This window comes from Alligator mississippiensis, chromosome 1 (genome assembly GCF_030867095.1).
Source record: "Alligator mississippiensis isolate rAllMis1 chromosome 1, rAllMis1, whole genome shotgun sequence".
NCBI lineage: Eukaryota > Metazoa > Chordata > Crocodylia > Alligatoridae > Alligator > Alligator mississippiensis.
In genome coordinates, this window is record NC_081824.1 from 466,090,317 (window position 1) to 466,161,567 (window position 71,251).

A 71,251-nucleotide genomic window follows, 5' to 3' on the forward strand; every position below is an offset into this window, starting at 1 on the left:
AAACACCATCTAATTACTAATTCATAGATTCATAGATGTTAGGGTCAGAAGGGACCTCAATAGATCATCAAGTCCGACCCCCTGCATAGGCAGGAAAGAGTGCTGGGTCTAGATGACCCCAGCTAGATGCCCATCTAACCTCCTCTTGAAGACCCCCAGGGTAGGGGAGAGCACCACCTCCCTTGGGAGCCCGTTCCAGACCTTGGCCACTCGAACTGTGAAGAAGTTCTTCCTAATGTCCAATCTAAATCTGCTCTCTGCTAGCTTGTGGCCATTATTTCTTGTAACCCCCGGGGGCGCTTTGGTGAATAAAACCTCACCAATTCCCTTCTGTGCCCCCGTGATGAACTTATAGGCAGCCACAAGGTCGCCTCTCAACCTTCTCTTGCGGAGGCAGAAAAGGTCCAGGTTCTCTAGTCTCTCCTCGTAGGGCTTGGTCTGCAAGCCCTTAACCATACGAGTGGCCCTTCTCTGGACACTCTCCAGGTTATCCGCTCCCTCTTGAAGTGCAGCGCCCAGAATAGCACACAGTACTCCAACTGCAGTCTGACCAGCGCCCGATAGAGGGGAAGTATCACCTCCTTGGATCTGTTCGTCATGCATCTGCTGATGCACGATAAAGTGCCGTTAGCTTTTCTGATGGCTTAGTCACACTTCCGACTCATGTTCATCTTGGAGTCCACTAGGACTCCAAGATCCCTCTCCACTTCCGTGCCACCCAGCAGGTCATTCCCTAGGCTGTAGGTGTGCTGGACATTTTTCCTCCCTAGGTGCAGCACTTTGCATTTCTCCTTGTTGAATTGCATCCTGTTGTTTTCTGCCCACTTGTCCGACGTGTCCAGGTCTGCTTGCAGCTGTTCCCTGCCCTCTGGCGTGTCCACTTCTCCCCATAGCTTTGTGTCATCTGCAAACTTGGACAGAGTACACTTCACTCCCTCGTCCAAGTCGCTGATGAAGACATTAAAGAGTATCGGTCCAAGGACCGAGCCCTGCGGGACCCCACTGCCCACACCCTTCCAGGTCGAAGCCGACCCATCCACCACGACTCTCTGGGTGCGACCCTCCAGCCAATTCACCACCCACCGGACTGTGTAGTCATCCAAGTCACAGCCTCTTAACTTGTTCACCAGTATGGGGTGGGATACCGTATCGAAGGCCTTCCTGAAGTCTAAGTATACGACATCCACCCCTCCTCCTGCATCCAGGTGTTTTGTAACCTGGTCATAAAAAGAAACTAGATTAGTCAGGCACGATCTGCCTGCCACGAACCCGTGCTCGTTTCCCCTCAGCATAATTTGTCCTGCCGGGCTCTCACAAATGTGAGCCTTGATAATTTTTTCAAAGATTTTGCCTCTGATGGAGGTGAGACTGACTGGCCTATAGTTGCCCTGGTCCTCCTTCCTCCCCTTCTTGAAAATGGGGACCACATTGGCCCTTTTCCAGTCCTCCGGGACTTGGCCCATGTGACACGAGTGTTCAAATATTCCCGCCAGTGGCTCTGCAATGATGTCGGCCAGTGCCTCCAGCACCCTCGGATGGAGCTTATCCGGGCCTCCCAACTTAAAGGCATCCAGTTCTTCCAAGTGACTCTGCACCATCTCAGGGTCTACGCATGGCAGTCTGGCGCCTTGCTGCTGCCTCTCTACAACCCCAGTGAGAGACTTGTCGTGCCCCTCGCTTAGGAACACTGAGGCAAAGAACTCGTTGAGGAGTTCAGCCTTGTCCCCTCTGTCCATCACCAATTGTTTCTGCCCATTTAGCAGGAGTCCTATTCCTCCCTGGGCCTTCCTTTTACTCCCTATATAGCTAAAAAACAATTTCTTGTTGTCTTTTAATGTTATCATAATTTCAGTAAAATATTAATAAATGTTGAATCGAAGAAGCATTCTGCCTTTTGAAAAGACATCATGTTCAGGAGAGTGCAACTGTTTAAAAAGATGACCTTTAACAGGACTTTTTAACTAATAAATATTTAATTGTCTTAAATAATAGGACTATAAATGTTTTAACTATATACAATTTGTCATCTCAGGAATGGAGGTTGTACAGCCATTCTGCAGACCCTGTCCGGGTGCACGTCCGTGCTTTTGCCACGTTTAGATGAAAACTGGAACTGACACAGGCTGGGGGCTAAAAACCTGATCCTGCCAAACCTTCCCGGACCCCAGAAATCCCCTGCAGATCCTGCATCCCCATAATCCCTCCCATGGATTATGCTTACCCCCATCTTCCCACAAATTGTGCCAACCCATTCCCCACCCAACCCCCCCATGGACTGCACCTACCCCCCCACCGCCACCCCCCTGCAGACACCCCCTGCCCCCTGCCCCTCTGCCGATGCCCCCCTATCTAGGGTTACCAGGGGGAGCAGGGAGCTCTGGGTTGGGAACGAGGAGCACCAGCAGCGCTGGGGGGTGGGAAAGGGGCCACATTAGTCGAAATTGTTCTTGGGAATGCTCCCCGGGGGAGACACGTGGGTTCATGCCCATTGTGTTCCTGGGACCCAAAGACCCGGACCCCCCAGTGAAAAGCCAGGAGGTAGGAGCTGGGCTGAGAGAGAGGGTGAGTGAGCACAGGGGTGCTTGTAGGCGGCTGAGGAAGTGTGAGTATGTGTGTGAGCATGTGTGTGCATGTGTGCGTGTGGGGCTGTGCTGGGCAGGATATGTCAGCTGAGTGGAGCCCGGGAGGGAAACCCCCTGCCCAGGTCCCTACTTAGTTGAGCCCCCCAGGACCCCTGCGAACAGAGAGCACAAGCAGGTGCAGCCCAACTAGGGAGCAGCGGTTTGCACGGGAGTTCGTGCAGAGGGGCGTGCAGAAGGTGCCCAGAGGGCTGGGCCGAGCAAGCGGCCTGAGCCCAGAGGCCTGAAGAGCAGCTGATGGCTGATCTACGCACAGAGCTTTAACCTGACTTTGCAGGGGCCGGGGAAAGGTCAAGTGGAGCGTGCCCGGGGTCTTGAGCACAGGAAAGCTCCCTTGTGCAGGACACAAACACAACTGTTTTTCAAAAGCTAATGCAGCAGTTCTCCCACAGCATCTCAGGACATCAAGGGGGTCAGCTGGGTCCTCAGCTGCCTGTACAGCAATGCCAGGAGCATGGGGAACAAGCGGGAAGAGCTAGCCTGCCGGCTCTCTACTGGGCAATATGACCTGGTAGGGATCACAGAGGGGAGGCTGCAGGTGCTGCCCGGGACAGACAGCAGCAGCAATTATCTCTGGTGCTGGGTGCACCCCGTGCCCAGTGCTGGTCCCAGGCGACAGGGCAGCCTCCTCTCATCCAGGGCACAGATCCAGGGGCTTGAACTACCAGGAGGGCAACTGGGCTGTGCTGGACTCCTAAGAGATCATGTTCTCACTTGAGCCTGGCCTCTTGAGCTTCATGCTCGTGCTGGTGCTGGACCTCCTTGTGCTGGTGCTGGGCCTTCTTCTCCATAATCTGCATCTGCGTCAGCTCCAGGTCATGCTTGAGGTTGTGCTCCTCAGCGTCCAGCTGCAGCTGGGATTTGCCCAAGTCCCACTCAGAGGATGGCCCATCAGGTTCTGCATGGACACACGCAGGTGATCTTGCAGCCTGGTCATCATCACACAGGATCTTAATCAGGTCTTCTCTCTTCTGCTCCCTCCTCTCTCTCTCTTCACCTCTTTCAAGTTGACCGCAGTCATGTGGTCATACTCGTCAGCCACCCCAGCTATCTACACTGACCACTTGACCCGATGCCAAATTAGAGATTGTTTGCTCAAGGGTTTCCAGTGACTCTGTTCCCTTCCCCAAATGATGCCTTCAAGACACAGGTTGTTGGATCCCACAGCTACCAACACACGTGGTGGGCCAGTAGGGGGTGCTCCTGCGTTGAGCCGTGTGTCTCACTGCACACAACCACCTTCCAGGCTCCAAGTGCCTCCGTGGGGGCACCTCACGTCCAGCCGCCCCCACTCCTGGAGCACACCTGCAAGCCTGGGGTAATGAAGCCACCATCCACAATCTGGTCTGATCTTGGTCCTGTGCCCCATGGGAAAGACAGGCCTAGTAGTCCTTGATGGTATTTAATCCACTGCACAAACTTGGGGTGCTTCCCTGTCTGAAGCAGATATAGTGGTTTCCCTTACTCAGCCGAACCAAGGGGATCCCAAGGCACCATCTACACCCTCCCCCAATGAGTCTCCCATGCTAGGTACACAGGAGAAATGTATTGGTTACAAGAAGTAGGTTTGGAATATGGCACAGGATAGAGCAATATCAGAGAAATCCCTTAGTGCAAACGGTGGCATGATAGCCTTTGATCACGCATCTGAGTTCATGCAGGTTATCTATTTAGTTAGTGAGGCTGTGCAAAATTTTGCCTTGTGTTTCATTTCAAAGCTGCTTCAAAGTGTTTCAGGCTCAAAACAGTGACACTGAAACAGAACAAAAGGATTTGATACAGCTTCAAAATGAACCGAGGGCACTCAGAACATTTTGAAAGTTTCAAACTATTTTGCGTTTCGAAGCTGGACTTATTCGGGTTCTAGCACCAGTCACAGGTGACAGGGCAGCCTCCTTTCATCGAGCTCGCAGGTCTGGGGCTCGCATCCCTGGAAGGAGTCCAGCACAGCCTGGCAGCCTTCCCGGGGGTACAGGCTGCACCCAGCATTGGAGATAAATGCTGGTGCTGCCTGTCCCAGGCAGCAGCTGCAGCCTCCCCTCATCCGGCACAGATACGGGAGCTTGGTCCCCCACGAGTAGTGTGGCACAGCCCAGCAGTCCTGCTGGGGTGCAAGCCCCTGGATCTCCGCTGGGCATGGAGTGCACCCAGCACCGGAGAGAATTGCTGCTGCCTCCTGTTCCAGGCAGCAGCTGCAGCCTCCCCTCATGTGATACACTGATCTGGGGGCTCACACCCCTGGCAGGGCTGCTGCGCTGTGCCAGACTCCTCCCAGGTATGCAAGCCCCCACATCTGTGAGCCGGATATGACAAGGCTGCCGCTGCTGTCGGGGACAACAAGTAAGCCCTGTTTCAAAATTCAAAATGGTTTCAAGCTTTTGAAATGTTACAAGTGCCCTTCTTTCATTTTGACTCCTTTTGTTGTGTTTCAGTTTCACTGTTTTGAGCCTGAAACACTTTGAAACAGCTTTGAATGAAACACCCGGCAAAATTTTGCACAGCCTCACTAACTAAATAGATAGCCTGCATGAACTCAGATGCGTGATCAAAGGCTATCAGGGATTTCTCTGATATTGCTCTATCCTGTGCCATATTCCAAACCTACTTCTTGTAACCAATACATTTCTCCTGTGTACCTAGCATGGGAGACTCATTGGGGGAGGGTGTAGATGATGCCTTGGGATCCCCTTGGTTCGGCTGAGTAAGGGAAACCACTATATCTGCTTCAGACAGGGAAACACCCCAAGTTTGTGCAGTGGATTAAATACCATCAAGGACTACTAGGCCTGTCTTTCCCATGGGGCACAGGACCAAGATCAGACCAGATTGTGGATGGTGGTTTCATTACCCCAGGCTTGCAGGTGTGCTCCAGGAGTGGGGGCGGCTGGACGTGAGGTGCCCCCACGGAGGCACTTGGAGCCTGGAAGGTGGTTGGGTGCAGTGAGACACACGGCTCAATGCAGGAGCAGCCCCTACTGGCCCACCACGTGTGATGGTAGCTGTGGGATCCGACAACCTGTGTCTTGAAGGCATCATTTGGGGAAGGGAACAGAGTCACTGGAAACCCTTGAGCAAACAATCTCTCATTTGGCATCGGGTCAAGTGGTCAGTGTAGATAGCTGGGGTGGCTGACGAGTATGACCACATGACTGCGGTCAACTTGAAAGAGGTGAAGAGAGAGAGAGGAAGGAGCAGAAGAGAGACCTGATTAAGATCCTGTGTGATGATGACCAGGCTGCAAGATCTCCGCACGTGCATGCAGAACCCGAGGGGCCGTCCTCTGAGTGGGACTTGTGCAACTACCAGCTGCAGCTGGAAGCTGAGGAGCGCAAGGTCAAGCATGAGCTAGAGCTGAAGCGAATGGAGATGGTGGAGAAGGAGGCCCAGTGCCAGCACAAGGAGGGCCAGCGCCAGCACGAAGAGGTCCAGCGCCAGCATGAGCATGGTGCCCAAGAGGCCAGGTTCAAGTGCAAACACCATCGCGCAGTACTCAGGATGCAGTCAAACCCTGGAGTTGCAGGCGCGTAGCGAGCCCCAGCTGCTCCCCTCAGGCTGAACACCCCAATCTTCCCTCACAACAAACATGGAGATGATCTAGAAGCCTTCCTAAAAAAAGTTTGAAAACTATGCATGCCACTGCAAGCTGGGAAAGGTCTTGAGCATATAATTAACCTCATCTCCCAAGAGTGCATCACAAACTGCTGGGGATCAGGCTGGGACCAGGCAGCCAGCGAACAGGGACTGCCAACAGCGGAGCAGTTTGCGGCAGTTCACAGGCCAGTCGTGGGCAGGAGCACGTGGGGGCTTATGCCAGAGATTCAGGGAAGTGAAGGAGGAGGGGTGCTACTACGGGGTGACATGGAGCGCAGCCAAGGCCCCTGCCCTCCTGCTGCCTTCAGCCCACAGCTCCTGGGAGGCCTCCACCGAGACAGGCCCCTTGGGTGGGTCGGCAGTGCCCTGAGCCCTGTCTGCGGGGGTTGCCTGGCGGGACCTCTGAGGCCTGGGGGTAGCGTCGGGGCCGGGAGTCTCTTGCCTGTCCCACCTGTGCCCGGATTGAGGCCCTGGAGGGGCAGGAGAGGGGGCTCCAGGCAGAGGTGAGCAGGCTGAGGGGGATCAGGGCAATTGAAGAAGGGATTGATGGTTACTTTCATTCTCCTGGATAAGGGAGGAGCAGCAGGAGGTATGTGGGGGTGGGAGGGAAAGGGGCTGTGGGTTGGGAGTGAGGGGCACCGGCAGGGCTGGGGGGGCAGGGGGAAGGGTATATACCCCTTCCCCCACCCGGGTGTCTGCTTCTTTGCAATTGCAAAACCCTACCCCCATCCCCGCCTTGAAACAAACCTCCCTCCCATTTTCCCCCTATCCCTCCGACTCCTTGTGCCCAACATCCCTCCTGAACATAGATTATATTTCCTTCTGCTCCCCATTCCCACCTGACCCCCTCCCTCCCATGCCTGCACCCCAACCCCCCACAGGTTCCCAGTGTCCCCCAGCCTGACGGTGTTATTTATGTCAGCTCCCTTTTAAAAAGCTTTCATTCAGGTCTGAGCCTGCTGCCTCTAAAGAGGCGAGGTAGGCGCCTCCTCTTTTTCTTGATTTCAGCAGGCCCTGGGGTGACAACAAAAGCTGGTTTTCTTCTTATACTGAAGTCTGCATTGCCCTGGCTGTTCATTTCAGAGAACACGTTTGCTCCCTGCGGGAAGACTAGCTCTGCAGAAAGAGAAAAGCAAAGAAGCGTCGAGTGATTTACTCTGGATAGTAGCACTGCGAGCAAGCGTAGAAAACTGGGGAGCATTCAGAGGTGCATGCTGGCTGGACACGTGCCATTTGGAAGTCTAAATGAGGTTCTTTAATTTGGTTTTTACTAGTTATAACACCTCCTTTCCCACCAGCAGCAAAACTATGAGAAGATGTTGGACCATCCAAAGTCATGCTTCTGGAAGTCTGAGAGCACCAAACTTACCTGTGCACTACATGAAACAGTTTTCTGGCTCAGAGATCATTGACTACAGACAGTAGCATGATGCATACACACAGGGCTGTACATTTAGGTTGAAAGGCAATCATTTGACTTGCTTTCTTAACGCATCATTTCCATGTGTGGTTGTCTACAGCTTGCATGTTTTGGGTTCTTTATTCAACAAAAAGGTCAAGGCAAATTCCTTTCCATTCAGCTGAGACAACCCCTTTACCTCCTCATGCACCAAGAACAGGGGTTGAGCTTTGCCTTTTGGCAGCAGAGGAGATTGCTGCTCCTGGAGCTCACAGGTACCTGTCTGCTAGCAATGGGAGACAGCTGTTTTCCAGGGAGGTGCATGTGTGGGGAGGGGGACACTGAGGCGTTGGGCTGCTGGGTGCCAGAGGTGAGCAGAAAGAAGCCTGCTCAACCTGCCTTTCTCCCCTCCCTTTGCATCCTCCCTCTCTTCACTGGCTCTGAAAGAGGGCTGGCAAATCCAGGGCAGGGCCTGATACTGCTGCTGATTTGATGGTGATGATAGTTTGACCTCGCAATGGTCAGGGATTGATGGTAGACTCTCCTCCTGCCACTCAAGATACCCAGCAGGCTTAGGGCTTGCCAAACACTGCAAGTGCAATGCCTACAATCAGGTAGCCCTCTGTGAAGGTGAAGCTGTTTTGTGGATAATGCTCGGGATTTATACAGTGCTTTCCCCAGTAGGGTCTTTGACCATAAGTATGGCTTTAGGCATGACAAGAGTACAAATAAATAGTAAAGGTTAGTACGGGCATGCAAAACCTCAAACTACTGGTGGCCAGGATCCCAGGGACAGTACATTTAAAGGAAGAAGGAATCGGGGAATTTGGTTGTACCTTCGAGGGAATATTAAGGGCACGAGGATACATCATCCCTGTGTGAGGAAGGTTAAGAATCACGTCAACGGACTGGCTTGGCTAAACAGCAAATGCTTTTGTGACTTGAAACTTAACAAGGAATCTCTCAAAATGGGGAAGCGTAGCTACAATACTACAGATGGCAATAAAGGAAAAACCCGGGCAGACCAAGGCACTGCAATACAGCTACTACGAGACACACAAGCACCCTTTGAAGTTAGATGTCAAGGACCAAAGGAAGTGTAGGTCCATTACTGATTGGGGAAAGGGAATTAAAATTGTTCAATGTGGAAAAGGCAACGTGTTTAATGACTTCTTATCTCAGTCCGCATAAAATGTGTCCTAGAGGTCTCAAGGAACTGAGCATACGCTTAGGAAATCTGCAGATGATGCCAAGCGAGGTAGGACAGCAGAAGATCTGGAAGATAGGTTGAGGATTCTCAATGACCGTGACCAAATGGAAAAAATGGTCTTAAATTAATGAAAGAATAGTATAATAGTTACAGGAGTAGAGCAGAAGCTAAACATGAGTCATCCCTGCAATATTGTTACAAAAACTGAAACAGAATAAGAGCATGTGGGGCTGTGTTAACATGCATGTTGCATGCAAAGTAGGGGAAACCATTTTTCAATGATATTCAGCATTGGGGAGGCCTTAGCTGGAAAACTGGTCAGTTCAAGGCATCATGCTTTATAAGAAACAGAGAAACTGGAAAGAATCCAGAGAAGAGCAACAACAACGAGGAAAGGTCTAATATTGTCCTAGACAGGAAAAGTTGGAAGACCTGGATTATGTAATCCTGAGAAAATGGATGGGGTGTTAGAAATCTTCAAAAAGGTTGTTACTTGTAAAGAGGATCTCTAGTTGTCTGTGATTACAGCGGGTATACTAACGGGCTTATATTCCAACGGGGGCATTTAAGTTGGAAATGAGGAAATACTTCCTAACTCTCAGGTGGTGAAGTCATGAAACAGATTGCTGAGAGAGATTGTCAGGAAGGTGGGGCTGGGCACTGGGTCTCCCGCTCCCTCGATGAGTAGCCTTCCCATCTCTCCAATGAGCTTTTGCCCAGCCAAAGTGTCATGAATGATAGTACGGCCTAATGGGCATACCTGACCTGTTCATGGCTTCAAACATGCTGAGCTGGAGCACAACCCCACCCAAAACTGCAGCACTGTGGCTGTGGCCATGCTGTTTAGGCACACAAGGTGAAGTGGGATATAGCCCTGTGACTCAGTTTACATGCACGGGCAAGAAAGGAGCTGTGCCCATTTCAAACATCTAGTAAACTTCAGTCTTCTCCAGGAAGTTATTGAAGGCAAGGATGTCATCACTCACAAGGGGATTGGACGTATCAGGACAAAAAACGGCTTCAGCCAATACTTAACTAACTGGAGGAGAGGGAGGCTGTACTGTGCTGCACCAGAATTAATACTGTGATGCTGAGTTTACACAAATCATCACAAATTCCTGGTGCAGAGATCATAGATTTTCAAGCAGGATGGATTTCAGGGAGTGGATCTGGACTGTGTCGTCCCTGTGGCTTTCTGGGCACCAGTCAGTGTGCAGGTGATGCTCCCAGTTTGTTCTGTTTCATTTGGCCCTGACTTCAGACAACTGGACACGTCAGCACTGGATCTCTAATTGTCAGTCTTTCCCAACTGCACCCATGCCATCCCAAAGGGGAGTAGAGGTGTGCTGACTCCTACCAGGTAATCAAGAGGGAGGTCTACTCCACCTGGCTATGAGATGAAACAAAGCACTATTTCTAAAATGGATTCATAGGCATGTTCTTCTGCAAATATGAGGAGGATATCTGAACCTGCAAAAAGTTTTGCTCTCTTACCTTTGTGCTCTGAAATGACCTGCACAAGCTGGTACTTTTCTGCTTCCTCCACGTCTAGATGGTATTTTGTCATGATTTTTGAAATGACGTCTACAGTCCTGTCTTGGCTGGTTAACTGGAAAAAGCATTTTGCAATGAATGATTTTGCTTCTTTGTTTCTTGACATTTGTTTTCAGTTTATCTATCTGGCATGTTGGTTTGGTGTCTCATGGGTGAGGTACAGACAGTGCACGAATGGAAATTACAGAGATGGAAATAGCCTTGTGCACAGCACATCCTAGCAAAGGGTGACGGTTTCTGTGTGTATTTTACACTACAAAGCTGCATCTCTAGATTTGGTTTGTCCCTGGTATAAAAAAGACCACTATGAATGTCCTTTTATTTTGCCTCTGTCTCGCTGAAATCTTTCATTGCAGCGTGATCACCCACATGTAGCAGAGTCCCAGAAGCCACTAGGCTGGTCCTATGCCATCAAGGCTTTTCTTGCCTAAATCTACCTTGAGCCAGTGAGATGGCACAAGCAGCAGCTGCATCACCATGCATCTGGCCCAGGGTTTCCCTCGAAACCGTTTCCCTTTCACTGCAAAGTGCCAGGGTTTATCTCTTAATGGTTTCCCACACAACCTTCTCACAAACAACTGGGAGAAACATGGGGAAAAGCAAATGACTCCAAAGCAGATAGACAACTGGCTCAACAGCCACAAGCAAAAGTCATTCTGCATGGATCCAGGTGGGAACGGCAGGAGGCTTTGAGTGGACTCCTACAGGGATCTGTCCTGGCTCCGCTGCTGTTCAGAGGATTTGGATGCAGGAATAAAGAGCTTCCTGAGCAAAGCTGCAGACAACACAGGACAGGGAAGGACAGCAAACGCACTGGGAGCACTGTCTGTTGGCTGCAGCTAGGGCTGGGGATTTGGAGTCGGGTGTGCTGATTGCTCTTGTGAGAACTAAAAAAACTGACAAGTTCCTGGATTTTGCTTCTGTGCTCGGGGTCCTACCTAGCACCACATTTGGGATTGGGCCTCCATCTCCTTGCTTTAACTGTCGTGGGTTATGGTTATTCTTGGTGTTTTGGGCATTGAGACTAGTAGTTGTGCAGGAGGTTGGTTTCTGCAGTATTAAGAATAGGTCAGACATAAATTGAGTGGAAAGGTTTAGTCAGGAATCATCCTGCCGTCAGCAGGGGGTTAGATTAGATGGCCTCCTGAGGTCTTCCAGCTCTACTTTTCTATAAGAGAAAATGAGGGATAATACACTATGATATTTAGAAGTGTATGCTCTTTGGGCTCCTATTTGTCTATTGCTATACAGCATCTTTCCGTGACTTGCCTCCAGGCTGTTCTTCAGTGTATCAGTCTGCCTACCTGTGCACACATGCCCATTCATACAAGTGGTGTGCATGGTTTCCTGTTACCTTAGTCAATGATTGAGGACAAGTGGTGGATATTATCCAGCTGAAAGCCCAGAGAAAAGTTTAGGAGGTGGAATGTACTTTGACTACTAAAATGCCAATGTCAATTCTCCTAAGAATCAAGGGCATGAGGTGGCCCCTAATATTTCAAAGCTTTGTCTTGGTGTGAAACAGAGCAGCAGAGAATTTACATATAACTTGTCATCCAGAGTGAACACACATCCAGTAATAAATCTACACAGCTCTTCCACATCACTTACCAGAATACCTTTGTATGCAGCACCTTTGCCGCTCTGCAATGTGCAGCGAACGATACGGGCTTCTCCGTTCTTCTGGGAGTAAGGTGCAGACCGAGTGGATCAGAGGTGGAGGAAGGAGGAGGTGATGAAGGTGTGGCCATGGAAGGTACGCATGAATGAGATGATGAGCATTCAGAGATGTACATAATGAAAAATAAAAGAAGGGAAAAAGTCACAAACATGGTGGAAGCAGTAGGGATGAAAGAGCAGAACCAGAAGCAGGTATTTTGGGTCTATGCCTGGTTCTTGAATGTTGTTAGTGGTGGTGTCCTACCTACAGGAGTAACTTGGTTTGGTATTTGCAATGAAGTATTCATATTTAGTATTCCATCTACAATTAACACCCCTGAAACACGGAAGACATCGATTTTGGTTGTTTGAAATGGGTATTTAGTTGGTCTAATAAAAGATAGCACTTTTCCCTAAAGAACCTTGTCTGCTGAAAGAAATGGTGGCATTCCCAACTACACGACGTGCTTTGCTTAGGAAGGAGCTCCTGCAGGGCAGATGCGCCTACTGACCTTTCTCTGCCATTACCTATTGGGCAAGGTTGTGATATGGAAAGTAAACTAATATTCCAAAACCCTGGAAACTTTGCTTCCATCTCCTGCACTCCTTTGTGTTTACAGGCTCCTCTGACTTCTGCCCAGGGGGGCAGGGGGGCCCGGGATGTGGGCACAATAGTGCTGGGAGTGTGGGATATGCCCCGCCGCCTCTTGCCCAGCCAGGACGGGCGGTGGGCAGGGGCATGATGCAAATGCAGCTTGTTCCGGGCAGAAGAGGGCAAGCAGTAGCAGGGCATAGACCCCACTCCCAGCACTGCCGTGCCTACATCCCGTGCCTCCCTGCCCCGGCTGGGTAAGTGGAAGCAGGGCATCACCGGCCGGTTGCCCAGCCGGGGTGAGGGGGCACAGGATGCAGGTGTGGCAGTGCCGGGAGTGGGAGCTATGCCCTGCTGCTGCTTGCCCCCTTCCACCCAGAGCAAGCTGCGCCACCCCCGTCCCCTCCCCAAGTCCCACATCCCCCTGCCCCGGCTGCGCAGCTTGTCCCAGTCCCAGCCCCAGCCCCAGCCCCAATCCCTCCTTCACTGCGGGGCAGTGCAACTCAGCCTCGGCTGCCCGCCACCTGGCACTGCCTCTAGCCCATCGCATGGGCCTGGCCTGGTTTAGTGCGGCACTGTGTGCTTTCGAGTAGCTCTGGGTCACTCATGCTGTCACTCGGGGCCCCATGTCCCTCATGGGGACTGTGTGTTGAGGAGGGTGGGTCCTGCATGAATGAAACAGGCCCTGCCCGATGGCACGTGGTGCCCATGCACACAGGACCTGGGCCAGCATGACAGGTGGTCTCCGGGAGTGGGCCCAGGTGATGTGGCAGAGGAGCGGCCGGTGCCGAGCCGCACTGCTCCGTGCCGCATGTGGGGATGTGCCAGGAGACCCCAAGTGCCGCAGTGCTCACTGCTGCTCCCAGTGAGCTGTGGGCTGTGCACGGGGGCTGAGGTATTGTGGGGGGTGGGCCATGTGGGGGAGCTGTGGGCCCTGCAAGGGGCATGTGGGCCTGGCAGGGGGGAATGCTGTGGTCCTGGGGGCGGCAGTCCACGTGCTGTGTGGGGGAGCTATGCCTTGTTGCGGGGCAGAGGACCCACCCTACCTGAGCACCCACCTCCCACAGTCCCCACTCACCCACAGTCCCCCCACAATCCCCCCAAACCTATCTCCACCCCCTGTCCTACCACCCTCCTGCAAGCAGCTGCTGGCCCCAGGCTCTAGCTCCCCCTGGCTGCAGATTTGAGAGGAGCTGGGCGGGGTTATTTTGCCCCAAGTGGCACAACTTGCCCCACACCATAGGGTGTGGCCAGGCATTTGGCTGAGGCAGAAATCCCTGGGTCAAATACGTGCTGGTCCTAGTTGAACTGGTGCAAGCACACATGCCTGCTTGTGTGGCCATGCCCTAAGGGTGCAGAGAGAAGTGGAGCTCCCAGCTGTAAGTCAGAATGATTTTTGCAACGCGTTCTGAGTTGCTACATTGCCCGAGACCAAACAGAAGTTAAGTGTTGGTCTGGAGAGGTGGGGATCTAGCTGCCTGCTGGGAGCCTGCAAGCAGGTTCCCACAACAAGGGCCAAGCTCTGTGCAGTGTTGGCTGTTTCAGCATGGCAGGGGGGAAAGGCAGTGGAGGGAGCTCGTTCTTGGGGCTCTGCAGCTGGTGTTGAGGGGTGGAGTGGGGGAGTTGGAGCCACCCCACCTTGGGGGGCCTGTAATACACTGGGACCACCCTGTAGAGGGGGCCTGAAAAACCCTAAGACTCAGCTCCTTCTGCTCCCTTGCCCCACTCCCATTCTGAAAACACCGACAGGCTGGGAGCCCCAGCAGACACACGTTACACAAGACACTACGTTTTGAAACATCTTTAGCTGATACTACATGCAATGAGGAGCCAGATTTTCACCCAGTGGGCCATTTAAGCTGTTTGCAGCCGTGCACTTGTGTTTGGTCACAGCTATGAACAGCTTTCTGGGGGACAGGACTAAACAATGCACGTGGAAATTCAATTTTCACTTAGAATACAAATATCGGCAATTCCTCATACCCTTTTCCTATTGAATACTTTGAACAAAAGGTTCTAGACCCTACCTTTTCCTGAGGCAGGTTCTTGGGCTGGTCCCTGGGCAGGTCCCTGGGCTGGACCTTGGGCTGGACTCCAGGCAGGTCCCCAAGTCGGTGCCCCAGATGGTCCTTGGGCTGGTCCCCTGGCTGGCCCTCGGGCTGGTCCCCACGTTGGTCCTCCAGCTGCTCCCTGGGCTGCCCCTTGGGCTGCTTCCTGGGCTGGACCTCAGGCAGGTTCCCGGCCTGGCCCTCAGGCTGGTCCCCGGGCTGGCCCTTGGGTTGGACTCCAGGCAGGTCCCCAGGCTGGCCCTCGGGCAGGTCCCCAGGTCGGTCCCCCAGATGGCCCTCAGGCTGCTCCCCGGGCTGGACCTCAGGCAGGTCCCTGGGCTGGACCTCAGGCAGGTCCCCTGGCTGGCCCTTGGGCTGGTCCCTGGGCTGGTCCCCCGGCTGGTTGTCAGGATGGTCCCCAGGTTGGTCCTCCAGCTGCTCCCCGGGCTGGCCTTTGGGCTGCTCCCCGGGCTGGACCTCAGGCAGGTCCCCAGGCTGATCTCCCAGCTGCTCCTGTGGCTGGTCCTCGGGATGGTCCTCGGGATGGTCCCCGGGCTGGCCTAGATACACCAGTTTATTTTCAGCTAAATGAGGTGAGTGAAAATGGCTGGACCAGCCTTAGTTATGTATGGATAGTTGATGAAAAGAAGCCACAGATATAGAATTTTTTTAACAATTGTTTACAAAAATCAGCTCTCTGTCCTCCATTTCTGATCCCTTCCCTCCCCAACTGGCATCTCTCCTCTCTCTCTCTTTATCTTAACTCAGTAAAATCAACTCCAGATCTTGTTCTACAAGATGTTAACCTCTTAATTTCCACTGGCATTTCCCCTATAGTCTAACTCATTGACACTTCTCAGTCAAGTGAGGTGGCTGTCACTCAAAGTTTAAGAACCTTTTTCAAATATTACTACAAGAAATAAATGCAAGAACAAAACCCCTAGAAACTTCTGCTCACTTTGAACAAGAGTTGGATCGAAACATAGACCTGAACATTTTCTTGGCCCACTGGAACCAAATCCAGGATACAATCTCATTAGTCACCTTTTAGCCACCTTGGAGATATGAACGTTTTTGGGGCTGAAGAAAAAGTTGGCCGGGGAACTCCTTTCTCCAGGGATGCAATGCATCTTTTATCCACATTTAAATGCCTGATTTTATCTGGCGGTGTACCCATTTCTAAAATAACACCTTCTTCCTGGAACATCCACCTGGTCAAGTTTATGGGTTGAAAAACTGCTTTGCTTTTGTATCCTCTATTTCATATATCATTTCCTTTCACTTCTGTGCCAAAGCTAGACGTTAGCACATTGCACCAGGTCCCAGAAGCATACCCAGCAAGTGATTGGCCACAGGAAAGTTTCAAACTGGGTTAAGGACCATGTGTCAATTTGATATGGGTAACATTTACCCCCGCAAATGCAATTCTTTAGTGCAGTTTCGGAGATGATGCAGTGATAGCTTGAAAAAATATATAACTTACTCTCATTTTCTCCTACGTTTTTCAACTGGCGGAGGAGATGTTTCGCCTCCATTTCAGTTTCAGAGCCAGGGACCTCTTTGTGAAGGTGGGCTATCACCTTCTCCAGAGTGAGGTGCTTTGGCGGCTCCCTGAAATCTTCAGCGCTGAAGTGCAGCCAGATTTTCAAAAAGAAGATGACTGGACTGAAAAGAAATACGTTGACAAAATCCGGTCATAATCAGTCTTTGTAACAGTGATATCTGTCATTCAAACCTGTATAAAAAGATGAATCTATTCCTTCTGCTATGAGCGAGCAAGGAGTTCTGATCTGGGCACCTTTTTCCGTAATCATGGTCTAAACTCACTGACACACATTTTACCACTCTTAATTACTGATCAAAGCTAGTGAATGAACCCTGAGTTGTATCCTCAAGATGCAAAATATAGGACAGTTATAACTATTTTTAGCCATATCACCATCCTCCAATTTGATCCAGTATTACAGCAAACAAAGTAGAGGAGACACAGGCAAAACACGAACATCTTGCCCTAAACACCACCTTTACACAACACACAAATCGCCTGGCTTTTCTCGCTTTCTACTTTTCTTGCTTGCTTTTTTTCTTGCTACTTTTGGGCCACTTTCTGCAGTGTTTCTCTCCTAGTGTCACACACAGAAGAAATGCCAACTTGAGTGGGTGAACTTCAGCTAAGCCATTGCGACAGCTTTTCAGGTCTGCCAGTCTCTCCCCTTGTCTCCCACAGACAGGCAGGAATAATTCCCATTCTCCTGAACAGACATGAGACATAGGACCGTAAGAATCACAATCTGGGTCAGAGCAGAGGCCCGGCTATCTCACAACACTGTCTCCACAAGTGGTAAGGAGCAGATGTTTTGGAGGATGAGTAGAAGAAAGAGAACAGAGAGATGCATCCTCCGTCACGATGCTTGCTAAGTCACCACGCATGTGGCCATCCCTAAGCCCTATGACTGACAGCCCCAGATTGGCACCTTTCGAAAGGGCAGTTGCAATCTTTCACTGAACCTGGTTATAGTACTGGCCTCCACAACATCCGGGAGTGATGTGTGTCACAAATTAGTGAAGTGTGAAAAAGTACTTCCTTTTGGTTGTTTCAAACCTGCTGCCTCATCATTTAATGAGGTGGCCCTAAATTCTTGTATCAGGAGACCGTAAATACAGGTTTCCTTCGATTTCTGCTGTACACGCATTCCTGGAGCACGGCACATCAGTCAAATTTGCATAATGCAAACCCACTTTACAATTCATCAATTCATAGATTCATACATATAGGGTGGGAAGGGACCTTGTAGATCTGCTAGTCTGACCCCCTGCCCTGGGCAGGAGAGAAAACTGGGCTCAAATGACCCCAGCCAGGTAAACGTCGAGCCTCCTCTTAAAGACCCCCAGGGTAGGAGCCAGCACCACTGCCCTTGGGAGCTGGTTCCAGATCCTAGCCGCTCTGACTGTGAAGTGGTGCCTTCGGATGTCTAGTCTAAACCTACTCTCTAGCAACTTATGGCCGTTATTCCTTGTTACTCAGGGAGACCCTCAGGGGAACAAGGTCTCTCCCAAACCCCGCTGGTCCCCCGTAGTAAGTTTACAGATGGCCACCAGGTCCCCCCTAAGCCTTCTCTTGCAAAGGCTGAACAGGTTCAGGTCCCGTAGCCTCTCCTCATAGGGTCTGCCCTGCTGTCTCCGGATAACGCGGGTGGCCCTCCTCTGGACCCTCTCCGTGCTGTCCACGTCCCTCCGCTTGTCCGCACTCGCCCCAGCCCGTGCTGGAGCAGCCCCGGGAACAGCCGACACCAGGTGCCTGCACCACGGCACTAAACCTTACAATCCCAGGGCCTGAGAATTTGGAGGCCTGAGTGCTTCGTTGAACTGAAATGAGAAGCACCTCAAGCTGGGGGCACACGACTAGAGGCTCTTTTGAAAAAGTAGTCTGCTTTCTCCCCAGGTCATCTATAAATAGAAGAATGGTACTTGAATGTTTCTCAAAGCCTTTGAAGTCTAACATGTGATATCTTCTTGTAGTAGGATTAGTCAGAACAGGCCGTCGTTCAGGTTTTCCTGGCTCATTAGAACTTGGTTCACAACAAGGGCATTCAACCTCCAGCCCACGGGCTGAATCTGGCCCCCAGAGCCCTAACATCCAGCCCGCAGGGCTCCCCCACGGCTCGTACATTTGGCAGCTGGGAGCAGTGCAAGCTCCACGTGGCTGGACGCAGCCTCACTTGGGCCATTGCCTGTGCCATGGGATATGGGCTAGGCTGCCCCTGTGAGTCCAGATTGGGCCAGGCTTTTCCCTCCCCCCATGCCCCGCATGTCTGCATCAGGATCCAGCTGTTCCCCCACCCCCACATCCGGGCCACTCTTCCCTTCCCCTCCCTCACACATCTGGATTGGGCTTGCCCTGGCCCAAACTGCCCCTCCCCATGCATCCAGATCAGGACTGGGACCAAGACTGGCTGCGGTTCCCCTCTGCAGTTTCCAGAGGCTCTGATAAAGCCTTAAGCAAAGTATATAGGGGATTAAAACACATCCCTTCCAGAGTGGGCAGCAGACTCAGGAAGTCCTGGTTTCCAAGGCCTGTACTTTAGCCACTAATATATATTTCTTCCCAAGTAAACCCAAAGAGAAGCAGGTTACTCAGCACTTTATTAACAGCCGACTTAGAGATCAGGTTGAGCTTGGACCATCTCAGGTCCAGACTCAACAGCTGCTGCTTCCCAGAACATGCCATACTCGCACTTCACAACCCCACAGCCACCCAGTTAAGAGGATTTCCCGGTGGTGGGACTGGTAGGTCAGCCATTTTATAATGTGTAATGGTAAGTATTAATAATCATTTTGTAGTGTGGTTTGAAAACCTGGGGCTTTCTCTGTAACACCCCCCTGTCTTAGGAATGAGCAATGCTAAACTTAGGAAAACTAAAAACCCTATTCATGAAACTGTGTAGAAAGGTTGTTTCTGGGAGGGAAAATGCTGTGTAAGGGCTTGGAAGTTAGACTCTCGTCTTGCATTTCCTAGCTCTGGGGTACTGACTGGAGATGGCTCATGACAGAAAAGGACGTGGATCTTGTTTTTCCCCAAAACAAATGAAAGAATTGAAGCTACTTGAACCCTTGCTTAAATCCAGTCATTGACAAGCAAGATCATGGCAGTTAAGACAATTTACTTAATGCGGGAAGCTGTGCTAATTTACTTGCCGGAAGCTGTGCTACCTCTCTTATAGAGAAACTCACAGCCATACACTCACTGCCAAGAGCTAAAGGGAGTCAGCGGGATCAACAAGCGGGGGTCAAATATAATCCTTCAAGTCCTTTATACTGCCAATGCATACCAAACCTCAGAGCATGCAGATGTCAATGTCTAGATGTGCTGAGGGAAGGTTCATTAGACTCCTGCTTCTTAAAAACAAAGTAATGGTCCGTATGGAACTAGAGGCAGAAGAAGACAACTTCTTTTTTCATTTCAGAAAGGTTAGTTTCACCATTTTGAGCATCCAAATGTAAACACAATGTAAAAATCCACAAGGAGGAATGAGTAATCAAATGACCAATTAAATGATGTTTAAAAAATTCTCATGTGGGATTTTGGGGACAGCAACCTTCATGCACACAAACACATGCACGCAGACATACACACATGCATGCATCACATGCAAGCACACACAGATACATTCATGCAGACACATGCATGCAGACACATGCACACTCGTGCATGCACAGACACATGCAAGCACACACCCGTGCATGCCAAAGACATGCACACACACAAACACACACATGCATGTACACGTGCACATGTGCACACAGGCACATGCAAGCACACACATGCATGAACAAACATATACACACAGACATACACACATGCATCACATGCAAGCACAATCAGGGCTACACCCCCCTAGAGTATGTCGGCATTTCCAGAATAGAAAATGAAATCCATAACAGACAATAACATGCATATTTGCATAACATGTGGTGAAAAGAAGCAAGGGCAACAAGCATGCTTTCTTTGTCCCCCAGAAATTACTGACCCCAAAATAAAAGACAGTTTCTGTTCAGTTTTGGGGCAGCATCCCAGTCTCTGTCGATTAATGTATGCATGATACAGTGAATTCTTTGCTGATACCAATAAGGATGGCTGTATGTGTGTGTGTGTGTGTAAATATATATATATATTAAAGGCGATCAGGTTTACCATCCTCTGAATCCTGACTGAGGTTTTGCTGTACAGCACACTTACTTCCTGAGGACTGCCCTGGAGTTTGCTGAGAAAGCTGGACTTTCATCTCCTCTGCAGCTCGAAGTCTCCAGCTTTCCATGCCTAAACGTCAAAATGGATATTTTAGAGAGTTATTTAAAAAACAAGCTCAACATACCTGGAAGGGCAGCACCACTAGACTCTTCAGCACCACTAGACTGCACAGCCCATCAGGGTAACAGGACCAGCAGGTGTGATCAGAGATCACGACGCACAAGAACGTAACTACGACTTAGTAAAATGTCCTTGTCGTATTCATTTACGTTCCTATCACTATTCTGATTAGTCTGCAAAAGCACAAAAGAGCAGTAGGAAAACCACTCCCCAAGTCAGAGAGGAAACCAAGCCTGATCAGTTTAGGGGGAGAAGGACCACATTGTGACACTGAGCAGAGTAAAAGATGTGAGAGTTTTCTTCAGAAATCCCTGACTTTCCCATAATTCCTGGACTGTCATGGCTACATCACGCTTTCACTGAGAATCAAATAAAATGGGTTTTTCTGATAGTGAGGCTGGACAGCAAAGCGGGGATCTGGTTAAATGGAAGAGCTAGATTAGCAGAACTCATCGTTGGAAAGGTGGGAGGGCTTGGAAGAAAGGAGAAGCCTGCATATAGATCGGTGATAACTAGACCTGCTCCCACCCCAGGGCTGCTGGCTTAGTCCAGCGCCAAAGAGAGGGTGTTGCACATCGGGTGCATCTACATGTGACATTAAGGCGAGCCATAAACTCTGGTGCACTTGGCGCCAGAGTCAACTGCTGCCAGGCACAGCATCTGCACGTGCACCCAGGACCACAGCACTTTGTGCCAGAGCAGAAGAGTCCCGGGCTGAAAGGGAGCATCAGTCCCAGCTCAGGGGGCAGCACTGGGCGGTGGAGGGACTGCCCGGGCACGAAGGTGCTACAGTGTGTGGCGAGGAGGCAGGCAGCCCCTGTATTTAGCACCCTAGCACCCCACAGAGTCTCTTTCTACAGGACTTTGGTTTAACATGACTTCTTCTCTGGCTGCCAGCCCACCCTCATCATGCTGAGGACCAGATTGAGACTGCCTTTTGGGGAAGGCCTGCTGTGATAAGATTTCCCCTCCGCCCCTCAAGCTCTCCATATGTGGAGAGGGGCTGTCGCATTTTCTGAAGTCGTGAGAGTACTGAGACTGCTCTCGCTGTTCACTCTCAGATGGATATCACCGTTCAATGGCATATCACCACCAAGAGGACAGGAAGGAGGTCAAGTCTTAGCCCTGTCCCCCTCCCTCTTCTGCTTCCTTCTACACCAGGGCATTGCCAGCAACTAAATAGTACAATTTGGCCCACCCTTTCCTGTTACATTACATTAGAAGAATTAGTTGCAACATAAAGATGTTAATTATTTGCTGCTAGTAAAAATAGAAGTCTTTTTTACCAACTGTTGTAGGGAAAAACGTGGCCATTGCAAATCTATGCATATTAAAGGCTGACCACATTTTCCATTGAAATATGCTTGTGGGAGAATTTAATGCTGGGACCTGGTGCCTAATGGTATGCTTTATACCAGTTCTGGAGACCACTGCTAGGGGCAGGCACAAGGCAGGGCAGGGCGGCACTGGGAGAATAACTTGTTCAGAGAGCTACAGACTTTTGTCGGCCTTCCTCAGACACTACGAACAGACTTGCAGAGAGCAGGGGGACGAGATAGAAAGGTCCTGATCCAGCACAGGCCGATTCATGCAGCAAAGAGTTACGCAGAGGGACAGCGACAGCCTGGATTTGTTAACTCGGGCTTTCCCCAGCAGTGTGTTCAGCTGTTTGCAGGACTGCTTGCCTCCAGCTGTCCTCTCTTTCCACTAAGGAACCAAGCAGTCCAACTTACTTATTGGTCTCCTTGTTTGAGAAAGTACTCAGCTCTGAGGAGGCATTTTCAACCCTGTTTCAACTGAAACACTGACTTTTTTCAAGCTTGTTAGAAATACATGCATAGCATTAACTTCTTAAGTATGCCATCTTCAAAACTATTCATCTCTTGCAACGTCCCACCTCTAAACACCATCACAGCTTCCTCCACAGCTCTTGGCTCTTACCTGCTGAGGAGCATTTCTAGGACCTCGCCAGGAGAGGCAAAGGTCCTGTATGTCAAGAAAAATGCATGGATGTTCTCGAAATCCTCCAGAAGAGTATCCACATTTTTCTGCATGGCCTGTGAAAAAATGGTGAAAATCTTGACATCAGTCATGAAACAAGCAGTCTCCCCACTCTGAAATGCCAGTTCAATTTTGCCTTTTGCGAACACAGATGATCGTATAGCACAAATTACTGACATGTCATTATTTGATTGCCGGTCTAAAGATGGCTCCAATGACGAACTCGTTAGAACCGGTGATCCTTCTACACAGCGTTACCTTGACATCCTCCCCTCACCGTGTCAGTAGCTAACTGCAGCCCAGAGACAAGCAGACCTTTCCTCTCCCAACCAGACCAGCGCTGGGACGCACGAGCGGGGAGAAACATGTCCAGGACAGAGGAACCAGCACGAGTCCGCAGTGCCCCTCCTCTGAACCAGTGCCAAACCCCACGTCCACCCAGTGCTGGAGCGGGGAGGTCTGTTATCAGAAGTACATGTCGGTAGAGGAGATAGAAACCAAGTCTTGACCATGGGGAATCAGACACGTTTTGTGAAGGAAGAGTGTTAATCCCACAAGTCCAGGCATATCCCAGAGGTAGCAATGTATTTGGTCTCCCTTTGTCCCTCTTCAAGTTTTACATCTGGATGCAATATTTCTTGTCACTTTTAGACTTGCCCTTGCACTGGCTGGAGCCTGATCCAAGCCCAGGCAAGTTAATGGGAACAAGCCATCATTGTTATTCGAGAGGCATATTATTATGTTATTAGTGGGAAATGGTCCCTGGGAGTGATTCAGGTACTTGTGTGGAAAGACAGCGGGGATGGAAAGTTCTGGACAGATAAAAGATGCAAATAGGTATATTGACAAGGACAGCTGGATGTTTCCCATTTTGTGTTTTTAAATAGTCCAGTTATAACCAGGAATATTCATAGTTTCATAGTTGGTCGGGTGAATGGACCTGTGCAGATCATCCAGTCCGACCCCCTGCCATGACTACTGGGGTCAAACGACCCCGGCAAGGTGTTCATCCAGCCTCCTCTTAAAGACGCCAGGGTAGGAGCCAGGGTAGGAGCTAGGGTAGGCCTTCCTGAAGGCCAGAAAGACTACGTCCACTGCTACACTTGCGTCTAATGATTTTGTGACCTGGTCGCAGAAGGCCACCAGGTTGGTCTGACAGGACCTGCCTCTCATGAACCTGTGCTGGTTGCCCCCAAGCATAATCTTCCCTGCTGGCCCCTCGCGGACGTGCGCCAGGAGAGTTATCTCGAAAAGCTTACCCAGGACCGAGGTAAGAGCTTACCTCAGTCCCTTTCTCCAAGCGTTGTCATCCCAGTGACCTCCCACCAGCGCTAACAGACTTTTATGAGCAAAAACACTTGTTTCCCTGGAGATACGTAGATAGTTCACACGAGTCAATGTAAATCTATAGCCCTCCGGATAATGCCTGCTCACAGTCCCCAACAGGCCTCCTGGTTTGATACGTGTGGACATCCACCATTCCCGGTACGTGTGTATCTCGGGCCCCCTCAACGCGTGCAGGTAAAGGTGTGATTAGCACTGTCATGTGTGCAACGCCTGTACGTGATTCACAAGATACATTCAGAGATTCAAATAGGACTCTAGGCGCTGCACAGCTGGGGGTGCAAGTCGGGGGTGCCGCTCCTGCTGCTACGGGCTGCGGCCGGGGGCCATGCCGGGCTCCTCCTGGCGGGGTGTTGAGTCGCGCTGTGCTCGGGGAGGGTGGCAGTGCTGCTGGATGGGGGATCGGGGGGCTATGGTGAATTTTGGGGTGGCTGCTGCCCCCCATCCCCAGAGCCCTGCTGGGGCCTCCATCTGCCCCCCACCCACGGCCCTGTCCCCTTCATCCACAGACTTACCTGCAGCTGCAGCTGCTGCCTCCATTGAGCCTGCAAGGTCCTCCAGTCTGTGCTCTCACATAGCTGCTCCTGCCCGTCCTGGATGCCTGCTTGGGGCATCAGCTCTCGGGTGCGGTGGCGCTGGAGGAAAGAAGGCAGAGGGATGCATCTGCGCCCGTGTCCCTTCTCCTGATCTGCCCTGTTGAGGAGGTCAAAACCTGGTTAATTGGAAATTATTACTTCCAGTGGCGTAAGGAGCCAAGATGGCTAGGTGCTAAGAGTCATAGGTTCATACACCGTAGAGTCGGAAGGGGCCACGAAGGATCATCGTGTCCGACCCCCTGCCCCCGGCAGGAAAGAGGGCCGAGGTCAGATGACCCCAGCAGGTGCCTGTCTAGCCTCCTCTTGAAGACCTCCACGTTAGGTGATAGCACCACCTCTCTTGGCAGCCCGTTCCAGATTCTGGCCACCCTTACTGGAAAAAATATCTTCCTAATGTCTAACGTGAATCTACTGTCCACTAGTTTGCACTCATTTTTCTGAGTTACTCCCTGGGGTGCTCTGGTAAACAGCGCATCACCAATTCCCTGCCATCCTCCCCGATAAAGTTATAGGCGGCTACAAGGTCGCCCCTCAGCCGTCTCTTGTAACGACCGAAGAAATCCAGATCTCTCAACATCCCCTCATAGGGTCTTTCACAGAGACCACTAATTATGGGAGTGGCCCTCCTCTGGACCCTCTCCAGATTCTCCGTGGCCCTCCTGAAGTGCGGCACCCAGAACTGGACATGGTACTCCAGCTGCAGCCTGACCGGTGCTGCATCGAGGGGGAGCATCACCTCCCTCAATCCGTTGGTCATGCATCTGCTAATACACAACAAGGTGCGATTGGCTTTGGTGATGGCCTCGGTACACTGCTGGCTCACGTTCATCTTGGAGTCAACTGGGACTCCAAGATCCCTCTCAGCCTCCGAGCTACTGAGGAGGTCATCCCCCAACCTGTCGGTGTGCTGGGGGTTCCTCCTCCCTTGGTGCAGACCTTGCATTTATCTTTGTTGAACTGAATCCTATTTTGTTCCACCCATTGATCCAACCTGTCCAGGTCAGCCTGTATCTGCTCCCTGCCCTCCAGTGTATTAACTTTTCCCCATAACTTGGTATCATTTGCGAACTTGGAAAGGGTGCTCTTCACACCCTTGTCCAAATTGCTGATGAAGATATTAAATGACACCTGTCCAAGGATCAAACCCCATGGGACCCCACTGCCCACCTCCATCCAGCCCAAAAACAATGCGGCTACCACCACTCTCTGGGTGCTAAGCACATCTAGACCTTTTAAAAGAAAACAAAAATAAATCAGAGAGACAAAAACAGAAAAATAAATCAACATGCATTGTGCCATTTCTTTGTACACATCAAGCGTGTCCCAATGAGCGTGCACATGCAGTTTGTGGTATGTCAAACCCATTTCAGGCCCCATAGACCACACGTGGCACACGTGCACTCATTTGCCATGCTGCAGGTTTATAGTGTGGTGCCCAAATTTGAAAGTGGGAGCTCCTGGTGTCAAAAAACAAAAGAAAAAAAAGGTGGCACAGTGCACATGGCACCTACATGTGCTGCCAGAAACAGAGCCTGGCTGGGCAGAGCTATGCTCTGGCTGCCGGGCAGGCTCCGAGCTGCAGGATTGCTGCCACTGCTGCCCTGGCAGGTCCCAAGTCAAGTTGCTGGGGCCAGCAAAGGTGCTGGCCCCAGCCTCCCACCCCCACCCCAGACAGCTTGCCCTGCACCAACCCCATGTGCAAGGGCTTGCACCGCAGCATAAAGAAAATGTGTGTCACCTCTATTTTTGCTGTGGCAACTGCATGCCCCTGCATGTGGAGACACACTCCTAATGATTGTGCCCTGCTTTTATATCCGTGCATCCTCATTCATTCTGAAAGATTGCAAAGTGCTTCCCAAAATACAGACTGGACATACCACTGACCTTCGGCCACCCCCGGCAGATACACAGACACGTAGCACACCGGAGAACCAGGGCTTGGGGGAGAAGAATGAGGGGGAACGATGGAAAGACCTTATCTAGGGGACAGGTCTGAAATGACTGGACAGTCTCTCTAGGAGTGAAGGACTGGTGCTGAATTATGTGCACAACAAGTGACAGGGGAACCACAAGCGTTGCAGCCAGGGTGGCAGAAGATCCATGTCAATGGCAGAGCGAGAAGTTAAAAAAAAAAGAGAGGATTATTAACTTAACTTCATTTCTTCTACTTTATTCTGCTTCCTCTGAGCTGAGATATGTTGACCTAAGTTTCAGGAAGACTAAACAGTGGTGAAGATTTCTGTGTTTTGCTTTTACTTTGTAGGCAGGAGAAAACACTTCTTGCATTGCAGGGAAATGAAGTTCTAGTAACCGCTGTCCTGGTCATCTTTTCTCATGTGAGCAATGGTCTGCATTACCATAAGGGTGTAACGTGGATGGGAGGGAAGCAGCCTGTGCCACAGCAACCTGGAGCGGAGGAGTCCATGAAAAAACCTCTCATCCAAACTGCTGGAAGATCTGAGATTGCCCCAGGATTTATAAAGTAAAGCTTTGCGCCTAGGCAACACTGAGAGGATGACGAATTAGAAATGCCTGCCTAGGACACAGTATTTTTCTGTCTTCGATTGAAAATCTCCTGCAGCATCTCATGAATGAATCCTCTTTTCCTCTTAAGGGCATATAGTCTAATTTTGATAAGTGATAGATGAAATGTATCATTGTTAAGACAAAAACCCTTAAAATGGAAGCTGAAGAAATGGATACAGAAGGTGAGCACAATACTGCCGAAAGCATGCATTACTAAAAGCAAAATGCCAAAACGTTTCTATTATTTCATTGAGTCACTACGAGCTCCTATACTTGTGCAGGGAGCCTGCTCTGACACGCTGGAAATGCAGCACGTTGGAGCAAACTATATGAACTGAGTCTGCCAGAGCCTGGACATCACCGCGCTCCAGCAGGCAGTAGAAAGACGGACACCGAGAATTAGTCCAACGGTACTAATACCACAGGATTCATGTCAGCATCTTCTAAAGAAGGATATTTCAAGTTAGTGCCGTCGTCTTGTGTTTTAGAAAGAGGAATTGTGTACAGAAAAAGGGGGAAGATCCTAAAGTTACAATTAAATAAATGTATATCCTTACTTTAATTTCACAAGCATGCCATCATGGAGACACGGACCATGAGCACACTGCCACAGAGCCATACCTCTTAACAAAAAAAGGAAGCAGGAAGGCAAGAAGAAAAGTGTTATGATATTAAATAGCAAGTTTTAGGAGACTGTTTGCATCAACTCGTTTAGAAAATGGAAATTGAAATCCAAAAGAAGCCCACAGAGCCTGAAGTGCAGCGTGAAAAGGGGAGACCAGGATGTAACGTGGGGAGCAAACTGTTCATCGAATCTTGGACTGTCAGGGCTGGAAGGACCTTGTCGATCCTCGGGTCCAGCCCCTGCACCAGGCAGGACAAGACACCGGGGGTCAAGCCACCGCGGCGAGGTGACATTCCTGTCTCCTCCTGAAGATTTCCAGGGGAGGTGACTGCACCCCTCAGGGGCACAGTCAGGGCGGCCAGGATCTGGAACCAGCTGCCAAGGGGAGCGGTGCTGGCTCCTACCTTGGGGGTCTTTCCAAGGAGACTGGATAACTACCTAGCTGGGGTCAGATGAGCTGCAACGTACCAGGGGTCATATGAGCCCAGTATTCATTCCTGCCCAGGGCAGGGGGCCGGACTCGATGATCTGCTCGGGTCCCTTCCCACCCTACATCTATGAAGCTATGAACCACCACTGCGGGGAGTTTATTCCAGTCTGGACACCCAATTAAATGCATAGAAATACATTTTTAAAATAGATTAAAGTAGGAAACTTGTAAGAGAAACAGTGCATTGTCGGACTACTAAGGCATTAAAGGAGAAGAAGACCCCAAAGATGACCCTTCAAGGCTATCATCCAACACAAAACACTTTAGTAATCAGGTTTTGGTTATGTAAATCCCCCAAAGTCCATGGGCGACAATCAATGAAACTTGAAGCAGAATTTCGGGGTCGGTTCAATTACCAAAAAAGCCAACAGAAAACCTGTTCTTGTTGGGTTGAGCCCTCGGCCCTTTTCCTCAGTGCTCAACCAGGGCAAAGTTAGCAGCAATATCATCTTTTCCTTCCCTAGAGTAAAGAGGGGACTGGAAGTGAAGTAAGGCTTCCTTGTCTGTCTGCGGGCCTCGGGGCTCTGTCTTTCTGCACGAGCTCTCTCTGAATCCTGCGTGGAGCTTATTGTCTTTTCTGGCCCTGCTCCAGCGCTCACTGCACCGCTACGCGCAGAGACCTGGCTGGGCCGTCTTCTTTCCAATGCCGCTGCGGGCCCTTCCCCTCCCCTCGCCATGAACACAGAGTCGTTACACGGAGATGGCATTAATCACACTGAACTTCATATGCTGCTGTCGACAGCGACAGGGGTGTTTGATCACACGCACTACTCATTTCCTTGCCACACTTTGTGAAGATCTGCTGAGCACTGCATTCTTCAATTCACACCCAAATTTCTCAAATTAGGCAAGGCAAAAAGAGCATATGACAGTGAGAATTGGCATCTCTATTTGATTTACCTTCCTCTGTCGCCAAAAGATCCCATATTCCTATCCAGGGATAAAAGACTGTCCAGTCTTCTGTAACTGTGTGAAAGAAATATTGAAGAGCAAGTTGAAACCACAACCAGTAATTCCCAGTTACTTGATGTCTGGAGTGAGGGGCAGCATCATGGCTGGGGGGGCAGGGTACTGCAGTTTTGGGGTGAGGGGCACTGGCAGGCTGGGGTCAGTGGGTTGGGAGTGAGGGGCAGCAGCAAGGCTGGCGGGGGCTGTGGCTTGGCACTGAGGAGCAACAGCATGGGCAGGGACAGGGCACTGGCATGGCACTGCCCCCCACTGCCATATCCCCCCGTCCCCCCTCTGCCATGTGACAGGTGTCCTGCATTTTGGACCTGGAAATATGGAAACCCTAAAGCAACATCCGCATCCTCACTGCCTCCTCTGCTGCACCCCTCACCTTGCCTGCCCAGCCAAATAGCATCGCTCCAAGCACTCCCCCCGCCTCCCCCATGTCAGGCCAGCACACCTCGTCTTCAGCCCTTGGCTTGTACTGAAGCGGACTGAAGTCATGTTTAGGAAAGAAACGAAAGCATAAAAGTGACAATTCCCCCAGCCACAAGTCACCCACCCCTAGGACCTCCCAAGTGTGGGTGCAAACACCCCCTCATTTGCCCACACTTACCCTTGCGGTCAGGGTGACACCAAGGACACAGGTGTGACCTGACAGCAACCAGTGTTGGCTCGGGAGCCGTCCAACTGCTGTGCGCGTCTCCAGGAGCCGCACGGCAACGAGCTGGTTCTAGAAGGGGCCATTGTGATGCGCGTCACCTTCTCCGGGTCTCCCCGCGTGCACATCTCGGCCGGGTCCGGCCGCACCGCTGCATCAGCCTCCAGGTGTGAGACAGGGCTGGGCTTGCACACGGCCTGATGGTACTCACAAGGAGGGACTCCAGCCAGGACTGGACCCTGCCAGGGTTTCCCTCCAGGGCACTGTGACAGTGGCTGAGGAAAGGGACTCCAGCATCAGATCCTAACGAACACCATTTCTTGTCTGTGCACAAGAACAGACGGCCCAGGTCTGTCTCACACGTGCTCCCTGCAGTGACTGTCACCTCTGTGTCTGTAGGCCGGGGGGCTCCCGCTGCTCCCAGCTCTGAGCTGGGGAATACACTGTATTACTTGCTGCCTACTGTCGGCCCTTTGATGGTGTGGATCCTCCCAGTCTCTCAGCATTGCACTGCTTTCATGGGTAACTTCCCCCAGTTTCGCTTCAAGCCCTTTCCCTTTCTGGAGGGCGAACTGTTTAACCAGATCCATGTCCTGGATCTCCCTCTTCTGCCTTTGGTCAAACAGCCCTTGCACCAGAGCTGCGGCTGAAGAGGCTCTTTCATGGATATCATGTGCTTGCTGCGCCTTGAGGTAGTGCTCCTTCTCTGCCATCCTCATTTTACCTTTCCTGCCTGGTTCCTTAACCATAACCACGCTATCTCTTTCGTTTTCGATGAACGGACTGGAAGATGGACGGATCTTGGTTGAACGACTGTGTCCTGAGATTAGTCCTCAAGAGCTCGATGTCTTCAAATCCCCGAGCGGTGGCCATGGAGAGGACGGAGACGTGTCCTGTTTTCTTCAGCCACAGAAACAGACTCAGAAGAAATCAAGAATTGCAGCAGGGGACATTTAGGTTCGATAGAAGACCTTTCGCACTATATGAGGGCGATTTTTTTAGGTTTTTGTGAGCACGGAAATGGGCTACCCGGAGAGTTGTGCAATCTCCATGCTTGCCAAGGCGTGAGAGCAGGGTCGATGCTTGGCTGGCCGGGTTTGTAGGGGGTGATCCTACCTTGAGCAGGGGATGACTGGATGGCCCCAACGTCTGTTCCAGTCCCGGGTTTGATGATTCAATGCCCTCTCGGTGTGCTACTAAAGGGACAGGAGCAGCGGCATAAGAAGATCAGATCAAACCCCTTTTGTCACAGAAGAGTGAAAGACATGCTCCATTTGTTAGAGAGGCTCCATGGCCTCGTTTGGAAAAGCGGGGTGAAGTAGCAGAATAAATAGTCATTTTGGGAGCTTGGGTTGATCAGTTGATAGACATTTAAAAAAGTAACTATAAAGCAGTGCCCACGTGCTAAACACCTTGGAGATTGGCAGTGTGCTCTCCTGACACAATGTGAAGTTTCATGGGTCTGAAGGCTGATAAAATGGTACACTTGAAGCACTAATTCAGATTCATAGATGCTAGGGTGTGAAGGGACCTCAATAGATCATGGAGTCCGACCCCCTGCCTGGGCAGGAAAGAGCGCTGGGCCAGATGCCCCCAGCCAGGTGCCCATCCAGCCCTCTCTTAAAGACCCCTGAGGTGGGAGAGAGCACCACTTCCCTTGGGAGCCCAGTCCAAAGTGTGGCCACCCTTACTGTGAAGGAGTTTTTCCTGATTTCTAGCCCAAATCTGCTCTCTCTCAGTGTGTGACCATTGCTCCTTGTTACCCCAAGAGGTGCCCTGGTGAAGAGAGCATCTCTGGTCCCTTGCTGCATCCCCTAATGAACTTGTAGGTGGCCACAGGATCCCCTCTCAGCCTTCTCTTGCAGAGTCTGAAGAGGTCCAGGTCCCTCGGGCTCTCCTCCTAGGGCCTTGCCTGCAGGCCCCTAACCATACAAGTGGCCTCCTCTGCACCCTCCTGACTCTATCAACCTCCTTCTTGAAGTACGGTGCCCAAAACTGGACCCAATACTCCTAAAAGTGGATCCAATACTCCTAATCATAATGTATAGATCTTTTTAGGGCTGAATCTTGCCTTTGTGTAGATCTGCCAGGTTGTTTTTGCATTTTTTAAAGTGCCAGGTCCAGTAAAATGTCTGCAAAACTGCCTCTGTCAGGTAGACGTCCATGACCCGTGCAGCAAAGACTTGCAGCTCCAAGAGGTGCACAGGATATTTCTATTGAAACTTCCAAGCAAACATGAAGACGTGTGTGCTTTCCCTAGCTGGCATGACACCGATTTTGTTAGGAAGTGTTTAACTTGCACATTTAGAGCTAGTACTAGCAAACTGCCCATCAAGACTGACAGGCTCAGGGTCCAGATCCGTCCCCCGTGGGTTAATGGGTACTGGGCCTGGGGTACAAGGGGGTGGGGAGGGGCCCTTCCCCTCCTGGTGCTGGCGGGGGAGGCTGGGGGGACCCTGCTGGGCTGGGGGTGGGAGGCACATGCCCCCCTCTTCTCCTTGCTACCAACCCTTTCAGATATGGCCACTGAGATGTTGGTGAGAGGCAGGAGCAGTGGGCGACTCTTGAGAACCAGCATAAAAACAGACCCTCCCCCGTGAAGAACGCCCCAGCCTAGCTCTCTTTCCTAGGATGCTCATACTCATGATGAAATTTTCCTTTTTTTTGCCAATTCAACGGCATTACAGTTTGCACGTGTGGATTTTTCTGGCGATTTAAGTCTTTTTGGCGATTTAAAGTAAAATGCATTCTGATGTATTTTAGTTTGGATCTCCAGGAATCAAACTGATGCATCCATGGATTCATCACGTGAAAACAGAAATGCACTCAAAGACTTGTAATGAGCCCCTTTGTCCCCCAGACGGTGCTGCAACTTTTGTGTCATTCACCCCTTTGTCCCCCAGATGTCTCTCCAAAATTGGAGGTTGACGGGGAAGAGGATACCTGCACTTTTTCACTAACTGGGTGTAATGTGTTTCTGCAGATGCGTTGCGTTGCACACCAGATGATGCGGTCCACCCAGCCCAACGTGAATCAATCTTTGTTCGCCTGTACGGACACCTGTACCCCCACCTTTGTGGGCGGTGGTACTGGGAGGGCCTCGTGGGCTGTAGCCCTAGAAAATTAATCCTAGCCCCCCCTCCTGGTGCTGCTGCCCGCCCCCCGCAGAGACACGGCACATCTGCCTGGCTGCACGGGACAGCCGGGCTGCAGCTCCCTGCAGGTCAGCGTAACGGGCCAGGCGGGGAGCGAGACTGCCGTGTGATCAAGAGCGGGGGAAGGGGAAGGGCCTATGAGGGGCAAGTGTGTGTCTGTGCGTGTGTGGGTCTGTCTGTGTGGGTCTGGGTCTGTGTGTGTGTGTGTGTGTGTGGGTGTGTCACTCTCTGCAAATGGTCCCAGACACAAACACATTCTCCCTCCCTCCATGAACAGACACACACATGCACACACAGACACATGCATGCACACACACAGACGGGTGCGGTCTACTCACTCTCTGCCCATGGACACAGACACAAATACAGTCTCCTAGCCCTGAACACAGACAAATGCATGCACACACAGACACACGCATGCACACATGCAGATACAGACACAAACACAGTCTCCCTCCTGCCATGAACACAGACGCAGACACATGCACATGCATGCACACGCAGACATGCACACAGGCACACGCATGCACACATACAGACGGGCGTGCACTCTAGTCAAGGTAAGTCATGAGCCATGCTGAGCAGTTGCCACCTGAACTTCGGCGGTACCACGAGCTGGCGATAGGGTTCCCAGGACTCGGCATGGTTCCAGGTACCCACAGTCGATAGAGGAGTCCCTTATCCCAGACCACCTGTTCCCTCTGATCTGGGGTGACCTGTTTCTGCACCTGGGCCACCCGTCGCAGTTCCTCCAAGCTGGGGTTTGAACTCCTGCCCAGCTCGGCAATCAGCGGAGAGTCCCAGTGCTTCCCTAAGGGATGACCCTTCCTCCACAGGGATGTGCTCTAACTCCTCCCCGAGAGCCTCGGCTTCCTCTGCCACTGACTGACTGGGCTCCTCCCTGGGCCTGTCACGTAGCTTGACCCTAGGGTCATTGGTTCCCTCAGCGGCCAGCTGGTTGCTGCAGTCGGGGGGGTGTCTCTTCCTTATCCCCCTCTTGCCTCCACAGCCAACTGGGTTACTTGGCTCTGGGAGGTCTCCCCACCTCCCCTCCTCACCTTGCTCTGCCGGCGAGTCACTACATAGACGTGGAGGGGTTCGATGTCTCCCCAGCTGCTCTCTTACACTCCAGCTCTGTAATATCCCTCCCCACCAGCATGGGGGCAGGAGCATTTTCCATCGCTTCTATCTCCACTTCCAGTCCCCAGTCCCTCCACCAGATACGGAGACGTGCTACATGTACCTCGGATGCCACGGCATTAAAAAAAAGTTGAAATAAAAAATAAAAATAAAAATGTGGCATGTTTTCTTTCCTAGGTGGGACGGTATGGGAGTTCATGTGGTTTGGGGGTGTGGGAGGGGATGCACATGGCTTGGCACGGGGATCCCTGCTGACCAGGGGCTGCCTGGAGATCCCACGGCGATGAGAGGTGGGAGCACCGGGTGGGGCTGGGGGGTTGCAAGGTGCAGGGCACCTATACGGGCGGGTGGGAGAAGCTGTGCGGTGCAGGCACAGGGCAAGACACGTGGTGGGATGGAGCAGGGCTGCAAGGGCTGATGGTGCAGTAGGGGTGTGAGGAGAAACTGGGGCTAGAGCTGGGGCAAGGGCTGCTGGCATGGGTGGGCGTAGAGCATGCCTGGAGGGTCCCTTGCAGCGGGCGGACAGTGCTTGCCCCCGCTGGCTCAGGGATTGCTGGGTCGACAGTGCCCCTGGCTCTAATCGAGTACCAAAAACATCAGCAGGGTGCATAGTTATGTGGTCCCCCGCTGTAATTTAATGTGAATAGTACACTGAGCTTAGTTCAACTGAAAGGCTAGCACCTGTAAATGCTGATGCATTGATTTAAAACAAGTCATTTTAAATGTAATAAACCTGTTTAATTTCATGAGGATTAAACCGTGTCACATGTACAAGCATCCCTAAACACCTACTATTTACAGCGCATAGCTGCCCCTTCGTCCTGGGAAAGGCGGTGTCGTTTAAAGAAGACAAAAGTGCTTTGAGTTGAAATACTAAAGCTGTGATATTTCCAAGTAAACGTTTTCACGTTGAACCAAAGTAAGAAATCTAGTCTAGTATATTCACTTGGGCGGTATGTTTTTTGAAGTTTAGCTCTTCGCTGAAACATTGCGTGTTGCTCACGTTGGGATCTTTGGTTTTAAAACAAAAACCCATTTGTTTTAGGGTTTTTTTCATTTGAAGCCATTTTTACTACCAGGAGTTTTCCCTTTTCACATTTCAATCAGAAGATAGTTAGAGGAAAGTTGCAAACGTAAAAGGCATTTGCAAAATGCTGCACGCTGGATACGGGGCATCGGCATTTGCTGCCCATAAGCAATCTGAAGTCTCGGGCAGGGCGGCTCAGTGGTCACACACCCTCCGCTGTTCCCGGCCCTGAGGAAGCCCATAAAGACTGGTTCCCAGGGGACAGGGCGGGTCACGACGGACTCTGGGAGGGAGAGCACAGAGCAAAAAGCAGAAGGGCCGTACCTCCAAGAAGAGACAAGTCCCATCCATGAAGTGAAGGAGGGGAGGGCTTCTCCTAGCCACTGCACCACGCCTGGTGCCCACAAGCCTCCCTGACCCCAGCAGCCCCCAGCGCCCTCTGGCTCTCTCCATCCAGGGGAGCTGGCAAGAGACAGAAAGGCGCCAGCCCTCGGGCCCAAACAGTGATGCCAGAGCCACCGGTGATGGCAACATCTGGGGCATTCACTTCCCCGTGAGCAGTGGCAGCAACACCAGGCCCTCGAGCAGCCTCCCCCGGCCCTGCTCCAGCCCCTCTGGCAAAGGCTTTGCTCCCCACGGCTGCCTCTGCGCATGGCCAGGGCCCGCTCGGACGTCTCATGTCCTGCTCCTGACCCAGGGGAACAGCGTCCTGCAGCTGCCTCTGCTGCAAAGGCTGTGCTTTGTGGGCTGCCGTCTCTGATCTCTGCCCCACCAGCACCCAGTAACACAGCAAGGCAAGCTGTAACCGGCACCTTTAGTGACGGGGAGCAGGGGATGGGGGCAGAACGACGAAGTCAGACTACACTTTGAGCAAACATCAGCAGCGTGAGTTGTACGAAGCAGGTCTAGGGTCTCTTTTAAGACGCAACCGGCCTAGACATAATTCCTAACTCCTGGCTAGTTCCCAGGTTTTTATAGCAATTCACCCGGCAGCAGCCTGGGACACTTGCTTGTAGCTGTCAAAATGCCCTGGGAAGGAAGCGAGGGCTACCTCCTCCCCTTAGCAAAGTTATCTGGCCGGGTCACCTGCTTGACCAGCCTGAACCGAGAAGAAATCTGGGGAGAAAGGGGGCACCTGGGCTAACTCAAGTGAGGGGCAGAGAGGGAAGGGATTTCTTCACGGCACCTCTCAGTGGGAGGCCTGCAGGATGCATGTTCAGGGGCATCAGGGTGCAGCCCCCATACCTCTGTCTGAGCATGCTCCCCTTCTTCCCACACGCTGGAACAGCTCAGGGGTCCCACTGAAGGGGAAGGTCTCCCTCCCTGCACTCCTCCCTCCTAGGGGATGCAGTGGTCCAGCTGGACTCCCCCTGCCTGGGACCAGTATCCTGGGGGTTGCAAGGGTCCCTCAGGCAGCTCCGAGAACTATGTATCCCCAGGACCTTCACTGCGCCAAAGGCTACAGCACGAGCAGGAAGGCCTCGGTATTCCCAATGGGAGATTACATTGTGCTGCATTTCACCCACGCAACGTCTTCATACTTTCCTCACCCTTCCCCAGGAGAGGCAGGACCTGCCACCGGCTGCGTCTCCTTCACCCCTGGTACCCGACTGCACTCAGAAATGGGACTCTACTGCCTCCTGCCCAGTGGTCCCTCCAGAAGGGCAGGGACCTTGCTGCACAGCAGGATAGGGGAGCGAGGCCTCGAATCCCAACAATTCCTGTCCCCAGATTAGGGTTAGAACAAGCTCCAGTGGTCTGGAAAGAGAAGGGCTGGGAAGTCGCAAGACATCTGCCCTGGAAAGTCTGTTGCCATTGCACCGCTCAGGAAAGGACAGAGACCGACCACAGGGGTGCCACGGTCAGTTCTGGGGCTGGAGTAGCAGCAAAAGCATTAGAGAGTCACACGAGGGGAAGGGAGCAGCAGGCACCCCGTGGTGCACCGCTCTGGAGAGGCTGAAAAGCAACACAAGCCATAAAGGCTCAGGGGGTGGTAGTAGCAGCTCCTTGCAGACCCCACTGGGCATGGGGAGGCCTGGCAGAGGGGTGATGTTGTGATGAGGAAAGGTGAGGTCAGGGCGGAGGGCAGAGAAGACTTCCCCAGCCACAAATGTCCTTCTTCCTGCTACTCAAGAGCCTCACACCAGAACACCAGGAGGGGAGAGAAAGCTGGGAGGCAGCAAAGGACAGTCCCTGGGAAGCCAGTTGTCTTCAGGAGGACACCCTACCATGAAGGCACTTCTTCCCCAGGGAGCGCTGACTGCTCTTAGAGATTGATGGGAAACACACAGGCTCCAAGGCTGATGCAAAAAATCATCTCCTCCTTATCTCCTCCCCCAGCACCTGGGCTGCCCTTGCCTGAGGTGTTTCCTCATAACCCCCCACTACAATCAAACCTTGGGGGTCAAGCCTCTGGGCTTCTGCTCTGCCCTACAAGGGATAAAGCCTGGAGGAACTCTTTCTGCAGTCCACCAGCATGAAGATGCTTGCCAAAATGCAGCCACTGGTGGGTGCTGAGCAGGGAGACGGCCCCAAGCCCTTCCTGCACTGCTGGCACAATTAGGGATGCTTCTGGGCATGGATGTGCTTATTGCGGGACAGGTTGCTGGAGCGCGCGAAGCTCAGAACAACGATGTGGCTTCTCCCCTGTGCGGATGCGCTGGTGCTGGGTCAGGTGAGAGAAATAGGTGAAGCTCTTCCCACACTCAGAGCACCCATGTGGCTTCTTCCCTGTGTGGATGCACTGGTGTTCGGCCAGGCTGGAAGAGTGGAGGTAGCTCTTCCCACACACAGAGCACTGATGTAGCTTCTCCCTTCTGTGGATAAGCTGGTGCCGGGCCAGGCTGGAGAATTGTCTAAAGCTCTTACGACACTCCAAGCGCTGACTTGGCTTCTCCCCTGTGTGGATGAGCTGTCCTTTGGCCACGGTGGAAGAGCGGGTGAAGTTCTTGCCAAAGTCAGAGCATTTATGGGACTTCTCCCTTGTGTGCGTGCACCTGTGCCTGGCCAGGTTGGTGGGCTGCCTGAAGCTCTTTTCACACGTCGTGCAGGAGTGTAACTGCTGCCTGCTTTGCACACACGGGTGGTGTGACAGGCCTTCCCAGCTGATGAAATTCCTCCTGCAATTGGTGCAGCGGCACGTCTTCCTCCCCAAATGCATGCGCCAGTGCTGAACCAGGGAGAAGAAACATGCAAAGGTCTTACACCAACAAGTGACAGCAGTAATGATTGTGCTCCCTGTGCACACACTGGTTCTTCATGAGCTCCAAGCTGTGCACAAAGCTCTTCCCCTTTTTGGTGAGGCGGTGGGGGAGCTGTCCAGAATGGATCTGGCGGGGAGCAGCCTGGGTCGAGAGGCAGGTGAAGCTCTTCCCACACGTGGTACTTACGTGGAGTTTGTCTCCAGTGTGCCTTATCTTGTGCAGAGCTGAGAGTAAGGGGCAGTTCAAGCTTTTCCTGCACTGAGGGCAGGGGTGGGCTCTCCCCCTGGGCTTGGTGGTGAGCTCCGGTTCCCCTCCAAGGCCATCCCCACTGCCTTGCTTTACATGCAGTCTCTCTCTTTGGTGGACCTTTTCTTTATGCCTCTTCAGGTCTCTCAGCACCCGAAAACCTTCCCTGAACCCAGGTCTTTTTCTGGCTGCTTTCCCTTCTTCATTCTCACAAGCAACTGGAGATGGGACGTAGTTCATTGCTACAGTCTCCTGCCACTTGCGGGGCCTCTCCTGACCTTGTGCCATTGGTGCTTCACAGGGCTCAGGGAGTCCATCTCGCCCAAACACCCTTGGGAAGCCCACGGTGGCTCCGGTTTGCAGCCCCTTCCTCGGGAGTCAGCTCCTCAGCTCTGCTCAGCAGCCAAGTGCCTCCTACATGGGGAAGAGAAAATCCAGATCAGGCCCCACCCGGCTGCCAAGAGACAAACTCGGCTATTCCTTTTGCTGGGATGGGCCTATGAGGAGGACTGCACTTGGCACTTGCCTATCCTCACCTGAACAAGTTCTTCCTACCATGACCCCAAGTGCTGGGGGTGAGGCAGTGCCAGGTCCCTGTGCCAGCCTAAGCTTTCCTACTCGGGGCAGTTCTGAGCCAGACTCTCAAGGTTTCTGGCCCAGCTCTCAGCCCTGTCACCTAACACCCTGCTGGAAGGAACAGGTGGGCCATGTATGCTTGGACAGTGTCTGAATGGCTTCACGGTGTAATAGGCTGAAGTTGAGACCAGAATGATCTGCTAAAAGGACAAATGATGCTTTTGAACGGCTTTTCTTTCCCACCACGCTAGTGAGTCCAGGAGGAGATTAGGCTGGGTAGGGGTGTACTGCTCAATTCTGGTGCAAATGATGGGGTATCCCCTTCTCGGCACAACACAAACACTTCTGAATCCCACTAACTCCATGGAGCCACTTCATGCAGCCTGACACCAGGAGTAGACATGTCCTGGGCTCCAGCTCAACCCGACCAGGAGACATCAGGGACAACCCCAGCCTCTCATCCAAGAGCCACGGCTACACAGAGCTCCTTCAGCACACCATGCAGATTTCCATGGGGGGCTACAAATCCCATCCTGCCCTGGGAAAGGATGCTTTGATAGTAACTCTCATTGCAACTTAAGCAACTGTCCCATCCAGTGGGAGGATGAGTGCACAAGTTGGCAGGTACTTCATTCAAAACCAATAAACTGCAGGGACTGGAAAGAGACAGATACCCCCATTGACAGTGTCATGTCTTGTGAGAGCCTCGCGGTCCAAAACAGCATTCTGCTTGTGGACTTTGGGCTACTCAAAGATCTGAGAGAGAGAGAGATCTGGGGGAGACATTAATGGTAAAAAGTAGCTTGCAAGAGCATCCCTGAACTGTTGTAGCAAAGGCAGCCAACAGTCATCTTGTAATAACGAAGAGCTTGATGCAGATACACTTAGGGGCGCAGGGAAGGAGTTTGCACTTTCAGCTGCTCATGTACTACTAGGTGAAACCCAGTCACATCCGGAAATCCAGGTGGCCAACCTTATGGAGAAATAGCTAGGTTTCATGAGGTATTGAAGGGAAAAGAAGTCCTCAAGAAGTGACAGAGCTGGATTTGAACCATATTTTATGCAGAAAAGACAAGAGCTGTACGAAGGGGAGCAGTCAGAGAAGCAGCACTGCCGTACTGGCATGACGAATTGCATCATATTGTGAATGAGCAAAGAATTGCTAATCTGGCAAACATTTACCATGTATAGACATATGACACCCCGGAGCACGCTCCTGCTAATGCAACTGGGGGTGTCTGCAACTCTGTCACCACAGGCTGCTCACTCTTCAGGTCTCTCCGCTCCCCAAACTCTTGACAGCACCCCTGGCTCCTCCTGGGCTCTGCCCCAGCTGCACTCCCACCCCCACCCCCACCTGGAGCTGGTGCCCTGCTCACCTCCATGCTCTCCCCCTGCTTCGCAGGCCTGCCCTGCCCCTTCTGCAGCTGGCCTGGCCCCGGTGTCAGGGAGCCGCTCTGTCCCCATCTCCGTCTGGAGGGTCTCTGCAGCTCCAGACTTACAGGCCCTTCCTCGAGAGGCTGCCGATCCGCTCTGCTCAGGGTCCCGGCACCTGCGGGTGGGAAGAGAGTGCACAGGTTAGCCCTGGGGTGGTGGCACGGGGAAAGCGCTGCTAGTCTCCTGGACTGGCCTGGGATGAAGGCAGCTGGAGGCTCCAGTGTGTGGAAGAGGGGCGAGAAAGGAAACTCATCATCCCACAGCTCTTGCTAACAGACTGCCACAGGCACCAGGCTGGAGATGAGCCCCAAGACCCATCCCAGCGCTGGTGGTGATCACAGCACCGTGTCAGAGCTGGCAGGGACATCGCTCCTGGGAAAGAAGCTGGAGCGATGCTGGTGCTGTGCATCATCCACATTTTCAGGGGCAAAGAGGGGAAATGCACAGTACGGTCATGTGAAACGCTTCCAGGGGCACCAGGAGAACAATAAACCACTGGCCCGTTGGCGCACGGACCCACTGACCTGTTCTCACAGGGATTTGTCCACTGAGGGAGGGGGCCTCTGGAAAGGGGAGACCTACCGCTGCAAGTCACTGGGGGATCTCACTTCCCCATCACCTGCACCAGCCTCAGCTGACCCGCGACAAGCAGGCCTGCACCAGCCGCTTATTGATTGATATTATTATTAAAACACTGATCATTAGAGCAGCAATTAGATCACTGATGTTACCGTGGCAGCATGACAAGACCCAACAGCCATAAAGCATCTTTCTTTGGGGACCTGACCTATACCCAGTAGCCAACAGTAATAAGAGGGGGCTGGGGGTTACAGATGCTCTTTGGGTGTCGAGCCCATGTTAACCATATACATCAACAAGGCTGGTAAGGACCTGGCTCCGGGCTGGGTGGGGGCTCATCACGGAGGACATGAGGCAGCTCGTCCTCGGGCCCTGGGGTTTCTCTCTCTCCTGCCTCCGCCAGAGGCCTGTCCCCACGATGGGCCTTTGGCTGCTGCCCAGGAACCACCAGGCTCCGGCAGGGCCCAGTGGGCTGCATCTTGTCTGAGGACACCTCCTCCACCTTCACACGCACGGTGACCTGGGGATGAGATAAATGTGTCACTGGGGAGCTGGATCTGGGAGGGAACAGCCCCCAGACACGTGGAGGTGCAGATGGCACCAAACAAGCACTCTCACCTGGAGCTTCTCGTCCTCCGCCTGCGCCAGCCGAAACCCCTCGGCCAGGGCCACGGCCTGGGCGCAGGTCTCCACGCGGCACCCGCACACCCAGCTCTGCATCTCCTGGGGCAGGATGGCCAGGAACTGCTCCAGCACCACCAGCTCCGGGATCTGCTCCTTGCTGCGGTGCTGCGGCTCCAGCCACTGCGGGCAGAGCTCCCGCAGGCGGCTGCAAATCCTCCGTGGGCCCTCGGCTTCCTGGTAGCGGAGACCACGGAAGAGCTGGCGCCAGGGCTCTGGGGTGGGAGCTCATCCTGCGGTGCCAGCTGTGGGGTCGCGGAGGGCAGCTCGGCCTCCCAAGGGGGCTGCATGGCCTGCATCGCGTCCTGCCCCCAAAGCTCTTGGTGCTGGACCCGCTCCTCCTGCAGCTGCTGTTTTACTGGCTGTGGTGCCGACCCCCTCGTGGACTCCTGCCCCCAGTTCTGGCCTGGATGACATGAGGGACTGCTGCACCCTCAGCTCCTGCCTGCAGACCTCCTGGGTCCTGCTCGTCCAGCTCCCACCGTGAAGGGAAGGCGCACAGCTGCCACGGGCTCCAGCGCAGCAGCCACGTCTCCCCAGAAGGGATCTCACCCAGACGGGGGTCCGGGCTCTCGCTGTCCCTGCACTCACGCACGGCGCCTGTTGGCAGCATCTGGTACACAGGGCACCTGTGGGAAAGCTGACAGCACAAATCAGACCATGGATCGGAGACCCGGGACTGGGACCCTGCCCCAGCCTGAGGTCTGCCCGGCCCCGACACCGCCGACTGCCCCCTCCAATGGCAGAGCAGCCCGCTTGTGTCATGTCTCTAGTGGGTTATGGCATAGAGAAGATCCCACACAACTTACTGATTCGTTTGACGCCCTGGATGGGGGAGTATTTAGCTGCTTGCACGATTTCACAATGATTGCACACTTAATTCATACAACACAATTTTATTTTTAATTTCTTTGCTACGCATATAACACTGCTTCGCTTTAAGAAACACCACAAACATTAAGAACACAATAAATACATGTATCAGAAACAATGCTCCAAATGCACTTCGTCCTTCCCAAACAATGCTATAAGAATTAGTATGACAAAAACAGCTACAATTACAATTAACTGTATAATTTGAACCAGAAAAGTTATTACTATATTATACTTACAATCCTACAATTTGGAGAAGCCAAACACCTAAATATGGTTTCATTCCTCGGTAGTACAGTTTAATGGATTGGCCTCAGTAGTGCGGTTCAATGGGCTGGCCTCAGTAATACGATTCAGTGGGCTGGCCTCAGCAGTGGCAGGAGCAAGTCCCCTTCCTTCAGTCCCACTCGGGCGCTCCGTGGCTTCAGCGTGAACTAAGAGATTCGTGTTCACGGAGAGGGTGGTTCAGGTGATCGGTCTGATCCAGCCTACACTTGCGATTCTTCCTTCGTTGTTCTGCAAGTGAGGTTACCTCCAAATTGGGAGAGTAGGTTACAGTTTTTATTGGGTGAGTTGCCCTCTTGGGCCCCTCCTACTCAAACCTGTCACTACTCCCAAATTTGGGCTCGGATCTTTCTTAACAGATTTCTGCTGGGTTCAGTTTCTTTTGTTGACCATTTAGTTACTTTGGGGAATTTCCATACCACTGCAGTGACCTCTCTTTCCAACCCTTTCAAAAGCCCCTAGGGTTTGCTCTCTTCGGATGTTTGCTTAAGGGTCGTTTTTAGGTTAACTTTGTTAAAGTCCTCTAGAGATAAAATTCAGGAGTTAAGACTTCGAGCAAGGCCACGACCTTCCGCACGTAGGCCAAAACAATGGCCTAGATAAGAAGATGAACCTTGCCTGTTTCCTAAACTGGCTAATGGGCAACTATTATAAACATTCAAATATTACATTCAATACGACATGTCACATTTGCATATGCAAATCTTGCCCGTGCGATGATTGGAGGAACGGGCAGAGCCCTGTCCCTGCCAGTGCTGGGGTCTCCGCTGGGCCTCGCAGGGACACCGCCTCCCCGGCTCCCACCTGCCTGCCCCGCCACGCCACTGCGATCCTCCCATGACAGGGCCTTGAGCCTGCCCGCTCCTGCCTGCGGTGCCGCCCGCGCCTCCCACCGGGACCCTGCAGCCGGCCGGGCTCTGGGGATCTGGTGCCAGCCACGGGGCACGGCTGCTTGCGGTGGGTGTGCAGCCGTCTGCTGGGAGTAGCCCAGGCTCCAGAGGCCAGTCCTGCCATGGTGTGGCATGGCGTGGTGGGGGTCACTGCTCCCTGCACCAAGACATCATGATGATACGAGGCCTTCTTGACGTTCACAAAGGCGTCGCTCCTCACAGGACCCATGTCACAGCCTCTCACGCCCCTGCTTGCACTCAATCATTGTGCCCAGTGAGGAATGAACCCTTGAGAATAATGAGCCGGGTGCAGGAAAGATCTCATCTGCTCTTTGGTTTTGGGTGGTGCAAAATCTCGCATAGCCTGGATTTTGTCTGCCAAAGGCTTGGTGGTCCCATGCCCTCCTAGGACTCCCAGGTACTTTGATTCCCGTCTTCCTTCTGCACCTTTTCTTGGCTTGGCCGCCAGCCCAAGCTCCCTCAGTTGTTTGAGTCCAGCCGTCAATGCTCAGATGCTGATCCCAAGTTCTCGTGCATCTGACAACATCCTCTATGTATGCCGATGCGTACCTTACACGTAAGGCCAGAGCTCGGTTCATCGGTCTTTGGAAGGGGCAGCCGCCCCGTGCAGCCTGAAGGGCATTCTGTGAAATTCAAATCAGCCCCAGGGGGTCCCAGAAGCAGTTTTGGCGTGCTCTTTTGTGGCCGTGGGTCACGGCCAGTACTCTTGGGACAGGTCAAACGTCGTTACGTAGCGGGCCTGTCCTATCCTATTACGAGGAGAGACTAGAGAACCTGGACCTTTTCAGCCTCCGCAAGAGAAGGTTGAGAGGCGACCTTGTGGCTGCCTATAAGTTCATCACGGGGGCACAGAAGGGAATTGGTGAGGATTTATTCACCAAGGCGCCCCCGGGGGTTACAAGAAATAATGGCCACAAGCTAGCAGAGAGCAGATTTAGACTGGACATTAGGAGGAACTTCTTCACAGTTCGAGTGGCCAAGGTCTGGAACGGGCTCCCAAGGGAGGTGGTGCTCTCCCCTACCCTGGGGGTCTTCAAGAGGAGGTTAGATGAGTATCTAGCTGGGGTCATCTAGACCCAGCACTCTTTCCTGCCTATGCAGGGGGTCGGACTTGATGATCTATTGAGGTCCCTTCCGACCCTAACATCTATGAATCTATGAATCCTTTCTAAAAGCTGGGATGTGGGGAAGGCATCAAAAGTGGCTCCAGCATTTACCCCTCTGAAACCTACACCGAGACGTAAGGGCCGCCAGGCTTTGCCACAGAGCCCAGGACGGGGCTGTTACCCCTCCTGCGAGCATCTTTCGGTGCTCCTGCTGCATGGGGCGTATAAATGGTCGGGGACAGGGTGCCACGCTCTCACACCGCTCTTCTAGGCAGGGCGTGGAGCCAGGGCTTCACCCCGCCACCCACCCACGTTCCTCTTGAAAGACATTGCAGAAGGCACAAATAACCCGAACCAAGTCTCTCTCCTCTCTGAGCAGCTGCCAGGCGCTCTTCAATTAGTACTCTTTCCTCCCCGGGGGTTTCCCTAACATCCCTCCTTATTTCAGGGCCAGGTTCTGCACTTTCTAGTTCAGCCTTGGCCAACCACCCCTCCGCCTCCTTCCGGCTTTAACAAGTTTGCATGGAAAATTTGTCGCTCCCGTTGATGCCTGGTGGGAAGAGCTCGTGACCCACCAGCTCGGTGCGCCTTCTTATCTCCAAGGGGCCTGCCACTTCGTCAGCAGGTTACCGCCCACGGTGGGGAATGGGACTGACACCCTGTGGTTGATCTGGAGCTCTCTCCTCAGCCGCTCCATCACGATGCCTCTGATTTCTGTTGCATCTCCCTCAAATTTTCCAGGGCCACCTGCCTCGTGGGCAGCAAACAGGCCCTCAGAGCTTCACAGTGAGCCTCAGCTCCTGTTGGGCGCGACAGGGGTTGTTCCCACCCTTCCTTAAGAACTGCTCATAGCCCCATGCACCTGCGGCCATAAACCAGCTCAGAGGGAGACCACGTCGTGTGTGCCCGTGAGGTGGCCCTCCGGGCAAACAAGAACTGGGTGATCAACAAGGCCCACTTTCACTTGTTCACCCACCCCATACTGGTGAACAAGTTAAGAGGCTGTGACTTGGATGACTACACAGTCCGGTGGGTGGCGAATTGGCTGGAGGGTCTCACCCACAGAGTCGTGGTGGATGGGTCGGTTTCGACCTGGAAGGGTGTGGGCAGTGGGGTCCCGCAGGGCTCGGTCCTTGGACCGATACTCTTTAACGTCTTCATCAGCGACTTGGACGAGGGAGTGAAGTGTACTCTGTCCAAGTTTGCGGATGACGCAAAGCTCTGGGGAGAAGTGGACACGCCGGAGGGCAGGGAACAGCTGCAGGCAGACCTGGATAGGTTGGAAAAGTGGGCAGAAAACAACAGGATGCAGTTCAACAAGGAGAAATGCAAAGTGCTGCACCTAGGGAGGAAAAATGTCCAGCACACCTACAGCCTAGGGAATGACCTGCTGGGTGGCACGGAAGTGGAAAGAGATCTTGGAGTCCTAGTGGACTCCAAGATGAACATGAGTCGGCAGTGTGACGAAGCCATCAGAAAAGCCAATGGCACTTTATCGTGCATCAGCAGATGAATGACGAATAGATCCAAGGAGGTGATACTTCCCCTCTATCGGGCGCTGGTCAGACCGCAGTTGGAGTACTGCGTGCAATTCTGGGCGCCACACTTCAAGAGGGATGCGGATAACCTGGAGAGGGTCCAGAGAAGGGCCACTCGTATGGTCAAGGGCCTGCAGACCAAGCCCTACGAGGAGAGACTAGAGAAACTGGACCTTTTCAGCCTCCGCAAGAGAAGGTTGAGAGGCGACCTTGCGGCTGCCTATAAGTTCATCACGGGGGCACAGAAGGGAATTGGTGATGTTTTATTCACCAAGGCGCCCCCGGGGGTTACAAGAAATAATGGCCACAAGCTAGCAGAGAGCAGATTCAGATTGGACATTAGGAAGAACTTTTTCACAGTTCGAGTGGCCAAGGTCTGGAACGGGCTCCCAAGGGAGGTGGTGCTCTCCCCTACCCTGGGGGTCTTCAAGAGGAGGTTAGATAGGCATCTAGCTGGGGTCATCTAGACCCAGCACTCTTTCCTGCCTATGCAGGGGGTAGGACTCGATGATCTATTGAGGTCCCTTCCGACCCTAACATCTATGAATCTATGAATCTATGGCTCCTTCTGAGTGCACTTATGGAGCATCCCTTTCAGCTTCCCATGTAACCTCTCTACCAGACCATTTGTCTGGGGGTGGCAGACTCATGTTGGCAACCATCGGATCCCTAGGACCCGACAGGCGTTCTACACGTGGACACACAAACACACTTTCCCTGCCATGAACCAGGGGTGATGCGTAGGGGGTTCACACGGGTGCACGTGCACCCCCTAAGCGTGCTGGTGCACCCCCTACAAAAAAGCACTGCCAACACTGCTGGCAGCGGCTGCAGGTGTTCGCCGATCCTTGTTTGGCGCTTGCCACCCTTCCACCCCCTCCCACCACTGACAGCCAATGCACTCCTGCCTCTCCTGCTACCACCGTGTCCCCCAGCTGCCCAGGGCACGCGTCGTTCATGCCATGAACACAGATGTGTGCATGCGTGTACATGAAGACACACATGCAGATGGTCGTGCACTCTATTCATTCTCTGCACACGGACACACAAAGACAAATACACTCAATCGGCCATAAACCCAGACACACGCACACACACACAGACGCACACACGCAGGCGTGCAGCTATTATGGGTCACGCCCAAGCCACAGGCTCTTCACTTCCCCCATAACTCTTGTCCATTGCCTCCCCCTCTTCAGGGTCCTCGGGCCTGGGGCCTGGGGGCAGCTGCTCTGCTCCACCTTTCATTACTAATTAGCCCACAGTCTCAGGCAGTGCCCGGCGGAGGGGGCCAGGTGGGGTCGTGGGTGGGCGGCACTGCCCTCCACACCGGGTCGGGGCACGGGGTCGTGGCGGGGGTTGCAGGGGGTCTCCAGGCACGAGGGAAACTGCAGCCTGGCTGGAGGCTGGTGGGAAACTGAGGCAGGGCCGGGGCAGGGCTGGCAGGAGTGCGGGGCGGGACTGAGGCAGGGGCTTTGAAATAATTGGGATGGGAGCGTGATGCCAAGAGAGCTCTTGCGGAGGAATGGAGGGACAAATTCCCTGAAAGGACGATGATGCCTTTTCAGCTCTCTGCTATTCGTGCTCTGTGCAATCACAGTCACAATTGCCCTCTTCTGTGTAAAGGCACTAAAACAAGTCGTTTGACGGGAAATGTGCTAGAGTCGTGTAAAGGAGAGCTCTGGGTGTAAATAACGCCCGTTCAGTCACCCATGGTGTCGTCTATGTTAAAATGAACAGCTGATTCTCTCCTTTCACGTTACATGACTCTCCAGACTGGTACCCATGGCAGACATAGGACTGGACGCACAGGAACACATAGGATGGCAGCACCGGACTGTACGATGGTGCTGTTCTTCTTGCATGACATGTCATTCCCTGGACTGGCTGTACATGATGCTGTATACTCCTTAATTTCCAGTATGATCCTCGTTACCACCCCTTGTATGGACACACCAGATACTTAGAGTTCTTCCTTACTTCAGACAGGCAGGTGGTAAGTCTCACCACATTTTAGTTGCGGTACTTTTGTTCTGGCTGTATTATGATATATGTAACATATTTTAGTGACGCTCGGTTTAATACATTTGTACAAGTGGACTAAACACTGAAATCCGTTACAGATTAAAATGGAAATTATCCTCCTCAGTCATTCATTTGAGAAATTAGGGAGGTTAGTTTCCTTCCTTTCCTAAGAGCTCACCTTACAGAAATGTTTCTCTGTTTCAGTAATACTAGTTGACATGTAGCCTTCATTAAAATGATACCATCAACTGAATAATACTATTTTATATAGTTGATATAATTGTAATTTTTGCTAAAACTATATGATAAGACTATCTATTCTACCAGGTTGCACAAAATTAAAACAGAACGTAGCATATCCTGATAAAACAGAGATAAAATGAAGCACTGGACAATGACTTACAACATGGAAATGCCATTTGATTGTGGCCCTTAGTCTGGGCAAGTAACACAAATACACCCAGAGGGCACAGGACAGGCTCTGGGTCTTAGAGCAAAGCCAAATAATGTTCTCTGCAGTAGTTTCGTATTTTCCACTAATGGAGAAATCCATTTTCCTCTTATTTCTTCAAAGAACGAGCAAGACCACAAATAGTGATTGAACATATTCCTAAGACTGAAAAGCAGTCTAGCAACGGCCTCTCAGGGCACATCCTGAGAAGCGCAGCTGTGCGGTCTGTGGCGCTGCAAACACATCTGCAGCACCACACGCTGCACACTCAGGTGTCCTTGCTGCAAGGGAACACTGCCCGTGTGTGCGCTGCTCTGCGCTTTTCTTGACCCCTGCATATCCAGGGGTCAAAAAAAAATGTGGAAAAAAAATGTACAGCAGCACACATGTAGGCAGCACGCGCTGCTGAGAAGCAGAGCTCCAGGACCCCAGATAAGGCCCCAGTCTCCCCTACCCAACCCAGGTCACTTGTCGCACGCCAAGCGCACGTGGCACAGGCCTGCCCCAGGGACAAGTAGCTGCTATACTAGATGCACCGCTGCTACTTGTCCCCAGGGATCCAAGTGTCTGCTCTCATCCAGACGCGGCCTCGTTGTTTGTGGCCGTGCTGTGGGTGGAGAGGTTTCTAAGCCAGCGTGTTTTATTTATCTCAGAAAAGGAAAGTTCAAGGAAGTCTCACTGCCTGCTTATGTGTCTTTAATTCTTAAAATGGTCTTGTTTTAAATATAGTGAAACATGGGGTTACTGATTTTCAGTACATTTCCTAGGCTGTGTGTCTGGAGGAGAATGTAGATGTTATTTAACCATTTACAAACAAGTTGGTTTTTTGGAAAAGGAGAGGCTTCTAAAATGAACTTGTTAAGGTGCCTGGTAGGCCTAGAAGATCTATATTTCTTCCAAAAGTTCAGAGTTCTTAATTGAGTTAAGCTGCTGATATTAATATAGTGTCGTGGGACTGAACCGTGGGCTCAGCATCCTATATATCTGCAGTACAGGCTCCTCTTCCACGAGTGGAGAGGGGAAAGGGCTTCCATGTCTGTTTTCCAGTTTCTGCTTCCTCTGGTTCATTTATGAACTATTGACATGGTTTTTACCCGGTTTTGAGCACCGGGATGTCCTGTTGACAATGCTATGTCTGTGTCCAACGGGCCAGCCAAATGCTCTCTGCACTAATGCTCGTAGTATGGGGTGTAAGCAGGAGGAACTAAGCCTCCTGATCACGACTAAGAACCCACACGTAGTAGGGCTCACAGAAACCTGGTGGGACCCTACCCGCAACTCGGCGGCGGGCATTCGGGGTGCACCCTATATAGAAGAGACAGGACAGAGAGGAAAGGTGGGGGGGTTGTGCTCTATGTCAAAGAGCACCCCACATCATCAAGGATTAGCTTCAGCTTAGAGGAGGGTCGGGCAGAGACACTATGGGTCAAACTACAAGGCGGGTGAGGCGAAAGGGACCTGGCAGCGGGTGTCTACTACAGACCACCCAACCAGGGGGACGAGCTGGACCAGGACTTCTCCAGTCAGCTTATGGAGGCGGTTAGGTCAAGGGATGTTATTGTCATGGGTGACCTAAACTACCCAGACATTTCCTGGGAGGAGCAGACAGCCAGGTCTGACCACTCGCGTAGGTCCCTGGTTGTATTACACGACCTTCACCTTATCCAGGAGGTGCACAGCCCCACTAGGGGGAACGCCTTGCTGGACCTGGTCCTGGCGGCAGGGGAAGACCTGGTGAGGGAACTGCAGGTCCTTGACCACCTGGACAATAGTGATCATCACCTGCTGGATTTCACTATCCAACACAGGGCGTCTAGGGCTCACACCAAGGCTAAAGCCCTTGACTTCAGAAGGGCCAACTTCAATGAGCTTAGGAGACTAGTGGGGGAGGCACTGAGGGCCCAGAAGGTGGAGGAGATGGGAGCCCACAAGAGATGGTCGTACCTTAAGGGGGCGATCCTCCAGGCCTAAAGGGTAACAGTCCCTGAGAGAAGCAAGGAGGTGTGAGTGCTCAGAAACCCCCTTGGCTCAGCAAGGGCATTCAGCAATAGATTCATTGATTCATAGATGTTAGGGTCGGAAGGGACCTCAATAGATCGAGTCCGACCCCCTGCATAAGCAGGAAAGAGTGCTGGGTCTAGATGACCCCAGCTAGATGCTCATCTAACCTCCTCTTGAAGACCCCCAATGCCTGAGGACTAAAAGGGGGGCGGGGGCGCACAACCAGTGGAAGGGAGGAGCTGTCACCAAGGAGGAGTACTCCTCCACGGCCCGGGAGTGCAGGAGGGCTACTAGGAAGGCCAAGGCAGAGGTGGCGTTCAGGCTAGCATTCAGGATTAAGGACAAGAAAAAGTCCTTTTTCAAGTATATTGGGAGCAAGAAGAGGGCACCAGGCAATGTAGGGCCCCTGCCAGACAAGAAAGCTGATATTTTTAACTGTTTCTTTGCCTCTGTTTTCCTGAACAGGGACCGGGACATCCCACCTACCAGAGGTAGGGACAATCTTGGGGATAGCTCTATCAAGCCTTCAGTCAGCGCAGATGTAGTTAGGGATCTTCTGGAAGGGCTAGACATTTTTAAATCTGCAGGTCCAGATGCCCTCCACCCAAGGGTGTTGAGGGAGCTGCCAAGGGTCATCGCGGAGCCCTTGGCCCGGCTGTATGAGCATTCGTGGTCATCTGGCCAGGTGCCGGGGGATTGGAAACTGGCTCATGTAGTCCCTATTTTCAAGAAGGGGAGGAAGGAGGACCCAAGTAACTATAGGCCTGTAAGCCTCACCTCGGTGCTCAGGAAGCTCTTGGAGAGGAACATTAAGGAGCAAATCTGTGGGGGGCCAGAAAGGGAGATCATGCTCAGGGGCAACCAGCATGGGTTCACCAAAGGCAGGTCCTGCCAGACCAACCTGATTGCCTTTTATGACCAAGTAACTAAGTCCTTGGATGATGGTGTCGCTGTGGACGTAGTCTTTCTAGACTTTAAGAAGGCCTTTGACACTGTCTCTCAACCCATCCTCATCAATAAATTAAGTGACTGCGGTATTGATGCCTGCACAGTTGGATGGGTAAAAAATTGGCTGATGGGGCGCACCCAGAGTAGTGGTGGACGGGTTGTACTCAACCTGGCGAGATGTGAGCAGTGGAGTCCCCCAGGGTTTGGTCCTTGGGCCCGCACTGTTTAACATCTTCATCAGCGACTTGGATGAGGGGTGGAAAGCACGCTGTCCAGGTTTGCTGATGACACTAAGATGAGGGGCGAGGTGGGCACACTTGAAGGGAGAGAGAGGCTGCAACTAGATTTAGACAGACTACAAAAGTGAGAGTAAGCAAAAGCCCACAGGGGCCACAGACCCCCCAGAGAGTGTTTTAAAATGGAAATTTGGCTTCGAATCTCCTACTTTTTGGATAGTTGGGGGTTTTTTTTAATTAGAATGATCTTTTCTTTTTAATTGACCGATACATATTTACAGCCGTAACTCTGATACCTGTTTTCTGAGAATAAAACGTCCTATTTTTATAACGTGTGTTTGTGAATCACTTGATAACATTTTTAGTTGCATTATTGAGTTTGAAGTGGAGTCCATTTATCTCAACATTTGTCAAGGATGAATGTGTTGTGAGTCTCCACAAAAAGCAAAGCAATTTCTGTCATTTTATCACTTGAAAACAAAATGCCAAAGAGCTCCACATTGGATTCCCTGTCCTGTTCCCATTAGGACCCTGCATGTCTTTGTACCTGAAAGGTGGATCCACACGTCCCAACTTTTTGAGTCGCCTTGCCTGTTTCTGCGAGTTCTGTAAAGGGCAATGTGCACGTACGGAGTTGGGTACATAGACAGAAGTGTACTTAAACATCATTCGGATCAACACTCAAAATCTTTAAGGAATTTCCTTAAAGGAAAAGGAAGTTTGGAGATGCAACTGGTGCCACCTTAGTCAGGGGGGGCACGTGCCCCGATGTTGAGCCCCAGCTCAAATCTGCGATCATGCCCAGTATGCAAAGGCCAATAAAGATACCAGGGGTGAAAGTATAAAGAAGATTTATTGCTAGCAATAAAAGGTGCAAGCGGAATAATTTCACATAACAGGCACACAGATTTCTAATTCTAAGCATCTTTTATACAGGGGTTTTGGACCTTCATAAGCATCCTTGTTTGCTAATTGGCTATAAAGGAGTGACGCAAGGAGTTCTTTACTGAGCATGTCTCTATACCTGTGTTTTAGCTATGTGTCTCATTAACATACATGTATGTTTCATTAGCATACTTTTTCCCCACCTAGGGGCGTGATTTTTAGTATTTTAATGAGCTCTTTGACGCAGTACTCTGATTCTGCTTTTGTTTTCAAGCCTCCTTTATCTAAGACTGTCTCCTCCTTATCGGTCGGCAGTATCCACCTCCTGCTGGAGAAACCCCCCTGGGTGGCCCCCAGCTATGGAGGTCTCCTCAACCTCTTGGACCAGACCAAGGGCCAGAGGAACGTGGCTGAGAGTATCCAGCAATGGTGCCCAGACCCTGCGCAGTTTGTCCGCGCCGCTAGCGACGCGGCGAGGCTTATGCACTGGGACCCGGACACGCGTCAGCATGCCTTCCGGCTCGACAAGCTGGTGACCCGGGTGAGGGAGGTGTGGGGCCGAGGCGGGCCCGCGGAATAGGGCAGGGCAATGCTAGGCCTTTCCCCTGTCTCCACGGTTTTTCTGCCCAGCGTCCGTCACCTTCTCTCTCACCGGTACCCTGCCTACCCTTCCTCCCTCTTCTCCTGTTCATGGTGGTTACCACAATTGCCTCGCTCAACACCAACAGCTGCAGAGACCCGGTGAAGCGGACGGCCATCCTGGACGGCCTGCAGCAGAAGCGCCTGGCGATCGCCTTCCTCCAGGAGACGCACAGCTACGCGTACGTTCAAGCCGACTGGCACGCCGCCTGGAGAGGCCGCTTGTTCCTGAGCCACGGCACCAACCTCAGCGCAGGAGTGGCGACCCTCCTCTTGCCGCAGCTGCAGTACGACTCGGCGGTGGCACGAGAGGTCGTCCCCGGCCGGCTGCTGACCGTCCACGTCACCCTGGCACACCAGAGCCTGCTCCTCGTCAATGTCTACGCACCTACCAATGGGAGAGAGAGGGTCGCCTTCCTAGAGACCCTGGGTGACCTCCTGCGTGACGCCAGCGAGAAAGACGATCTGCACCTCGTGGGCAGGGACTTCAACTGTAACCGTCGACACGCTGCTAGACCGGATGGGGCTGGAACCGCACCTGCCTTCGGCCAGCAAGCTGCGGACCGTGCTGGAGGCGGTGGACCTCGTCGACGCCTGTCAAGTCCTCCACGCTGACACACGACAGTACACCTGGGCAAAGATGAGCGCCAGCGGGCTCGCCATGGCCCGCCTTGACCACCTCTACGTCGGCCAGCACCACCTGCCGTTACTGCGTGGCAGCCGCATCATTCCGTCAGGCCTCTTGGACCACGCTTTGGTCTGCTGCGAGCTGAGCCTGCCTGGCAGAGCACGCACGTGGGCCCCTTACTGGTGCCTCAACGTTAGCCTGCTGCAGGACACCTGCTTCAGGGACTGCTTCGCCCACCTCTGGAGGAGCTGGGAGGCGGCGTGAGCAGACTACCCCTCCTGGCGCCTGTGGTGGGACGTGGGGAAGGTCCAGATCCGGGCATTCTGCCAGCAGTATAGCCAGCTGGCGGCAAGCGAGCTCCGCCGCCACACCCAGGAGCTGGAGGAGGACGTGGCGGAGCTCAAGGCAGCCCTGCTCCGCGCGGGCAACAACGCGGTGCTCCTCGAGAGCCTCCGCTCCCGCAAGAAATGCCTGCGAGAGCTGGCGGAGGGCGCGGCATGCGGGTCTGGGCCCGCTGCCAGGAGCTGGCAGAGGCCAACGCCCCGACCGGCTTCTTCTTCAGCCTGGAGAGGCGGTGGGCCGCGGCGAAGATGCTGGACCACCTCAAGACCCCGGAGGGCTGGCTGCTCATGGACCCGGGCGAAGTGTGGGAGCATGCCGTCGCCTTCTACCGGGACTTGTTTGCGGCTGAGCCCGTCTGTCCACGGACTGCCCAAGAGCTGCATCGAGACCTGCTGCGCCTGGGCGCTTCGCAGGCTGAGGCCCTGGAGCGCAAACTCTCCCTGGTGGACCTGGAGGCCGCGGTGGGGGGCCTCGCCTCGGGCAGGACCCCAGGCCTGGACGGCCTGCCCGTGGAATTTTACAGAGCCTTCTGGCCCCTCCTCAGGCCCAGCCTCCTCGACGTCTTCCACGAGAGCCTCGCCGACAGGACCCTGCTGACCAGCTGCCGCCAGGCTGTGCTCACCCTGCTGCCCAAGGGGGACCTCGGCTGCCTGAAGAACTGGCGGCCCGTCTCCCTCCTGTGCGCCGACTACAAGATCCTGGCCAAGGCGCTAGCGAACCGTCTCCGCACTGTCATGGCCTCCATCATCGGGCCCGAGCAGAGCTACTGCGTGCCAGGCAGGACCATCCAGGACAACTTGTTCCTGCTGCGTGACCTGCTCACAGCCGCGGAGCTTTTTGGCCTGGACGTCGGCGTGCTCTCCCTGGACCAGAAGGCCTTCGACTGCGTCGACCACCGGTACCTGCTCGGCACCCTCAAAGCCTTTGGCTTCGGGCTGCTCTTCACCGTGGCGCTCTGGGTCCTGTACCACGACGCCTCCGGCCTGCTCAAGGTGAACGGCGCGCTGTGCTCCCTGTTCCCCGTGCATTGCAGCATACACCAGGGCTGCCCCCTGTCGGGCATGCTGTACGCCCTGGCCGTCGAACCGCTGCTGCACGCTCTGCGACGTCGCCTGACCTGCCTCGCCCTGCCACCGACGCCGGGCCCCGCCACCAGCCCCCCGCTCCGGCTGACGGCGGATGCGGACAACGTGACCGTCTTCCTGGGCAGCCAAGAGGATGTGCGGGCCCTGGTGGATTGCCAACGCGCCTACGAGCTCGCCGCCTCGGCCCGCGTCAACTGGGGCAAGAGCGACACCTTCCTGCTGGGGACGTGGGCTGGCGCCGGGAAGGCCTCAAAGCCCTGGGCGTGTTCCTGGGGCCGCTGGCCAGTTGCAGCCTGCAACTGGGAGGACCTGGCAGAGGGAGTGGAAGCCCGCCTGCAGTGCTGGTGCTGGCGCCTGCCCGCCCTCTCTTACCGCGGCCGGGTCCTCGTTGCCAACAACCTGGTGGCGGCCACCCTGTGGCACCGCTGCACGGTGCTGGACCCTCCGCCGGAGCTCCTGGAGAGACTGCAGCGGCTCCTGGTCGACTTCCTGTGGGACGGACGCCACTGGCTCCCGAGCTGCCCTCTACCTGCCCACTGGGGAAGGGGGCCAAGGCCTGATCGACCTGGCCAGCCGGGTGGCTGCCTACCGGTTGCAAGCCCTCCAGCGGCTCCTGGACGCCAAAGGCCACCTCCTGTGGCGGCAGCTGGCATGCCGGTTCCTGCGGCGAGTTGGGGGGCCTCGGCTTTGACCGGGAGCTGTTTCTGCTGGACCTCACTTTCCTGAACGGGGCGGTTCTTCCCCCGTTCCACCACAGCATGGTGTGGGCCTGGCGGGCAGCATTCCATCTCTTTCCCCAGGCCAGGCGCCTGCGGTTCCCGCACCTGCTTTGGGAGCCCCTGGTCTACAATCCGGCCCTGCAGCGTGTCGCGCCAAGCCTGGCCTCCGCCAGCCTCGTGGCAGCTCTCATCAAGGCGTGCACCACCCGCCTGGAGCACCTCCTGGACACTGCTCGGTTGGTGTGGCTGTCCCCCGAAGCCCTGGCTGCCCGGCTGGTGCTGCGCTCCGTCCGCACCGCGGGCCAGCTTCTGTGGACCATCAGGGGCGCCCTCCCAGCGGAAGCGACCGCCCTGGAAGTCCATCTCCAGGCTCGCCGTACCCTCCCCGCCACGGACGCTGCGCACGACGCCTTCCCACCGCTGCCCGTCATCCCAGCGGTACCCGGCATGCTGGCCAAGCGGCCCAACATGCTGCTCAGGCTCCCGGTGCCCCCCAGCAGCAATACGGAATGCCCTTTTGGCACCCTGGCCCACAAGGGCCTCTACATGTGCATGGTGCGCACCCGGCACGCCCAGGTGCTGGCCGGCTGCCCTGACACCGCGTGGCGGCGGTGCCTGACGCAGCCTGGGACCCCAGCGTGGCGTACGCTGTATAAGGCGCCCACTGCCAAGAAGACCAGCAACCTGCAGTGGCGGCTCGTGCACGGCATCCTGGCCACCGGCACCTTTGTTCGCCACCTGGACCCGGTGGCCTCAGCGGCTTGCCCCTTCTGCCCGGGGGTGCCAGACGAGGACATTTTCCACGCGTTCCTAGATTGCCCCTGGCTGCAGCCGCTCTTTGCCGCCCTGGGCGCGCTGCTTCGGGCGCTGGGCCAGGAATTCTCCGAGGACGTCTACGTCCACTCCTTCCCCTCCCGGGCGGCAGAGCAAGCCGTGGTCAGCCTGGCCAACTTCCTGCAGGGCCAGACCAAGATGGCCACCCTGAAGAGCCAGCAAAACCGGCTCGCCGGGACTGGGATGGTCGACGCCCTGCAGCTCTTCCACCTGCTGGTGCGGGCCCGCCTCTCACTCGAGCTTGAGCGCGCGGTCCTGCGGTGGACGGTGCCCACCTTCGAGGAACGCTGGGCCCTCGAGGGGGCGCTCTGCCGAGTCGAGGCGGGGCGCCTGCTCCTCGCCCTGTAACACCTCCGGCTGCTCAAGCTGCGGACACGCGTCCAGCAAGCCGAGGCCTTGGACTTTGCTTCATGCAGGTCGACCCCTGAGGCCCCCCCCATGGGTGTCCCCGCTGGCAGAAATGTAAATATGTAAATAGTCCTTTGGCTCGCTATGGTTTTCTAATCTAGAGTGTACGGGCAGGCCTTGCAGGCCGTGAGCCCAGGACCATGTCCGTGAGGCCCAGGTGTTCGGGCCAACCTGTACATACTCTTTACTGGCCCCGATTTGTCACCCTCCCTGGAATAAACACCTCTTAAAAAGTCTATCTATCTATCTATCTATCTATCTATCTATCTATCTATCTATCTACATAGGTTGTATCTCTGTATCTGGCTCTATCTGTCTATCTATCTATCTAGCTAGCTAGCTAGCTAGATAGATAGATGCAGCCAGCCTTATTTGTATAAAGAAAGAATTAACTGTATGATGCCTACATGAATTGCGAAAGACTGGTATGCTGCCCCAAAACTGAACACATGTAGTCTTTTATTTGTGGAGCAATCATTTCTGGGAGAGCAAACAAAGCATGCAACACTGCAAAACATGGCCCAAATGTAGCAAGAAAAAAGAAAGCAAGAAAAGTAGGAAGCGAGAAAAGCCAGGCGATTTGTGTTGTGTAAAGGTTGGGTTTGGGGCAGGATGTTTGTGTTTTGCCTGTGTCTCCTCTACTTGTTTGTCATTTGTCCTATATTTTGCATTTTGATGATACAATTCAGTATTCATTCCCTAGTTTGGATCAGTAATTAGGAGTGGTAAAACAGGTGTCAGTGAGATCAGACCGTGATTAGGTAAAACGGCGCCTAGATCAGAATTCCTTGCTGGCTCACAGCAGAAGGGATATATTCATCTACTTGATACACGTTTGAACGACAAATATCACTGTGATAAAGCCTAACTATGACCGGATTTTGTCAACGTATTTGTTTTCAGCCCACTAGCCCTGCTCTTCACCATCTGGCTGCAGTACATGTCGGAGGATTTTAGGGAGCCACCGACTTTCATCACCTTGAAGAAACTGGTGACATACCTAGAAAAAAACATGCCTGCCTCTGAGCAGTTAAAAGAGGCAAAACAGCTCCTGGTGTAGTTTCAGTGGGAACAAGTCGAAAATGAGAGTAAGTTATATTTTTTCTCAAGCTATGACTGCCTAATCTTCCAAACCTCACTAAGGAATTGCATTTTGGGGGGTAAATGTTACCAACAGTTATATTGCCAGGGCCTAATCCTGATATCACTTACACAACAGGACCAGGCCCTGTAGACTTTCTGGGTTTTCTAGCTCTGTCCCGGTGAATCACTCCTGGGAGAGCAGGTCAAGAGTGGGTTGCAATACAAATCCGCAGGTGCAATCACAGGCCTGGTCGTGCGGATCGGAAACTGGGCACTTGGCATTTCGGAGAATTTGGCCAGCACGCAAGAGTCAGAACAGCAGCCAAGAGGCAAGCTGCCTTTGAATTTTCAGCACCTTTGAAGCATGGCCAAAGCTGCCCTCCACCTAGTTCTCTCCTTTCAAAGAGGAAAATCTCATCAGACGTTACTGTGCTCTGACCCAAGGCAGCTTCAGGCAAAAGCCTTTTTGTCATGAAGCATCTCTTGCTAGTGAGCACCATGGCACAGGAAGTGCGTGTGACTGTTTTGTCCTATCTGGGTGATGGGCTGCTGGCATCCAAGGACAGAGAAAAAATTGACGTTACAGGTCAAAGATCTGCTGAAACAATGGTGAGCTGTGGCAATACAGGGATGCCATTGCCAGTGTCAAATGGACACATGGTCCTTAACCCAGTTAGAAACTTTCCTACGGCAAATCACTTTCTGGGTATGCTTCTGGGACCTGGTGCAATGTGCTAATGTCTAGCTTTGGCACAGAAGTGAAAGGAAATGATATATGAAATAGAAGATACAAAAGCAAAGCAGTATTTCACCCCATAAACTTGACCGGGTGGATGTTCAAGACAGAAGGTGTGATTTTGATCTTGGGCACACTGCCAGATAAACTCAGGCATTTAAATGTGGAGAAAAGGCTCATAGCATACAACACAAATACTTTTTTCTTCAGCCCCAAAAACATTCAGATCTCCAAGGTTGCTAATAGGTGTCTAATGAGGTTCTGTCCTGGGTTTGGTTCCAGTGGGCCAAGAAAATGTTCGGGTCTACGTTTAGATCCAACTGTTGTTCAAAGTGAGCACAAGTTTCCAGGGGTTTTGTTCTTGCATTTATTTCTTGTAGTCATATTTGAAAAAGGTTCTTAAACTTTGAGCGACAGACACCTCACTTGACTGAGAACGAAATCATCCAAGTCTTGAAAGAATGAAGAGTAATTACAATAAAATTGTCTGTGCGCCAGGGAGTGCAGAGAGGGCAGGTCAGTGTTTCATTTGCAAGTGTGATAGGAACTGTTTGATAGCAATCACTTATTTTATGTGTCCATCAAGTTTGCTTGTGTTTATACAAAGCCGAACAATTTATTCTTTCAAAAGTTCATCATGCTTCTCTGTGAGCACATTTAAAGACTCGGTGCCGAGTCATTGTTGTAAGGGATTTATTTAGTGAGGAACATGTAGACGGAGCTTTCTGTATGCAGCCTGAACTCTACAGACCCCCCTCGAGGACTCTGTGCAGCCTCCACCCATGTAGATTAGACTGCAAGGCTGGGACAATAGATATCCCAAAGGGCTCTGACAGACGTGCAGCTCCCCTGTCTAACTCATGGCACTTCACAGAAAACACCATGAGATAGACTGACTCTCTTGACCCAGGAGAAATTCGTTTTGGGGTCAGAAGAGTAGGGGATCAATCTTAACTTTGGAGCCAATCCAGCAAGGGAGGCTACAATTATACAGCCTCTCTCCCCTAACCCCCGCCCATCCCCTCCCAGGTGCAATGCTGTCTCAGGATGGGAGGGGGAGACGGAAGGGAAGGGAAGTCCATTCTGGGGTTTGCCCATCCTGCACTGGTGTGTGTGTGTGTGTGTGGGGGGGTGGATTGGAGGCCACCCACCTCTGGGGGAGGACGGGGTCCAATCTACCGGCCCAACCCTCCAGCGCAGGCTGGGCCAACCCCAGACAGATCTCCCTCTCCTCCCTTGCCTACATGGCTGTCTGGTGCCTCTTGAGCGAAGGGGGGGGCACGTGTCCCCCGATACCAGTCAGCAACCAGGGGGGTCTTCCAGAGGCCGATCCCACTGGTTAGGAGTAGTGGTGTCCCCCAGTGGCCAATCCTGCTGGCTGTGGGGGCCCCGATCTCAATCACCATAAAAGTGGCCACGCTGCTTCTGGAACTTCGTGACCACTTCCAGAAGCAGCGCGGCCATTTTAGCTGGCAGCCCTGCTCCCTGGCCAGCGCTCGCAGGGCGGGCATTGGTGCTCCCACCTGTTCCCCTGCCCACCGGCTACACAGGAAGCACGGCATGACAGGGGGTGCACCCCCGTGCATTCCCTACGTGTCGCCCCTGCTTCCCCGCTTACATCCCATAGACAGCACCGGGAACAAAGCCAGGCTGCTTCAGCCCAGCCCTGCTCCTCGCATGTCCTAACAAAAGTTAACGAAGGCACTCTGCTTTGGAGCACCTTAGTCTGCACCTTCATGTAGTGAGGGTTCATTTCTCAAACAATCAGGCATTTTTTAAAGTGCTCTGCAGCCATGCCCTAAGAAGGTAAGAGGAGTTCTAGAGAAGTGGGTTTTAAAGAAGGATTTGGAAAAAAAGAGGTGTCGATGTGTCATAACCCAATGATTTTTAGTGCCTCGGTACATTGGAATTTTCCCGCCACATGGAGCTTTCTTTGCACGGTGGATTTCTCATCTGCAGAGAGAAAACCCCGGTGCAAAAGAGTTCCCGCCACACGTATGCAAATTTGTGTCCCACTATTGGTCAATTCTAAATTATTCCTACCTGGCAGCTAGTGATTGGTTTGCTAGCCGTATAAAAGGTTAGAGCAGTTTCCGTCCAAGTTGGAGGACTCCACAACCATCTCGTGGGGAACTCTAAGCGCGCTGTGGAGCCTAGCAAACTCCGCGTGTGTCTTGGAGGAGAACTTAGGGGCCTGATCAGCTTCTAACCACTCCCCATCATCATGGAAATATTGACGTAACCCCGTGTTGAGCGCTTGTGGAGTCGTACACCGACGACTCATCTCGGTTCGGTTCAAAGAGAGATCTCACCCGCGTGTTTGTGTGCAAGTGTAATCCAAGCAAGTTTTCTTCCTGCACTGCGACCACCCGCAGTGTAAGTAAAGCTTTCTTTATACAACCAATATGCTTCCGTGCCTAACTCTATTCCATCGTGGAAAATACCCACCTGACGGTCCGGGCTACTGGCCATAGCCTTAGACCGCCCTCCACCACCACATGGTGTCACAGACAGGATAGGGGAAAGACACGATGGAGTTAGAGTTAGTGAGAAACTGCCCTTGGCGCAGTGGGAAACGGCACATGACAGACGCCGAAGAACTAGAGGCGCATATCGCTTATCATCAGGTGGGCGGAACGGGTGAAAGGCTCATCAGCAGCTACTTTTCGCTGAAGGGAGAAGAGAGGGAAGCACATCTTCACCCCGGAGCTTTTGGGTGTGTGATGGGTGGAGAGCGGATCCTATTTAGATCCCGAGAGGAAGGGGGCACCGTATCCTCTGTCCGAGTGAAACCGGCGGGCGCAGTAGACCCGACCCTCGACCCAGAGTATACCCGCTGCCTGCGATATGTGCAGGAGACGGAAGACCAGTTCAGTTCCCAAGCAGTGTTGTCTAGATTGAGGAGCCGCGAGCTCCCGTCCGATCTCCGTGAAAGTTTGGAGACAGAGGGACGCGCCGCAGCTGAAAGGGCAGCCCCAAAGTACGACACGGGGAAAATGTTAAGTGTAATGTTCCGTACTATGACAACTCTATTGCGGGAAAATGCAAGTTTAAAAGCCCAGCTGCTCGCAGCCGTTCAGGTGGCTAAAGATGCGGCTGTGAGAGAAGATCCTGAGACGCCATTTCAAGATGGCGCCGAGCAAGAAGGGAGCCACGCGGAGGAGCCGGAAAAGACGGGCGGAGCTTCAAAAGAACAAGCGAGAATCTGTCCAGCGGTCCTGCCCACTGAAGTGACGTCGCTTCTGGCGGCCCCGTCTTGCCACAGGGAGGGAGCATCGAGCGGAGGAGAGCATCCGCCCCTCCTACCAGAAGCAGTAATGGCTCTAGCAGTTCGTCCTGTGACAACGACCTGCCAGGCAACTGATCCACCGAGTGCAGCTTGTGCCACCACCTATCGTGCTCGTACTTGGACTGAGCTGCAGGAACTGTACGAGGAGTCAAAGATCAAGCTTGAAGAGACCCTAGCCGTGTGGTTGGGACGCCTAGTTGTAGAGTTTGGGTCCAACTTGTTGGACTTGGAAGAGGCAAGTTTCCTAATCCGACAAGCCTTGTGAAGTAGAGGGCATGCCACTGACATCAACACAGTGACGTTCAATGCTCATTGGCCTATTCTGCTTCTGGTGCTTGCCGTGGGACAAGTCAGTCAGGAATCTCACGCATGGCATGATGGACGGCCGGAGAGAGCCAGTGCGGAGCAACTTTTGCTGGCCATAATCAGGATCTCATACTGTTCCTGGAACCCCAGAGCATGTGTACTGGGACTAACACCATCCCAGCAGAGAGGGCCATGGCCTCACCGCCATCTGCGAAATCCTGGAACTGTTCCAATAAATCTGAACAGCGTAAAAGCCTGTGTTGAGGTCTATGGATGAAAGAACACCGTTGTCCTCAGGATTTTCCTCAACCCAATGGTTGGTCAACCTGCAAGCAACCTTTTGCATCAGCTTTCGCAACTGCGCATCCTTATGAAGTCGAAAACATCTAGCGACTGGGAGCATCGATCTACTGCATACCCGATCGAAGCTCAGGGCGCAAGCCATAGCGAATCTGATCATCAACCGTTGCCGCAGAGAACGTCCGAAGAGCGAATCATGTTCGGATTCCTCCTAAACCATTCTGGGCTCACTAAACGACAACTCCGAATCCTGGGAGACGCAGGCCAATGGCAACTGGCCTATGAACTAGGTTTTCAGTATTCAGAAAAGCCAGACGACGCCTCCTCGACGTTGTCATCGACGTTTTCATCTTGCTGAACGTGGATAAAACCCCGCGGTGTTTGCTATCTACTTCCGCGTCGGTTGTGTCCGCGAGCGTGCGAGAGAAAGATCATCCAAAGCGGAGCCGTGCCCGAGCACCTGTATTGTGTGCTGTGGAAAAAGCGGGAAGCGGCGGCAAATCTAGCTGACTGCCCTATCGCGTGCGGTTCCATGTAAATATTGTAATATAGGTTAATTTATCGTTTTGAGGATTTTTCTTTTCACAGGTTCAGGAGTCAAAGTGCGTGGTGGAGGGAAGTCCCGAGAGAGAGAAGGAAAACCTCATTGGAGAAGCGAGGGCTTGACTTGTGACTTCGCCATGACACCTACTGAAACCCTGATAGTCGAATTTCTTGTTACGAATATAATTATGTGTCTGTGTGTTGGTGCCGGCTATTATTTGATTCAATCCTTAGAGGACGAACTTATTTTGTTGTCTGAATTTGTGTTTAACCGTTTAGTTTATGAACCAGCTGAGAGAGCTCGTAACGATCCAAACAACGCACATGTGGTTTAAATTCCAGCTGTGCCATCAGCAAGGGGGCATGTCATAACCCAATGATTTTTAGTGCCTCGGCACATTGGAATTTTCCCGCCACATGGAGCTTTCTTTGCACGGTGGTTTTCTCAGCTGCAGAGAGAAAACCCCGGTGCAAAAGAGTTCCCGCCACACATATGCAAATTTGTGTCCCACTATTGGTCAATTCTAAATTATTCCTACTTGGCGGCTGGCAATTGGCTCGCTAGCCATATAAAAGGTCAGAGCACTTTCCGCGCAAGTTGGAGGACTCCGCCACCATCTCGTGGAGAACTCTAAGCGCGCTGTGGAGCCTAGCAAACTCCGCGTGTGTCTTGGAGAACTTAGGGGCCTGATCAGCCTACTCCCCGTCATCGTGAATATACTGACGTACCCCCGTATTAAGCACTTGTGAAGTCGTACATCGACGACTCATCTCAGTTCGGTTTGAAGAGAGATCTCACCCTCGTGTGTTTGTGTGCAACTGTAATCCAAGTAAGTTTTCTTCCTGCACTGCGACCATCGGCAGTGTAAGTAAAGTTTCTTTATACAACCAATATGCTTCCGTGCCTAACTCTATTCCATCATGTAAAATACCCACCTGACGGTCCGGGCTACTGGCCATAGCCTTAGACCGCCCTCGGTCACCACACCCAGCAGGATCCCTGCAGTCTCCCCTGCCAGCACCAGGAAAGGAAGGGCCCCTGTCACCCCGCTGTAGCCCAGGACCCAGTACACATTCTGCGAGGGGGGCTGCGAATGGATCTCGACCCAGAGCCCGTCATTCTTGACGAGCAATGTGCTAGTACTATCTCTAAATGTGCAAGTTAAACATTTCATTAAAAAATCTGTTTCATGACAAGGAGGGAAAGCGCACGGGTGTTCATGTTTGCTTGGACGTTTCAATAGGAAATATCCCGTCCACCTCTTGGAGCTGCAAGTCTGCACTGCACATGGCATTCAAATCTACCTGACAGAGGCATTTTTGCCAGACATTTCATTGTATCTGGCACTTTAAAAAAAGGCAAAAAACCTGGCAGATATACAAAATGACAAATTTCAGCCCAAAATGAGCTATACATTATGATTAGTGCTAAAAGTATACCATTTTATCAGCCTTCAAACCTCGGAGACGTCACATGGTCTCATGAGAACACACTCATACTGATATCCAAGGTGTTTAGCACATAGGTACTGCTTTATAGTCATTTTTTTAAAAACGTTTGAGCCGAACTGACCTCACCAAGCTCAAAAAACTACTTTTTAGCCTGCTACTTCATCCCCCTTTTCCTAAAAAAATGGATCATGTGTTTTGCTCTTATGTGACAAAAGGGATTTTATACAATCTTCTTATGCCGCTGCTTCTGTCCCTTTAGTAGCACACCGAGAGTTCATCGAATCATACAACACAGGACTGGAAGAGACGTCGGGGCCGTGGAGTCACCCCTGCTCAAGGCAGGATCACTCCTACAAACCCTCCAGCCAAGCATCGACCCTGCTCTCACGCATTGGCAAGCATGGAGATTGCACAACTCTCTGGGGAGCCTGTTTCAGTGCTCAAAAAGAAATCACCCTCATATAGTGGGAAAGGTCTAATATCAAATCTAAATACCCCTGCTGCAATTCTTGATTGACTCTGAGTCTGTTTTCTGTGGCTGAAGAAAACAGGACACATCTCCATCCTCTCCATGGCCGCCTTTCAGGTATTTAAAGACATTGAGCTCTTGAGGACTAATCTTAGAGCACAATCTTTCAACCAAGATACGTCCGTCTTCCAGTGCTTTCATCTCAAATGAAAGAGATACCGTCATTACCGTTAAAGACTCAGGCAGGAAAGGTAAAATCAGGGTGGTAGATGAGGATCATGACCTCGAGACACAGTGACCACATGATATCCATGGAAAGAGCCTCTTCAGGCACCTCTCTGGTGCAAGGGCTGTTTGAGCAAAGGCAGAAGAGGGAGGTCGAGGACACGGATCAGTTTAAACAGTTCGCTCTCCAGAAAGTGAAAGGGGTTGAAGGGAAACTGAGGGAAGTTGCCCATGGAAGTGGTGAAATGCTGAGACTGGGAGGATCCACACTGTCAAAAGGCCCAATGTAGGCGGCAAGTAATCCAGTGTATTTCTCCCAGCTCAGAGCTGGGAGCCAGCGGGAGCCGCCCCCGGCCTACACACACAGAGGTGACAGTCACCGCAGGGCACACGTGTGAGACAGACCTGGGCCGTCTGTTCTCTGTGCATGGACAATAAATGGTGTGAGTTAGGAGCTGTTGTTGGAGTCCCTTTCCTCACCCGCTGTCACAGTGTCCTGGAGGGAAACCCTGGCAGGGGCCAGTCCTGGTTGAAGTCCTTGCACGCCAGTCCCTGGTCTCACACCCGGCGGCTGATGCAGCGGTGTGGCCGGACATGGCCGAGACGTGCACATGGGGAGACCCGGAGCACGTGACACGCATCACAATCGCCTCTTCTAGAACCGGCTCGTCGCCGTGGAGCTCGTGGAGACACACACGGCAGCTGAACTGCTAAAAAACTGTCACTGGTTGGGGGTCAGCTCACAACTGTGCCCGTGCTGTGGTCCTGACCGCAAGTGTAAGTGTCGGCACCCAGCTGAGCGTGCTGCCTAGGAGGCAAAACCAGGGGGGTGTTTGCACCCACACTCAGGGAGTCCTAGGGCTGGAGGACTTGTGCCTGGGGGTATTTTCACTTTTATGCTTTCATTTCTTTCCTAAACATGACTTCAGTCCGCTTCAGTACAAGCCAAGGACTGAAGACGAGGTGTGCTGGCCTGACATGGGGGAGGCGGGGGGAGTGCTTGGAGCGATGCTATTTGGCTGGGCAGGCAAGGTGAGGGGTGCAGCAGAGGAGGCAGTGAGGATGCGCATGTTGCTTTAGGGTTACCATATTTCCAGGTCCAAGAAACAGGACACCTGTCACGTGGCAGAGGGGGCACAGGGCAATATGACGGTGGGGGGGGGCAGTGAGATGCCAGTGCCCTGTCCCTGCCCATGCTGTTGCCCCCCACTGCCAAGCCACAGCCTCCGCCAGCCCTGCTGCTGCCCCTCACTCCCAACCCACTGACCCCAGCCCTGCCAGCGCCCCTCACCCCAGACTGCAGGACCCTGCCCCCTGGGCTGTGATGCTGCCCCTCACTCCTGACCTGCAGCCCCCCAGCGCTGCCAGCGCCCCCGTTCCTCCTGATCTGTGCAGTGATTTAAAGTCAAATGAGGCATTTCTGAGTAAGCAAGACACAATATGAGCACAAAGTAACTGGGAATTACTGGTTGTGGTTTATCTTGCTCTTCCTTATTTCCTTCATACAGCTCCAGAAGACTGGATAGTCTGTTATCCCGGTTTGCAAACATGGGGTGCTTTGGAGATGAAGAAAGGTAAATCAAATAGAGATGCCAATTCTCATTCTCGTATACTCTGTTTGTCTGGCCTAATTTGAGAGATACAGGTGTTAATTGAGGAATGTAGTGGTCAGCAGATCTTCATAATGTGTGGTAAGGAAATGCACTCTTTCTCCTACAAGCTTCCTGCTTTAATCTATTTTAAGTATTTATTTCTATGCGTTCACTTGGGTGTCCAGACTGGAATAAACTCCCTGCAGTGGAAATCTTCAGAAGGAGACTGGACGGTCACCTCGCTGCGGTGGCTTGACCCCAGTGTCTTGTCCTGCCTGGTGCAGGGGCTGGACCCGAGGATTGACACGGTCCTTCCAGCCCTGACGGTCCATGAATCGATGAACAGTTTGCTCCTCACATAACGTACTGGTCTCCCCTTTTCACACTGGACTTCAGGCTCTGGGCTTCTTTTGCATTTCAATTTCCATTTTCTAAACTATTTGATGCAAACAGTCTCCTAAAACTTGCTATTTAATGTCATAACACTTTTCTTCTTGCCTTACTGCTTCCTTTTTCAGTTGTTAAGAGGTATGGCTGTGTGCCAGCGTGCTCACGGTCCATGCCTCCACTATGGCATGCTTTTGAAGTTAAAGTAAGGATATACATTTACTTAATTTAAACTTTAGGATCTTCCCCATTTTTCTATACACAATTCTCCTTTGTAAAACACCAGACCACCGTACTAACTCTGAATCTCATTCTTTAGAAGATGCTGACATGAATCCCGTGGTATTAATACTGCTGGACTAACTCTGGGTATCCGTCTTTCTACTGTCTGCGGGAGCATGGTGATGTCCAGGCTCTGGTAGACTCGATTCATCAAGTCTGCTCCAACATGCAGCGTGTCAGAGCTGGCTCCCTTCACGTGTATAGGAGCCCATAGTGATTCACTAAAATAATACAAATGTTTTTCACATTTTGCTTTTAGTAATGCATATGTTAAGCAGTATTGTGATCACCTTCTGTATACATTTCTTCGGCTTTCTTTTTAATGGTTTTAGTCTTAAGTATTATACGTTACATCTATCTATCAGCTATCAAAGTTAGGCGATATGCCATTAAGAGGGAAACAGTATTCATTCCTGAGATACTGCTGGAGAATGGCAATAGAAGACAGATAAATAGTGTTTTCAAGGCAGGCATTTCTAATTCATCGTCCACTCACTGTTGTCTAGGTGCAAACATCTAATTTATAAATCATGGGGGATTCTCACATTTTCCAACAGTTTGGAGGAGAGTTTTTTCCAGGGACTCCTTCCCTCCAGTTTGCTGTCACACAGGCTGCTTCCCTCCCATCCATGTCACACCTTGTGGTAATTCAGACCATTGCTCACATGAGAGAAGATGAGCAGGACAGCAATTACTAGATCTTCATTTCCCTGCAATGCAATAAGTGTTTTGTCCTGCCTGTAATGTCAAAGCAAAACACAGATATCTTCACCACTCTTTAGTCTTCCGGAAACTTAGTTCAACATATCTGAGCTCCGAGAACACAAAATAAAGTCGATGAAATTAAGTTAATAAACCCAGCTTTTCAAAGCAATACCTCCCAGCATGGCATCTACCCATTTCCTTCAAGCTTCCTCCTGGCATTTCCCCTCTGGGGCAGCTGGCAGAGGGTCCTAGAATACAAATGCCCTGTGTCTTATTCCCTGCTTCCCTTTGGCCCCACATATCATCTTCAAGACTCACTGAAACCTGCACTGAGCCTGAAAAGCTGTTTGTTTAAATGTATTTAAATTTATGAGTTCATTTAGTATTTAATGACAGTGAAGGGTGGATGATGCTACTAAGGGTGGATGGACATCCTGCTATACCGTACATGCTCCTGAGAAAGGAAGAACCGGGGGTTGGATCATTATATCAGACTCCTAGCTTCCCACCTAAATAGGGGGTGTGACCGGGGACGAGCCTACCAAGATCTGGCAGGTTTGTGCTCCGTGAATCTAAATGCGAGGAGTCCAGTGCACCCTTCTGTTAGACCCCGACGCCACGCGGCGCCCAACAACCAGGGAGGTGACGATGCGATTGCTCATGAATCCTGGTACTCATTAGCCAGAGCAAGCGAGGCACAAACACCATCATACATTGCACACAACAGCTTTATGCAGCATGGAGACAGCTTCGGACTAGCTCCCAAAACAAATGACAAACTGAGGAGCCACAGAGAACAATATTTTTTTTCATATTTATACACTTTGGTTTATACTCATTAATATTCATTCAACCCTCGCCTCTCCTATGTTCCACCCATTTCTCCTCCCATCTCAAGCTCCTACTCTGCTTACTGTTTGCTTCATTAGCATGGAATTGCCTATGCATTTCCTTCATTTACATGACTTTCTGCTAAGAGCGCATGTCTAAGACCTTGACTTGACTTCTTCGGTCAATGGGTGGATTTGAGCAAAACCTGGAAGCTTCACCATTCACCTTTTCACATATGTTCATCTCGGATTCTGTTACCAATGACATGTTGTTTTCCACATTGCAGTCTGGTTTTCTGTCTCAGGTTGTACCATCTTCCACCTTCCTAAAACGTCACCTCGCTCACGGCACACAGACTCACACGGAGTCACTTTTCCTCAGAGCTGCTTTTTCCTCAGAAAATGGCTGACACAGTTAAGATGGTTCCTTAGCATAAGCAATTGGCTGGCTTAGATATCATTCTGCCTTGTGGTCAGCAGCTTTGCTAGGCCACAGGTTAAAGCCTTGTATTCAGCTGCAAATTCGATGCTCCCTGAAAATCCACATAGTGTTACCCTAACACCTTCTTTGTAGCACTGATATATTTACACCAATAAACCCATCATGGTGTGCGGGTGTTCGAGCTGTCCCTTAAAAATAAACATCTGTCTGCTTTTCATTGATATTACAGACCCTCTGGCACTCTCCTACCCTTGGCCAAAATAGCACACCCCATCCCTCTTCTCCCCCAAGTCACTGTTATCAGGTGTGATACTGTGTATCTGCCGTGGGTGGCCAAAGGTCAGTGGCCTGTCCAGTCTATATTTTGGGAAGCATTTTGCAATCTTTCAGAATGAATGAGGATACATGGATATAAAAGGAGGACACAATCATTAGGAGTGTGTCCCCACATGCAGCAAAAATAGCAATGGCACAAATTTGCTTTATGCTGCAGTGCACACCCTTGCACATGGGGTTGGTGCAGGGCAAATTGTCTTGGGTGGGTGTGGGAGGCTGGGGTCAGCACCCGTTCTGGCCCCAACAACTTCACTTGGGGCCTCCCCGGGCAGCAGTGGCAGCAATCCCACGGCTTGGAGCCTGCCCTGCAGCCAGAACATAGCTCTGCCCAGCCAGGCTCTGTTTCTGGCAGCACACACTGTTGCCACGTGCACTGTGCCACATTTTTTTCTTTTTTTTTTGGCACCAGGATCTCCTAGTGTCAAATTTTGGCACCACACTGTAAATGTGCAGCATGGCAAATGGGTGCATGTGCACCATGGGTGGTCTGTGGGGCCTGAAATGAGTTTGAGGTGCCACAAACTGCATGTGCATGCTCATCGGGACACGCTTTAGGTGTACAAA

The 71,251-nt window shown here is 52.3% G+C and overlaps 1 protein-coding gene across 1 annotated transcript; it reads right to left on the reverse strand.

Moving 5' to 3' along the window:
- Positions 1 to 7,112: 7,112 nt before the first annotated feature.
- On the reverse strand, positions 7,113 to 25,331 carry LOC132249459 (ral guanine nucleotide dissociation stimulator-like). Its single transcript, XM_059724634.1, has 9 exons — positions 25,326 to 25,331; positions 24,422 to 24,541; positions 22,503 to 22,618; positions 20,430 to 20,510; positions 16,176 to 16,357; positions 14,672 to 15,252; positions 12,005 to 12,073; positions 10,334 to 10,448; positions 7,113 to 7,346 (listed from the first exon to the last, which is right to left on the reverse strand). The coding sequence occupies exons 1-9, from the start codon at positions 25,329 to 25,331 to the stop codon at positions 7,171 to 7,173; spliced, it is 1,446 nt and encodes a 481-aa protein (XP_059580617.1). The 3' UTR covers positions 7,113 to 7,170.
- Between the last annotated feature and the right edge of the window lie 45,920 nt (positions 25,332 to 71,251).

Coding starts and splice junctions, on each gene's coding strand:
- LOC132249459 (XM_059724634.1), bottom strand. Junction 16,358..20,429: donor TCCAGGGCAGTCCTCAGGAA/GTAAGTGTGCTG, acceptor ATTTCTTTTCAG/TCCAGTCATCTTCTTTTTGA. Junction 10,449..12,004: donor CTGCATACAAAGGTATTCTG/GTAAGTGATGTG, acceptor TGCTTTTTCCAG/TTAACCAGCCAAGACAGGAC.